Below are 71,470 nucleotides of genomic sequence, written 5' to 3'. Positions count from 1 at the left end.
GCTCCTTAGATCACTACCGCTGATCTTCCCACATTGCATACTGACAGAAGTGATGCATTGAAGGTGGATGGGGGGGATTAGTGTATGCAAACAAACACACTCACACACACACACTGAGTATGTAGCTGCAAAGATGTAAATCTTCATTGGAGAGTTCCTGCTGTCAGGCTTTAAGCAGTGTGTGATATAATTTGTACAAAGGAACGTCACATTGAAAACGTGTGATTATATAACTTTGTTTACAATTCAAAAGTGTAAAGAGGAATTATTTATTACTTACATACTTCTCCCACAGCAACATTTATTATTTATTTTGCATTGTCTGCTATTCTTACATTGAACATTAAAAAAAAAAAGCTCAATTATGATTCTATTTATCCCTACTAAATAAAACATTATTACCTTTACCATCTTAAGTCAAGTACATAAAAAGTTGTATTAAGGAGTTTAAATAAGTTGTATGCAAAGTTTGCATCGAGCAGGACAAGTAAAATATGTTACTTTTTGACGGAAGCCATCAAATTACATTCTTCTTACACGCTCTAGAGAAAGAAGAGAATATATAACTGTCATGAACGAGACTTGGAACCAGATTAATCTGTAAGCTTATATTTTATTTGCTCTGGCAGATGCGTCGGGTTCCTCTCCTGTTCAGGCAGGTCAGGCCACTCACAACCGTATTCCAGTCACTGTAAAAGAAACCCCATTGAGGAATTAAGGTTCGCAACCAAGAATGCCTGGCTCGGATTGACAGTCTGGCAATTCTGGCAAGATGGGCCTGTCATCCTGTCGGCTGTGCACACTTAATGTTGGAAAAGCCCATAAGAGGTTGGTACCACCAACCATTCAAATATATATATATGTAATGTCAGAGGTCAAGGTGGAATTGCTACTTGAATTATATGATAGGCGCAAAGAAGAGAAAATGAAGCAGGAGAGAAAGGTCAGAGAGAAGATAAGTGCTTTCTTCTTCTTCTGTTATTTAATGGCTGCAGCTTTCAGATGCGCTACAGTCTGGTGGTATTGCTGTTTTACAACCAGGCAGTGGTAAAAACAAGGGAAAAATATATTGTTATGAGATAATAGTTGCATGAACTTTTCAATTTTTTATAAATGAATGACTATTCGAATATTCGAAATGAATGACCCATCCCTGCTGGGAATGGGGTCCAGAAGAAAGGAAACACAAGGGCTAGGGCCTATTAAACAATATAACTGTAGGTCACATTTTTCTGTAGTTCTGTACTTTTAAACCTGGGCCCTTATTTTATTTTTTTATTTTTTTATTTACAAATTTGGGTGTTGAAATTACTCATAGGAACAAAATCTGACAACATTACTTAGATCCTTTTTGTGTAACCAGAAACAGACGTCTCGCTCAATGAGAAGTCTTGCTCGGAAATCTCATTACACAAAAAGAATCTTACTCTTTAAAAATAGGACATTCTTTGTAGGGATCATTTCTGTAATGTTGTCGGACACCTGGACCTGGAACAATCTGAGCCTGTCAGTGGCAAAAACAAGCACTTTTAGTGGACGTACTTTGATCAGGCGCAATTGCCCCAGGGGATTATGTTGCAACCAATGCGGCCGTATCGTGGCTACATTGTAGGTCATCGACTGGACCGATTCCAAAAATGTTTGTTCCTGTGAGTCATTTTGACAACCAAATTTGTAAAAACAGGGCCCAGGTTTAAAAGTACAGAACTTCTCCTTTAAGTAAAACCCATATGATGTTGGATCTGGCTACCTAGCGTAACAGCCTACAGCTATGTCACTTGTTTCGTTAAAAATTAGAAGTTCCAGACTCATTCATATTACGCTGTGGTCAGTTTATTAATTATAAAAGTGTACAAATTCATATACACAAAATGTACCTGTTTAACCTGTATATATGTACAAACAGGACACTGACTTCATTATGAAATAGTTATTAATAAGTAAATTAAATACACAAAGTTAAATCTGATGGTTATACTACAATCACAATCCAGATACACATACAGTATATACAATGAGCCCACTAACCCAAATACTGAAACAACTCCGTGTCACTTGATGGGGGGGTTCCTCGGTTCATCATAACAGGCATAACTTCGCTCATGACCTGCACTATCACATCCATCATCTTCAATCACAAATGCCTCATTGCATATGGCATGGGTTAAAAGAAAGCATGTCGCTGGTCGTAAACCCTTTCTTGTGATACGCTCTCCCCCCGTCCGAGGTGTTTACTGCTCCGGCCCCATGCCAAACCTCTAGTCAAGGCTGTCTCGTCCTTCTTGACTGCAGCCCTGCTAACACGGTAACATACGCACTAAACGGCACATACCGGGGGACTATAGTGTCTGAATTGTTCCAGAGTGACCAACGGGATTATTAGAAAAGTAGAGAGGGGAGTTGGGGTAACAGGGTCTGAATATGAGTCCCGTTAATTCTCCTTTCATTGGACGAACAGAAACCAGAGGCAGTGGGCTTTTAAAACGCTGATGACAGATGAGTAATCCCTGCAAAAAGCCGGAGCTGTGATCCTGTTGGCTGGCTGCTCTGGACAGTGAAGGTCAGACTTCAGAGTCTAAAAAGAGAGAGTTACAAGTCTTACAGAGCAGCTCCAGTCATGTTTTAAGACATAAGACATAAGACTGCTTGAAATGATAAATTGTGTCTGATATGTTTTTTCTGCAAAATACGTTTAATTACCTTGTAAAAATCAAGTCATCTCCTCCTTCTCCCTCATTTAAAATTCCTGAATCTGTATAGTCCCCGCCCACTATGCAAATTTCCAACCGCCCCCCTCCGTCATAAAAACAAAACACGTCTCTGCCATCGTTTGGTGGCAACATGTTGAAACTTAGTTTGAAATGTAGTCATTTGTAGTAATAACATTAATGTTACTAGTCAGTAGTGAGTTTGCAAAAATTGCAATGACGGTTACAGCTGGCTCGAGCATTGCTGAAGTGGTTGCCATAGGTTACACATAATGATATGCATAGCAACACCACTTTTATTAACGGGATTGGCTCCTTAGGTTTGTGACATCACAAACCTGCCAATCTGAAAACGTGTTGTTCAGCCTGTCCTTGGTACACTGCAGTTTAAAAGCAGACAGGCCCAGCCATGGAGATGACTGCTCATGTCGTCCCTGATATGTCTTGTAGCACATGAAGAACACCACATGGAGACTTTAATTTGAATCAAGCCACTGTTTTGATACAATTTCACCCATCAGTAATCATTGATTTATTACTTGTAAATGACTAGCCCCTTTTTACATGTGCACTGCACTCCTGAACGTTTCCTGACATTGTCCGGGTGGGCTGCATGTGTGAACGCAAACGGCCAGTTTTATGACCCCGACTCTCTCCTGCCAGCCTCCTTATGTCAGGAGAAAGTTATTGCAGCAAACAATAGCCTATGTCACCCTATTTGAAGAACGTTATCTCGTAATACCAATATAACTGTGCTTCATTGTTCTCCACCATATTGTAGTGTTTGTTCACAACACGACTTTAATCTGCTCACCTTGCTTCTCTTCAGTTTTCCCCGCGATCCCGTCTCCACAGCAGCAGGTGAGCCGCGCTTGAAGGAGGCTCAAAACCGACTACAACACAGCTGCGCTTAAAGTCTTTCAAAACAGAATAAGAAGTTCCATCCAGTACGAAGTTGCATGTGTGGGGCCGCTGCTCCAGGTATGGGAGAGACAGAACGAGAGGGGAAAGTGTCCAGTAAGTTAATCGATTGTAGATGACGATCTTTTTCACAGATAAAAAAAGAAACATGACAGAATTAGTCGCCAAACATACTTGCCCGCCGCCTCCTCGTCTAACAATCTCCTGCTGTGTGGGATATCTGTGAAAGGGTAACTCTAGAAAATGTCGGGGTCAGACGGTCCTGAAATTGTCAGGAAAATGTCAGGAGGGCATGCGTGATAGGGACTACTGAGTATCCGGAACAGTATATATAGAGTATATAGATATCTTAAATACTATAGTGTCTAAAAAGAGGCATTAAGCGTTCAAAATGTACCACAAAAACATATAAAAGAAGCACATAGTAGGGTATATAAGGTACATTTTAAAGACTATTACATTACCTTGAATTTATCTTCATTACAAGTGCTCAGAACGACCAGAGAAACTCCTGAACAGTCCATTTTCTCCATTTCCATCTCGACAAGGACTCGTAGTGCCTTTAAGCTTCTATTCCTACCGTCTTAAATAACCCCTCTCTTCTGCACTGGAAGACCACATTCCTCAACAGGTATCCGTTTCCAATATGGGTGTTTGAGGACATGACGGGATAATTGTAAAAGCAAATCCATATCTTGGATCTCTGACAAATATGGGTCAGTGGGTCAGGTGTTGGCGCTGCCGAGCATATCCTACCACGGCAAGCTCCGTGGCACGCCCATTACTGAGCTCATTATCTCCACATACCTTACCAAAAGTTCTCTTCGTGATCCCCTGGGGCCCCCCAAAACCTTTAATACCTCCGCTCCTTTGGGGTATATAAAGAAGCCGTTCGCTTCGCTTCAGCAGTTCGCCGCCGACAGACGCCAACATTCAAGAAAGCTCGACACGGTAATAAGCGATAAAGATGCCAACCAGTGCTCCCAGTAAGAGAATCCTGCCTGCTGCTGGCAGACACGGTGAGTGAAATGCAATACTCGTCCTTATTATTAGATAATGCTTGATAATGTAGATTACTTAATTAAAGTTCTTACTTAAAGGAGTTCCAGCTTTAGCCAGAATGCAAAGTATTTGTCTCTTTAGATTTAAGTTGTACTTTAGTTTAAGAGTTTAAAGGACCTACTTTTTCCGAGCAGATTTTCGGTAGATTTCGTAGAAGATTTTCTTACATTAAAACGTATCCAATGGAAACTGAATGGCTGTTTTTCATGCCTTTTTGTGTTGTGTTTACAGGGAAAAAATCTAAAGATGTGGCTTCTCCAAAAGGTAAGAAATCAGAGAAAACTATGGAAAAGTAGAGCTCACTGTTAAATACTACTGCTTTTCCCTGTCACTCTAGTTTTGTGTCATTATTGTACATTCAGCTACCCACAATGTAACCTTTCTCTTCACTCAGAAAATATCCCCAAGTACGAGCCCGACATCCCCGAACCCACGTGCAGAGCTGATCTTCTGAAACGTAAGAGCAACCGTTTCAATCTGCAAACTTTCACCCTTCTTCCCCTCAGAGGTAGTTTTTCTTTCTGACTGTCACATCGCCCGCATCCCACAGACTGGATCAATCTGTCCTTCGATGACAAGACAGCCAATAAGATGCTGTGGATCACACAGGGCGGATCCAAGGTGTCCCGCATGACTGATGATGTCACTTGTCCCGTCCTGGACAGACCGGAGAGATATGAGCACACACCCCAGGTACGTTTTACGCCACAAACTGAGATGTAAAATCCTTTTTTGTGTGCTCAACTTATTTAATTATCTTCTTTTCTTCATAAGGTTCTCTGCAAGGAAGGCATCCAGGGCTTCCGAGCTTACTGGGAGGTGAAGTACACAGGATGGGTGGTGGTAGGAGTTGCATACGAGGGGGCAGGGAGGAGGGGCGGCGACGGGCCCTGCGGGCTAGGAGAGAATGAACAGTCCTGGGGTCTCGGGTGGGGTGGATCACACTACCAGGTGTGGTTCAACAGCATCAACACGGAGATCTGGGATATTCCCCAGTGCAGCACCATCGGGGTGTACCTCGACCATCCAGCCGGTGTCATTAATTTTTATGCGGTTGATGAGGCGACAGAGGGAGAAGAGAGCGGAGGCAGAGCGGGCATCAGGCTGCTGCAGCAGATCAAAAGCTCCTTCAAAGGCAGGATGATGGCGGGTTTCTGGGTAGGACAGAAGTCGTCATGTGTCTTAGTCAAACAGGAGGAGTGATTGTTTTCCATGAACCATTTTGTTACATTTCAATTCAAGCTTCATTTACAAGAAAAATATTTTTATATCTGAAACATATGTTGCGACAATGCATGTAAAAAAGCAGAGATCAGAATGTCTGTACATAGAAACACATGAAGAAGCTGCTATTTGTTTAAACAGTTGTGTATCATTTATATATTCAGTTTGTCAAAATGTAAATTATTGTGAAGTGGTGTCAGATTTCGTTGCATAGCGTGTTGTATATTCTAGTAAGATAAACTATAATGTAATTAAGAAATATGTATTTGTGTGACTTAATTTGAATACAATAAAGTTCTACTCCACACACTGAGTATCGTCGTGGCTTTAAATGTTGTCAGTGACCTTCAACAGAAGTTAAACCATGAGCCATGGGAGCTGAAGATGTCACTTCGCTTGCATTTCTCAATTTTTACAGAAAAGTTGATACCAGGCGTCGGAAATCGCAGAGTAACTCGCTAACTAACAATACGATGCGATACGCTTTACACGGCAGACGATTCAGCGATAATTATCCGATTCACTTCTTTGGCCAATTAATTCCGTTCACGCTATACTCGTTCATGACGTTAGTGCCTCCGCGAGGAGTCATGAAGTAGTGACACAGTGAGTCAAAATCGCAGGGAAATCTGTTTGGAGCGACATCATACATAACACCGCTGTGGTCCATGGAATCAAATTGCAATTTCACTTTTGCGCATATATGCATACAGATCAGAAAAAGCCCTTTATCCAGCCCCGACATCTGCCCACTCTTTAGGCTTCCAGTCGTTCCAACAGCATTGGGAGCTGAACCTGCAAGATCCCAGATCTACGCTTACATAGACAGGAGACAGGAGAGTATGTAATAATACATTTTATTGCAAAGGTATTCTTATTTCCTGCATGAAGCTCTGGAAAATATTTTCACGAGAGGACAAACAAGACAGAATGTCTGAATCCTGCATTGCTTTGCATTATCCTCCAGCGATAAGTCATGATTTATAAATATAAGCTTACAGCATAACAGCATTAATCCATCAGTGTCATTCGGAGCATTCAAACTGCACCAAGTGTACCACTAAGTTCAGCTGCTCTGGATCTCTCATTCTTCACCTTCCCCTGTTAACACTGAGCCGGTGAGCCCCTGGATTAGGCTGCTGACATGAAAGCAGATCCTGAGAGGCGATAAACAGGATCCATGTGAGCTTGCATACAGGGCTCAGGAGGGAGCATGGGTGGAGAAGGGTTGATGTAATGAAAGACAGAAGATGCAGGACTAAACTCTGTTCTGAGTTCATTTTTATTCAGATGATTTTAGATTGAAGAGATCAGTGGGGAATAATCAGACATGTGATACATTTTAGGTCTGACTGAGTGACATAAACATACACAATAACATAAACAATACTGCAGAAGACACTGCTAACATTGCACACAAATTGTTTTAATTTAATTTTTTTTTTTTATTATTTTAAAGGAACAGATGTCAAATGTTTTTTATTACCAAAATGGAGCGGCCAAATAACAGTGCATGGATGTAATTCTTTCATGTAAGACGGGAGATATCAAGCAATCACAATCACTGCAACAAACACCATCAATCTCTAACGCCATTTTAAAAATGTGGAAATGAAGAAATTACATATATTTTTCTATTTAGTTATCTATTATTATTTGAGACGAGACTGCAGCTGCGTGTTGAGAGACACTGACAGTTCTCCCTCTGGTTGAGAGTTGACCCACACTCGCCTCTGGGTAAGTAAAACTTTATCTTTGTCTCCCCCTGCTGACTGTCACCAGTATAACAGGTTCTGCCAGCAAGCCTGGATCTCCCTGTGCATCTTTAAAATGCAACTGCCAGGACTCCCTTATTATTCAAAATAGCCAACACAGTCATTATAATCAAACTATTCAATAATGAAGTATTTCAGTTCTCATTTCATTATTATATGTTGCATGTCTTCCACATGTGTTGTACTGTTTAATGAAAAAAGTGAAACAGCGCCCCCCTGTTTCTGTTGAATATCAATTAGTGGTCAAGAAGGGAATTGCATCCTTATCAAAGTCTTTCCAAAGGGAAAAAGTGACGTATTTATGTTTTTACTTCTTACCTCTTTTTTTTTTTTTTTTGTTTACTTCAAAACGACATAGAGGCACTGATTTGAATTAGACAGCCTTTTACACTTTTACCTCATGATAAAGAAATAGAAAGTAAACAACATTAAATGCAGGGTTGGAAGTAGAAAATAACATTTACTTTTGTTACAACCATGAAGTTGTTTATCATATTGTATGCTTGTATTTAAAAAAAATTATAAATAATGAACCCACTAACGTTAGATTTAAATTAGAGATTTTATTTATATTCCTACTGTTCACACTGCTCCCTTTTTCCATCCTCAATAGTTGTTTCAAGACATCAACCAAAAAGTCATGTGACCAGTGGGCACGGCCAGTCATCAAAGAAGCTGTTTAATGTTTGATGCCTGGCACTAGACTGCTTGCTGTTCCCCAAATAATGGATTAAACCAACACTTCGGAGCGAACACGAAATGTAACTGAATCGAGGGCAGAAAATAACCTACAACCACATTTACAAGAACCTTTCCCTAAAAGTGATGGCATGCAATTCCATCTGTGTTGAGATGAAAGTTTAGCATCTAAACATGTGTAGGTAAGTACATTACTGTTCAGTAACTGTACAGAAAATCAATTGTTCTTTTTTTTTTTAATCTACCTTATGTTATACAGGCTGAATCAGGATGAATCCGCTCATTAAAAGTTTCTGTATATAAATTGAGGCTCTCGTGAACTACTTTCAGGGCAACCTCTGAAGGAGGAATGAGTGACGACTAAAAGCTTATAGCAGCAGAAATCCTCCTGTTGTAGTTCAAGACCTCTCGGACAGAGTAAATTGATGTAAGTGAAGAAGGTATTTAAATATTACATTACACTAAATCACGGAATATGAATTCTATCTACTTCTTATGGCGCCCTTACTTTGTCTGTAATTTGCTGTTAAAAAAATTATCATGTAACTTGCCTACTCGCATGTATTCAAAATATGGTCTTAACACTATGTTGGTTTGGACTGCGTAGGGTTTCACATATAGACTGTATAAAAAGATGGACGACATGACAGCTCCCTAAAAGTGAAGCCAAAACCTCTCTATCGTCTAGGTCATAAAGCCCGCCTCCTCCATGTTAACAGATGGGACATGAGTCAAACTATAAAATCAAAATACACGTCAAATAAATGTTCCTCAAACATGGTTTCTGTCATTATAGTTAGTTCTTATCATGCTGATTTACGTCCAAGTGTTTATTTTTCCAAGTTAATTTTTAATCAGTTATTTGATGCTGTCAAAATGATGATTGACAGCTCTGCTGACAAATACGGCTGCTGTAGCCGGTCTGTTCCGTATTAGCAGAGTAGAGGAGGAACGGCTAAAAGAAACATAACTAAAACAATCACTACAGTCATTGAAGTTTCAATACCTGTGAACGTTAACCAAAGACCAACACAAAGAAGCTGTTCTGCTGTGTGGGATCCTTGCTGTTTTTTCAGTAAGTTAAGTGTGTGTTTTGGTTAGCGGAAGTGGCTATGGCAGCGTCACCCATTGATCTCTACTGCGCAGTCTCTGGCTCCAAATGATATCACCATCGCAAGATGGCAGCGCCTATCACAGGGGCTATTTTGGCATCAATTCTGTACAATGAGAGCAGATGGAGAGGCGTCGTCCATCTATGTATACAGTCATTGGTTTCACCTTGACAAATTGACAAAGGATGAACAAGATCACGTCAGGCAGCATTCATCAGATGAAGACAACCTCTTCTCCTCAAAGTCCAAAAGGTCACAAGGTAACTAGGAGCTGGATAAGTAGCTTCTATGTATCTCAGACAAGCTTAATGTATTGAACTAATTTCCCTTGTTAAAACTTTAAGACTCAACAGTGCTTTACCTGCCTGTGCTGCGTGCGAGGAAACCTTTAGCAAAGATAGAGTGTGGTTCAGCTTGAAAAGGTGTACAATGCTTGACTCCAAGTAAAAAACCCTTGTTTCACATATTCTTTAACTCCAATCATTTTACATTTTATTTGTGCTATTTTACTTAAAACAACTTTGAGGAAATAGCATTTTGTGTCCATTTTGGAGGCATCTGTGGTCTAAGCGGTAAGTATTATCTCTTACTAATCCTGTCCTGTACCCAGTGTGTATTGTCCAAAGAAAAGTCTTGTCCTGCTTCCTCAAACTGTCTAACGAATCACTCACTGTGAAATGTAAACCAAAGCTGTCTCCGCCTGCGTGCTGGTTATCACTTTGTCTGAACCCAACCCATAGGCAGCGATGACAGGCATTAATATAACTGCATCTCTATCAACAGATTCTGCATTTAATTTAGCTTAGCTGTATTTGATCTCTATAATCAGACATTTGTATACAAGTGCAGCTAACAATCTGCTATAAGACGTTGACTCTTAACTCCATCTCGCTTCTTAAGCTAGTTGGACTGTAAACAAGGCAGCGCAAGAAAAAGGAAGTGTTGGCTTGAAGTAGTTTATCGGCAACAGCTGGGGACACCGAAAGCATCAAAAAGTTGGCCGTTGCTCCCAAAGGGTATATCTTTGTCAGATGTTAGCCAATGGGTTCCAAGACTGAATATAGTGGTAACGAAATAGAAATGGTCAATCCTCAAGCTGATGTTCTGATTCTCTTTTGGAGGTCATACAGAGGCATCAGTCTGTGGTGGTGGTGATGATGATGATGTCTGGTGTCTTGAGTGGGGGAGTGGTAAGTACTTCATCAGGGTCATCAGGTAGGTGGGCACCCTCTCTCATTGGTGTTTTGTTGATAGGCCCACAACACCTTCAGAGGGCTCACCGGCGACACCTGCCCCCCTCATGCTGGACACCGTGCATCCCAGTTGTGCTCATTCCTTTTCATCCAAAGCCCGTTGCTGCTTCACTCAGCAGCCTCTAACAGTGTCTTGTAGGATTGTCGGAAGGCTTTTCCTCGAACCCCTATTCTGAACAGAAGCGTGGTAGTTGACGTGGCTACAAACCCTCTAAACCCAACCTTTACAGGGAGCACCTTAGTACGCCAGACGATTGTTCTGCGACGGCTGCTATATCTGCGTACTTCAGGCTTCTGTGTTCGTACGCTTCACCAACGGCAGCCTCCCAAGATACAGCTAGCTCCAAGATACAAGGACTTCAGCGAGGTTGACCACAAGATCAGGTCCGGCCTGAGACTAGTTGTTACAAACTCTGGTAGGAGGATGAGTTTTTGATCTAGGTCAACTTGCATTTTTCAGTCCAGAGTCCAGGAGGGTTGCTTCCACTCTTACAGATGCTTTAACTGGTAGCTGTGCTGCTGTTAAGAGCATGGTTTACAGTGTCCAGGCATTGAGGGAGTGAGGGTATTGGAGGTAATTCTCTGGCATAGAACCTGGTTGTGCCTCCAGGTGTAACGGCCTTGAGACAGACTGGTTTTGCAGGCGGCAAGGATGTGCCCTAATGTTGCAGTGGTTTGGCAGAGAGCACATGAGGGATGTTCTCCAACCCACTGGTTTCCGTTCTTGGATGTGGGAAGAACATCGTAGGTGGCTCTGATTATGAAACTGATTTGGCTTCCTTCTATCTCCCAGAGGTCCTTCCAGGTGAGCTTACGATGCTCCAGGTTTTCCCAGCTAGTCCATTGGCCCTGTTTGGACTGTGAGACTGCCTTTGTGGATCTTTCGGCCTCCTCTTGCTCCTCGTCAACCCCCAGCTTTGTTCTCTGGGTGGATGTTGCCTTGTGCCATGTTGGTCGAATTGTCCAAACTGCCTCTTCCCTGCTGCACCTGTCCTACCATGTGTGCAGGCTTTGGGGCAGATTTTTGCTTGCTGCACGGCCTCAGACGGAGTCGACTTCCCAGTCTGGGAGCAGCCGCTCGTATTACATGGTCCCTTCTGATGTGGTTTAAATCATTAAATTATTACATGTTTTGTATATTGTGATATGTTCTTTTCTGTATAGCTGAATATAGTTAAAATATGAATAATTTAAGATGTAACATTGCCGTGGCAATTATATTAGCACTTTGTGTGTTTGAGTCCCTTAGTCGACACTGTTATCTGTGGCCTGAAAGCAGTGATACTACTCTCGTATCTTTAAGTAATATATTTTATTTATTTGTTTGTTTATTTAAAGGGAATGCGCACATCAATAGCAGCAGAGTTACTATAAGCTGTCTAAAATTCTTTCTAAATATTGTGAAGTACCTGAAACTTCTTCTGATGCCCACAAGATGGAGCCGTGATGCCACACATGAATGAATGATACTTGTGCTGAAGGCTACAGACAGTTAGTGTTTTTTAATTTCACTTTAAATTGCTGTAACTTTATGTATACATTATATATCATATATATATATATGTGTGTGTGATACCTTTTTTGTTCGACACAAAATGAATTGTAAATGGAGTTCGGACTTAAACTCAGGATGACCGATTGACCTTTATTCTCTACTGAAATTTTGCTCGAGAATAAAGAGAAATGTTCTTAGAGGTAGGGGAGTCTCCTTCCTGTCTTGGCAGGATCTTCAGTAAATGAACACTTGTAATTATAACATCATTATAGCGCAATAGTTCTTCCCATAGGGCAAATATAGTTTGCAGAAAGCTTTTACATACACAACTTCAATCACAAACAATCCAAACAATAAAACCACACTTACAGTAGAGAAAAACTTAATATGATAGCACTGTAATACATAAATCAACAACATATACATACAGTATATTGCCCACCAGACAGTGCAATAATTGTTCAGTCTTCAGTGTAAATCACCAAGCTGTTGCAGCGTTCAGGCAAACTGCTGCTGAATGTTTAAATCAAACTGTCCAATCGCAGGAGGAAGAAAAAGACCGTGTGCTCGCTCTGCTCTGAAGTTTATGCGAAGGAGCAGCCAGAAAGTATCAGTTCCTCTGTAAGTCAAAAAAGATGTTCGTCTTGCAGCACATGACTCTCACAGATTTCAGTTGTTTGTGTGTAGCTCAGAGCAGAAAGCATACTGAGGCTGCTCGCAAAGCCCCCCGTCAACAACTGCAAGCTGCAACGCTGAGGCAGTGCAATCTGGAGAAACAAGGTCGTCATTTTAGCACGTTGAAAAAACACACATAACAAAAATACAGTATTTACCTGAAAATAATCTATAAGTTTGCCATCAGTAAAAGTCCCCAATGCTCTCCAATTACCAGAAGCAGGCTATAAATAAAAAAAAAAATGGTACCATGACACAAGGTCACAAGCAGAACAGTCAGGTCTCAATGCAGGTACGCAAAGTACATATTCAATTTGTACTAACACGCGCACATTTCTTCACTGATTCTGGACTAATCACGTGACAAACAGGGTGCTGACTGGGGACGAGTTATTTCCATGTTGCCAATGAATCTTCATCTCATCACCATTTAAACTATTTTTTTTTAGAGAAGCTAAACTGCTCAAAGTATTCTCTGAGAAACTTAATATATACCCTGCACTTCTCCATCTGCCTCTATTCCTCTGCCAGCACACACTCATGCCCACATTATAATTTGCACACACACACACACACACACACACTCATCTCCATGCTCTAAACTTCCTTTGTGATTGCATTTTCTGCATCAGAGCTATTTCAAATGACTCTGCCTGCTTGTCATTTATGCGGTTTACTGTTCACCACTTCACTGCTCTTTCACTGTCACTGTGCAAATAAATGCACCAAGCCACACCAGCACTGAGTGACCTGGAGTGAAAGGGTCAAGAGGTCAAAAATATTTAACAAAAGAACTACCAAGGTCAAAGGTCATTTTGACTGAAAATTTGCAATGAAATCCCTTTTTTAAAATAAAACCCATGTAATCCAAATTCTCATTTTTCAATTCTCAATTTCTTTTTTTTTTTTTTAAGTTACAAAACATGAAAGAGCTCTGACAATTTCTACCTTGAATGGTCATACCAGTTGTTACTGCATGCATTATAGACAGTGTGTCTAAGATGTGCGTCACTGCCTAACAAGTTCTAAGTTGTTGTTAAAGGCTATTGTAAAGCTAAAACTTAGCTTTAGCCTTGATCTAAAAACAATGAGAAAATTGCCCCCAAAACAAGCCAATACCATGTTCAAGTGAGCCCTGTTGGAGGAGAATTCTTTCGTTGTGATTTTACATTTTTATTACAAATGCATATACATATATATTGTTTCGTACTAAAACAAATATTGCTTTATCAATCAGCTAATTTTCACATTTTGTCTATCAGATTGAATGTTGTGGCTATTTTGGGGTTTGTACACTTCAAACGTAACATTGTTAATATGACTGGAAACACATAGTGGTGAGGAGAAGTAATTGTATTCTCAGATCCAAGTACGTGTTGTTATTTTTATTCTTCAAAGAAAATATTACCTATGATCCAGTTCAGTCTCATACTTGCAGGTTCTATGATTGTCATTTAACTATTCAATTTTCACACTCAGTAGAATGTAAATGTCTGTTTAATAATTCACTCTTAGCGGCAAATGCACCATTACAGATCCATGTAGTCTGAGATATTATATATTAATTATAAAAAATAATTAGAATATAACGTATGAACAGTTAGAATTGCTGCTATTGCATGTCTAGTAGAGATTTACATTAATTGAAGTGTTAATCTTGAACTTTATCAAGGACAGTAACGTGTTGCAAAAGAGAAGTTAAAATATGAGGAAAACGCTTACTCATTGGCTTTCTGAGAAAGGATTATAACCACTCTCACGTGACCAAGTATGGAGCTAGAGCCAGCAGGCATTAGCTTAGCTTAGCATAAAGACTGGAAGCATTGGTAACCATTAGCCTGCCTCGGTCAAAGGTTCAAAAATAAATCTCACAACACAGCCGAAGCCTTAAAGCTAAAATGTCGATCCGTAAGAGTTATATTGTTGGGGTATGCCAGGCTAGCCGATTCCCCCATTTTCCAGTCGTTATGCTAAGCTAATCGAGCCAGAGTATTATATTGGGCCCTTAAAATAAGCACTTAAGCACAGAACCAGAGCTTAAATGCACTACTTGATTACATTCTACTGCATTGATGTGTTTCTATAGAAAGAGCGTAGTTCATTTAACGTTATATTTCAAGCTGTCTATCACATTAAAGGACAGCCTGAGGCTTTGAAGTGACTTGTGATGACCCAGCAGCATGATTAAGCTAACAGCCGGTATATATGAATATTGGCCCTAAAGCCCTCCCCACCCTCTCCTTTGCCGTCAATCTTCTCTTCCTAGAGACATCTCAACCTCCTCAGCTATAGATACACCCGTCTGGTGCTCCCTGTAGACTGACATGCCTTCCCCCTTTCACAGATTCACACTTTGACCCCAGCAGCGGGGAACCTGTTTCCATAGTTGCCCCGATTGTTGACGTATGCACATTTCTGAAAAATGCAGTAAGAGTTGGTGACGGGTAATGAAGACATGCCCAAGGCTTGAATCTTTACTGTGAGATGCCAGTAAACAGGAAGCAGACTCTGCTGCAAGGGGTAACCTGATACATGTGCACTGTTAGAGGCAGTGACCAGCTGACCACTCGCAGCTTGCCTTCCACTGTCTTTGTGCTACAAATAGGACCTTAAAGGCGTTAGGGCTGCATTTGGGAAACCAACCTTTTGCTTATAAACATATAACATACTAACACATAGGGGGAAAATTACCATTTAGCGGGTATATATGACAGTAAATGTAGCCACCGTTATTGCTTTGTGGAGTGCTTTTTGAAGCCTTGGTGGTTTTTCGGGGCCAGGAGTTGACGAGAGCGTCGCTGGAAAGTAGCGAGTTGTTGGCAAAGGCTAAGTTACCAAAGACATACACTGTGTTCCAGAGGCTAATTCATTGGCTGCCTAATTGGAAAGTTAACTACAGTGTTTCCCACAAGGGAGATTCTATTTGTGGTGTTAGCCGACCCGTAGTAGTCTAAAAAAGTGAGCGGATCTTGTGGAACATAGCGAACAGGCACACATCTCTGTTAGACGAGCGAGCAGCAGGTTAACGAACACACACTGTGCTCTGTTGTCCACTCTGCGGGGAAAATTTAACCACAATCCTGGCTCCTATGCACAGTCCGACACAAATAAATCAATATATGAGATACACGTAACTATCTAATGTGCCAGGTATGGTGAGCGTTGACATCAGCACCTGCTAACATGTCAACACAATACTATGTGTCACTCAACTAAAAGAAAAGGAGCACGGACGTCTTGGACTGTCTGACAGTAAAATTAATGGCATAGCCGGCAATATGTCTGACATTTGCGTGAAAAAATCTCCAAAAGGCACAAACACGCAAAAGAGATTAAGTTGAGTGTGTGAATTAGCTGAGGTGACATCTAGCAGACAGCTAGCAGCACCCACTTGTCACTCAAAGCGCTCATTCTCTTATTATGTATAGCTTTAAGGCTTCATATAATTTAAACGGTTAAGTTATGAAAACATGTACCCACCTTAAACAGTTGTCATGAATGGGGAAATGAGCTACAGAGAAGTAAGTAGTTTCAAATATGTTTAATTTTAAAATAGTCCTCTATTGGGATTGACTCACTTTTGTAATCAGCCTCTAGTGGCCATTTGGTGTAAGTGCATGTTTTGGCTTCTACCAACTGTAAATACGTCTACATTAATGCATTACCATTGTAATAACCAATTTTTACTGCACGGTCCATTTGTTCACATAGAATTACATCTATTTTGGTTCAACCCCGCAGCCAGTTAGCTTAGCATAGCGTAAAGACTTGCAACAGCAATCTGGTTATGTCCATATGTAACAAAACCAGTTGCCAGTCAACCAGCAGAGACTCCGCAAAGTCACTACTCCAAGTAATGAAGAGGTGTGTGGATAATAACCTTGATTTATAAAGAAGACCGTTGTTCTGTTCCCTTTTGAAACCACACTTCAATGTTGCGCATGCGTTGTTTTCAGCTAAAGTAGTTTAACTCAGTTAGCTAACATGCATCATGTCAGCCGTAACCAGGAAAAGTGATGTCTGGAAGTACTTTGGCAAAAAAGTCAACGATAACGTGCTGTGCAAGACATGTGGTGTGAAACTTGTAGATCATAGAAATACTAGTATGATGATACCAGAGCGGAGAAGATTAGCCTGCTAATAACGAAAACGGTGACCGGAGATATGCTCCCATTAAGTGTTGTGGAAGGAGAAGGCTTCCGTGAGCTGATGCAGTTTGTTCAGCCGGAGTACAAGCCACCATCACGCCGGACAGCAGCTATAGTGGAAAACATGTATCACTCACTCACTCATTCATTCAGTCACACACTCAGTCAGTCAGTCACATACAGACCCATGTGTAGGGCCGACCCCGGCGGTCAGCCAAAAATGAAGCTTTGTCAGGTCTGTCCTCAAGAGGAAAAGAAAACTACTTTCAAAATGCTCGTTAGTTGAACGGTTGGATTGATTATTTCTGATGCATTCAAGGAAGTCGTGAAATTCTTAATTGTGAATTGTCAATCACGAAACTTTGAGCAAATTTGTCGCTCAATTTGAAATTTCTGATCTAGAGCGGATTGTTAGCTGAACTTGCTTGCAGATATCTGTTTATATAAAATTTATATTAAAGCTAAATTACAATCCAATGAGCCGGGATGGCATTACACCATATTGCCTGCTTTTACTATCTGTACAAGTGTATCAGCCATGCTTGATTGGCCAATACCACTTGGACTACAAACGTACTACAAACGGAAACCAGAACACTTCCTCTACTAAAATCCGGTCCCGTGTCCGAGTTTTGATAAATACAATATGGTTTCCTTTGGGGCATCTTTTACTGATTATACAAAAGAATGAATGCATATAAAATGCAAAGTTTGATAACCTGCCTCATGTTTGATGAGTTAATGTTCTAAAGGTCTCAGAAAGTGTTATAATTTATCTTTCAAGTACTTGTCTTGGTCTACAGTTTTTAGGATTCACTACAGTCAGTGTAACACATCTTGTAGTATCAAGTGAAGCGAAGAGACCACGAAACCATTTGAAAACACTTGTTGATCCTGTTCTTAATGTGCGGTGTAAGAGGTGATGAGTGTAAGATAAGTTTGACATCAGAGAAAGTGTCTAAAATCGGGTCCTCCTCTCGGCGTATTTTCTATTTCTCCAGTGAACACTGGAGCTCAAAAGGTTTAGACAGTCCATTAATCTCATCATAAAAGTGTAAGACCTCTTTCACCACCACCTCACCCTCTTGTCTCTTCACCTTATCGCGCTCTCGCTCTGAATGCCTCTCCTCTTGAACTCCTTAAGGGTGTCGTCAGTCTCTCCTGCTCTCCTCCTCGCTCACTGGAGGGTGTGGGTGACTTGAGTTCCAGGAGAGCTTTGAATAACAGAGAGGGGAGAAATAAAAGGAATAAGCACCACAAGCCCCCAGTCTGACTGCAGCAAAGAGGAGACACAGGAATAACCATGCCCGTGCCGGTCCCTGCAGGTATGCAGATACTTTTTGTGAAAGCATAATTTATTTGTAATTACTCTGGAAACGGGGGATGAAGTGAAAATGTTGATGCTAAAATTTGTTGCCTTGTTTGGAGTTTTTTGTGAGGTATATTTAGTTGCACTGGATATCTTATACTTTATATCTGAGGATGTGGCAGGAACTATGTGATGTGTCATTTTTGGATTTTGTGGTTTGAAATATTTAGTCCTGTTTTTTAATATAATGTACTTTTATTATGCAAAGTGTTAATATAATAATAAGAGTGAAAAATAATCTCTTGGTAAAAGCATGAAGCCTTCTGTTATAGGACATAAAAACATAAAATATTTTAAATCGGAAATTCGGTTAATTTAATGTTGGGTGGGCTCGGGCTGGGTATAGGGATGGGGTTGGGGTTAGGTGGGGCATTTGGGGGTTAGCTTAACCCCATGTGACCTAAAATAGTTGTTTACTGGAACTGAGGACAACATTAATATCAGATGACCTCATCGCACTCTGCAAATTAAATGCACAAGTAAGGAAATGTTAAATTTTCAATCAAATATTACAAGTAATTGTTTTTACACAGCTTGACAAAGCGTATAATTAAAAAAAAATATATCCACCACACGATGTAGCATTAGAGATTTGCCTCTAATAGCATTTACATCATAGCTAAACCGCTCAGATGATGTACATTTTCTCTCTTTACCTCCTTGTTGTCACCTGCCCATCCAAGATACATCAAAGGTCATAAATAACGCCACGGCCAGAGTTGTGCCGTGACGTCACCGGGGTCAGTATGTTAATGACATCAGCTCAAAGAGCACCATATTGTTGACTTAACTGGCAAACGGCCAGAAGGAAATGTGGGGACAGCAACTGCAGCATGTTCAGGTTTAATACTGCTGCAGCTAAATGTGTTGTACTTATGGGGGGTCGGCTCGTGTTTCATGCTCGCTACTGTACCCAAAAAAGAACGCAGTAATCACTTTAAATACAGTATCCGTGATAATTTGGTTTATTGTGTGTTTTCTTTATTTTAATCTGGATTACGACATGGACGTTTTTTATGCTTTTTGGTGTCTTAATCCAAAATGCATTATAGATAAAAAAAAACATCAAAAGAAGTGTTTCTAGTAACAGACAAAAAATCTACATAAATCTTGCTGTGATCTTTTATGTCCCTTTAAAAATGGCGTTTTCCTCGACTAAGTGCTTCTTTCTCGTCCGTTGTCCTTCAACTTCCAGGAGCCACCCGTCCTCACCTTTGACCCCGGGTGGCTCTTAATCAGTGAACTGCCTGAAACCTTAGATAAGAGCCTGTCATAGCGGACGGTTCAGTCAGATGCATCGTGTTTTACAGGCCAAGGCTGTGGGAAGAGTGTTGAGCCTTTCAAACCCTCCATCTAATTCCGACAGCGACCGTGCAGTGACAGTAAACGTTATCGGCTTCGTCGGCCTTGTTAGCACATTACCCCTAATTCTACTGTACGCTGTTTGAGTCCTTTTTCCTGCAGCTGCTTCTGTGCTAATCTTTTATACAGATCTGAGCAAGGCACTTTTTATTTTGGATCCGAGAAACATAACCAGGCTCTACTTCTAATCACAGCCACATAATTTATCCAGCGTGGATAGGATTCATCTCTGCTTGCTACGTGTCTGCGCCACCCGACGCTCTGTCTCTCTGAGCCAAACTCCTCTGCACAGCTTTCAGTATGAGGGTCAGATAACCTGCCAGTGTTAAAGTAAAAGTCTACTCGATGTTCTTTCGCAATACTCAGTACTGTAAAATACATTTTAACTTTCAATGTAGCACTACTTTTCCCCCACATCAATAATTATTTCTGTATTTACACCAGAGATGAGTTTGAGTTAATACGGTGTCTGTGCTGCTCCACCGAGCAGCCAGATCCCGCCCTCAGCTAACAGCTAAAAATACTCCGCAATAACCCCTGACCTTTCCCCACTTCATTTTTTTTCCTCATAAGATCATAGAGTTTCACACACGCGAGCGTATCAGGTTCCGCTGTAACCCTCCTGCAGTCCCGGCTAAGATAAATCATTACGTAATCCCACTTTCATCCAGAACGTTCCCTCGTGGTCAGCAGGCCTGATGATCCCTCCTGAATGTGATGTCGCTCCAAAGTAGTCAATCAACCACATCGCGACAGTTTCCTACTCAGTGGTTGGAAGTGATGCTATGATTTATGGTTGGAAGTTACTTTTCTTACAGTATCAAGGCAAGTTGAGCCAAAACTGGCAGTGCCCTAAAACAGAAAGCATGACATGAAATGATGCAATGATGAATAATCTCTATTAATACAAACAATCTAACATCCAACATGTACAAAATAAAAGCCCCACCATGGAAAACTAACATCTGTCAGGAACCTTCTATCACTTCCAGACTGTTCGGCAGGTCTTTTGTTTACTTAAGTTACTCAAGTAATAATTGTTGAATATTGATCAGACTTATATCAAATTTGGGGCGCTGGTTTAGTTCAGTTGGTAGAGCAAGCGCCCCATGAAGGTTACAGTCCTCAACGCACTGATCCACACATACACTAGAGAGTTTAAGCAGCGACGGTTGAAGGGACGGCTACGGTATTAAAAAAAGAAAAGTTCCACTTTACGCACTTCCTGTCGTTGTAGCCCAACTGTCTCCTACGGGAGAAAGACTGGTTTGCTGTAGTCAATACAACGTCAGAGTGTAAGCAGGTAATACCCGCTAATTTGACCGTTTTTACTGTTCGTTATGGACATGTCATCTGTTGCAAGCAGCAGTCAGGAACAAATCGATCCTTAGGGACGTTAGATTTTTGGCTGACCGCCAGGGTCAGTATGTATGTGACTGACTGACTGACTGACTGACTGAGTGATGGTACTTTCAGATCCGTAGTGAGAGAGAGTTGCGACATAAAATGGCGCATATTGGAGCATATTGGACCTCCATTGACGCGACTCTCTGTCTATACGGCTCTGGATACTTTGTTCGGGGAGTAGGCGGGGCTGCTCCTCCGCTGCTCGTCTGCTGTCCTCACCTACGTCTGCAGCGTGCACCTGCTATCAAACACCTTGTCATCGACCTCTTAAGGACAGTCCTTGTAACACATTGCCCACAAAAGCGCACATTGACCTGATGCGGTCATCCACATGCTAGGTTTCCAGCTAGTCTTGTTTCCACTACGGCGACCTGTTGGAATGTTTCACGGTCGCTGTCCCTACTGTCTATCTACAGCTGTACTATCATAACATATAAGCCAAAATAAATAATCTAAAAAATAAAAAAATACATCGACTTTAAGTGTGGAAATATCTCAATTAGAAAAAGTAAGGATTGGGCCTTTAAATTATTTACAGCTCTGTCATTTTACAAGCTGCACTAGATATGAGGCAGCTTTGTACTACAAGTAAATAAGTTAACATAAATTTTTAATCCAAATAATCCTGGAGCTTAACATTCTAATTAGGACGTAGCCTTATGTAACCACATAACCACAGCTTCTTCATCAAAAGTAAGACAGGAGCGCATATAAAATATACGTTTTTAATCCAACCCTCCTCGGAAATGTCTTCAACTTTCATCTCATTAATTAGACCTAAAAACCTCAACTGAAAACCCTGAGAAGTTCATATATCAATCAAATAAAAAGAGTTTCTGGTATTCAGAGCACACATGGGGGGGATAATAGAAGCTACAAATTAATAAATCAAAGTTCTGAACGTTGGTTTCATCACTTAAAAAGTCCACATGGATTGAGACAACTCTGTAACGTGATATACGTAGAGAAATGACACTTATACCTGTGTTTGCTTAAAGCATATCCAGCATGCATTAAACGATGCGGCTGAGATATCTTCATTAACTGCGTTGCATGCCGTGAAGGGACACCCGAGGGTCCTTTAGGGTTGCTCAGGCCAGGCCACCTAATATCTTTGTTTTTGTCTGAGTCATTACAGGCCACCGTTAATCAAGCTGTCAGTGATAAACATGGAGGTAAACAAACAGTGAGGTGGAGACCTGCAGTACCTGAAGTGGCCACGAAAAACATATTCATTAGACCTCCAGAAATAGACTTAAGGTAACTGAGGACAAAGATGTTTGGTATAAAGCACGATAGACGGCTTCTTTACATGAAAGGAAGGAGGAAAGAGAAAGAAATACACACACACAAAAAGTGACACTCAAGAGGCATAGCTATTAATCATCCATCTACCATCACTCTGCCAAGTTTGCAAATCTCTGAAACCACAGAGAGTCTCTGAGGGGAACATTTAAACTGTGAGGAACAGCTGCTCAGAAGTTCATTACCCCGCTTTATCACAAACTTGTTGAAGATGATCAAGATTCTCACCCCCGAGGGGGTTGACTTAGCAGATGCCGATGCAGATTTACGCTCAACGCAGGTGTTAAACCCTCTCACAGGGTGTAGGAGGCTCTTACACCAGGTTTAGAGGGTGTAGGGAGTACCGTTTACAAATGTTAACTTTATGTACTCACAACATTACATGCTTTGTTCCTACTCGGATTTTAGGGCTCACAGACACATTTTAGCTGTTGTGTGGGAAGTCATATTGGGTAAATGTAGCAGCTGTAGCATTGACTACAGCTCCTATGAGATAGCAGGTGTTAGCATCCGTGTTAGCCCAGTCTACTGCTCATAAAAGGCTAAAGGATTGAAAACATTACGCACGTTTTACAGCAAATAGAGAGAAGATAGTCTTGATTACAATAACACACATGTGACCCCGACATAATTGAACCTATTTAATGACAAACCTTAACTGAAGTGAGGTCAAGTCACCCCCCGACTATTCAAGGAAACACTTTTCAACATGAGAGAACGTGGCTCGACTTCAGGAAGGTCACTAGACACCGTCCCTGGCCTTTACAAACTCACTGCAGTGACCCCCCCGAGAGACGCTCTCTTAAGAAGCTGGGTACATTATCTGCCTCTATTTCTGAAGAGAATTTTCCTTTTACCAGATTTAGGCCTCAACAATAACACCCCCAGCTCTCCATGCGCCACAAATTGACTGTCTGTCATCATCTAAGGCTCCAGTTTGACCAAAGGAACATCTCTTGCCAATAAGTAAAGACGGTGTGTTAAATTTCACTAGTATCACTTTCAAAGATTGGAGCCAGGGGTTACTCCGCCTAATGGAAACTTCATAGGTGGCTATTTCATAGCATCCTCTTGCCTGACAGGGAGTGCTTCAGATTTATGTTTCAGGATTACTAGCTTCACTGTGAAATCAAAATATGAGAATCCAGCATCTTGAATAAGCATTATATGTAAATCCCTCAGACATGATTTAGATCTGGTGCAAGATCATCACCCAAAATTATGTTGTACACTTGTAATTGTAGCCTGTATTTAATATTATATTATATGGATTATATTTAAGAATTAAACTTGTACTTTGGCCATAGACTGTATATAGGAAGTGGAAGTATTTACTGCGACATGTCTGTGAATGTTCTCAGTCATCCCGGTCACGGTAATTCGAAGCTTAATCCTAAAGGGCAACTGGACTTGGTCGAAGTTTTTGAAGACGTTTCACTTCTCATCTCATCATTTGAAGAAGCCTTTTGGACGAGAGGTGAAACGTCTCCAAGAACTTCAACCATGGCCAGTTGCCCTTTAGGATTAAGCTTTGAATACTGTGACATCACCACTTTGGTTTGCCTTCACCGTCTGGTGTTTTGGAACCAGAAGTGACCATATTTGGACAAGTGGGAGGAAACCAGAAAGGTCAAGTTCAGTGACTCAAATTAAGTGACGCCTTGCAAACAGCTAGCGGCGCCCAACTGTCACTCAAACAGCCACGCCTTAAACAATGCATAGCTCAAACTCAAAATCATTTGAACAGCAACTAATGCAAGGATGCGTAAAAAAAAAAAAAAAAAAGAGTATAAGAAAACATATTTTGTGCCATTCTGTAAATTTCTGCTGTAAAGTTGGACATTTTTAATATGGGACCCTATGGGGACTGACTCTCTTTTAGGGCCAGCCTCAAGTGGCCATTCCAGGAACTGCACCTTTTGGCACTTCCTTTTTTTGCTTGTCTTGAACTTGAAACAGATAAACACTATTGTAGTAGATAAACAGAAAGTAGAAACTTTGTGGCTTTTAATTAAATTGTGTTTTATGTTATGTAACTTTATTTATTTTTACATATTGTTTTATTCTATTGTTGTTGATTATCTTGTGTTTTACTCCTACCTAAGATCTAGCTTTTTAGCCTGGTTTTTAATCACATTTGATTTTTATCAAAAGTAACATTATTCATTTACTTATTTATTTTACATTTAGCGCTATTTTAGCAATTTAAAAAAAAAAGTTTTATTCTATTTTATTATTCCTGATTATCTTTTAGTGTTTTATTAGCTCATTTATGTTTTTCTTCCTTTCTATTTTATTTTCTTATTTTGCTATCTAGAATTTAAACACTTTTATTCCACCTCCTGTGTATCCTAATTACAAGTACACGACAGCTCTTCCTCGGTTTGTCAGTTTCCTGTGTCCTGAGTCCATTTTTTATTACGTTGTTTTTGTGGGGTGTGGGGATTGTATTGTTTTTATTGATTCTCTGTTTTTGTGAAGCACTTTGTGTTACATTACTGTTGTATGAAAAGTGCTATAAAGTCTGACTGATTGATTGATTGAAACGATATGTTTTTGACGTGTCTTAATGTGCACAATTACAATATGTGATCCGTGCTTCTCATCATCTCCTTATTCTCTTTCTCTCTGCAGCTAAACCGGAGGGGGAGGGTAAGTCAGCTGCTCCACAGCGTATGCCTATTGACCTTTTGTGTGCCTTACATTATCACACAGACTTGATTATAGCTCTCACATTTTCACTTTTGCACACGTATCAATTCAAAGTGCTTGTGTCAGGTGAACACAGGCTCTGACTCCTGAGGCTGTGAATCCAACACGCACCTTTTCTTCATGTATGAGCTTTATTTTATATCCGGATTATTTTATCCTTGTATGCTCATTGAGAATATGTTACACTGTGTATGATCAGATTACAGAAGCTGTTGACTCAACTGTCTTCAGATGATGTAAAAACAAAGCCGGCAGAATGGGAAACATGCTTTGGTTTTTACAAGCCATAGCTGAGTGTGGTCATGTTATACTGGTCTGCATTTTCTGTTTTACACACTGATAAAATGTATTAGCTCAGCTGCTGTAGTGAGTCCGTTTACTATGCTAACAAAAGTCCACTAATTTTAGCCCCAGAGGAGCCAGCTGAGGAGGGTGAGGACATCGATTTCCTTTTTCTTCTGTCTTTTCTTGTGACTTTGAGTGATTCAGTGCATTCGCACAGGGTTAATATGTGACATGGAGTGGGCCTGAGCCGAACTGAGTGTCGAAGAAATGCATTTGAACTAATCAGTCAGGGTAATTATCTGAATAATACATAACAAGTGGTATTGCTATTATAGATAATAAGTAAAGCAATTATTGAGTCAAGAAGATAGGCCTATAAGTGAATCACATCATGAGGCAACATAAAGCTGCTGAAGGGGGATAATGTAATTAGTATGCCACTTTGATTCAGCCTGTTTGCATTTCTTAGCTAGCCTACAGCATGCGTCACGTGTTAGCAGAAAGCACATCTCCCATGTGTGGAAACAGATTTAATTACCTCAGTGATGATCTAATGTTAGAAATGAGGGGAGTGATGTCATACATGCATGTATGTTCTGTGTATGAAGGCATCATGTGACTCCACTTCTTTCTGTTTCGTTGTTGTGTGTTGATGACTGGTCTGATGGGATTTAATGTTCTTGTTTCAGTCAGTTCATTTGGAGTTTTTTTAGCATGTTGGAATTTACGCATATGTATAAACAGACAAGACAAGGTGAAGCAGCAACCGGATGCATTTTATACATCTGTGCACTCACGGCGACCTTTGGGTCGCATTTCATTGCAGGCATGTGAAACGTGAGAGAAGGTGTTCTCTGTTTATGTGTTTTTGGGTTGAGTTTTCCTGGAGATGTTTGCTGTTTGCGTCCCAAATCGAATGTTGTCCAGGTCTCATCATCTTTCTGATTTGTAATCACTTAACCGACTTAACTTTTTGCAGCGAAACCGCAGCCAGCAGAACAAGCTGGTAGGCCCCCCCTTAGCGTCCGCAAAATAACACACACTTTCTATTAAGTTTCTCCTCAGCGTCCTCAATTATGACTGAGTGTAGTGAATATTTACAGTAAATATTGGGACTCAGGCTAATTTATATTCATCTTCCTTAGATGCACCCCCAGCAGACGGAGGTAAGACAGAATCCTGCACATTGAAATTGTGGGTGCTGTTTATAATCCAACATATGTATTCATATAAGAGTGCATACATGTGCAACACTGTGTGGAAATTATGTCTGCATGACTCTGGTGTATCGCATTGGTGTCAGGCGACCTGTGTAACATTTAGTAATGTACTTTTGTTCAACACAAAAATACATGATCTGCTAAATGAATAAATATGGTAGTTATAAAGTCAGTTGTGATGCTGCAATGACGAAGATTATAAAACAATATGTTGTATTTCAGTATTGGACTGATTTACGGTACTTAAACTCTGTCTATGTGTTATGTGTGAATCTATGAGGCGACATTTGTGTCTTTGTTAGGCGGTCACAGAACGTCTAAAAGCAAAACTTTCAAAAAATTCAAAAAATAGATTTAAGGGATGCTGGTTTGGCTCAGTGGGCGGAGTGGACGCCCCATGCACAGAGGCTACTGTCCTCGACGCATCGGTCACAGATTCGACTCCCGTCCTCGGCCCTTTGCTCTAGTCGTCCCCCGCTCTCTTCTCCCATGATTCCTGTGTGTCTCAGCTTTCCTATCAATAAAGACAACAATGCCCCCCCTCCTCCTTAAAAAATCTTTAAAAAAAAAAAAAGATTTGAGAACTTGAGAAAAAGTTTTCTAGTTGTTAAGCTAAATTTTGTGGGCGGAGTCTACGGCCACTTCTATTGGTCACAAACAGAGGGACACAGTGGCATCATCCATTGCAACATTTCCGTTCACAATGAAAACTTTTTATTTGCACTAAAACATTTTTGCTATTACAATTTTTTTTTCTTTCAACAGCATATTTTGCAATGATCTGATTGCGTAATATTGACACAAATGTAACCTCATAAATTTAACCTTGCTTTGGTAGAACGGTTTGTGCATCATGGTCAGTTTTGTAATTTACACTTGTACTGTCAATTGTATGCAAGCACACATTGTATCTTTAGTTCTGGTTTGTGACATGTCTACTGTATGTATTTCTACGTGTTGTATTTCTATAATTTTGTCATGAAGTAAAGTCAAACATGTCAATACAGCTTGTGAATGCTAGGTGAATAGTTCTTCGTTAAATGTGATGCTGCATGGTGCCTCTGTTTTTATGTTTGTTTATTGGTCAGTGTTGCAACCATACGTCACCTTTGTGTTCAACAAAATACTGTGTCCCAGCTGCTTAGTTAAGTTTGCTTCCTTGTCTGCAACAGATTCAGATGTTGAAGGGGATGGTAAGAAAAAGAGCAACATTTATACTGACGATCATTTACTTTTGCCCCTCCAAAAGTATGGTTTGGGTGTTGGTATTATGTGCTAAACACGGTGTCACATAATATATGAAGTGTTAAGTGGACCTGGGTCTATTTTAATATTTGAAATTATTTAGAATACTTCAGTTTGGACTGAATCTTCACAAGTCAAAGTTTTCATAGCTGTATGCATGTTTTATTTGGCTAGACACTTTGGTGAAGTTCACCGGGCTCCGCAGTGCCATAAATGCTGCAACAAAAGTTGTAATGTAATATGAGTTATCGATGTTCTGAAACCATTTTTTCCTTTCCGAATCGATTCTGCTACCTCGACTTGAGTACCGGCCTATACAAAGTACCCCTCCAATACTAGTGCAATAAATATTCATAATATTGGTAGAAAACACGGATTCTGGCGTTCTGTCAATTGTCACCAAAAATGACCTGAAATCAGTGGATTTTTTGGCCTACTTGGATCGCTGCGTTGGCTAGTATTCTCTCCAATGCCCAATACTGCACCTTAGGAAGTATCTGAGGCTGATACCAGTATCGTAATGGGAACAACTCTAGTAGAAGTATGTAGGGTGGCCCTGTTTGCTTCAGCCTTTATATCTTACAAATACCATGAAAGTCGTTTCTAAAACCCTCCTCAGAGCTTGAAACGTCTTGGAGCTTCCCTCAGAAGCCTAAAACACAACAGATCCTTGGCTGTGTCAAAGAGAAATCAAAGATCTGACCAGCATGGTCTCATTCATTGGTGAAAACTGCTGGTAAGCGTTGAAACTACCAGACAGGTCACAGACAAATTGTGCTGATTATGTCCTTTCAGCAATCCAGAGCTTTTTTCCTCCACATGAGGAAGTGCTGCTCTTCCTATCGTGACCTATGATGCCAGCTCTCCTCTATCTCTGTCCCTCTGGCAATTCAAACAATGAGCGTGGAAACAGCTGTGGTTCATGTGAAAGAGTAATCGTAGAACAAGCCTGCTAGCATACCGGGTGTCATCTGATGTGATGACACTTTTATTGTTGGTCCTGCACTTAACATCATGCCGTAGCCAAGTAGGAAACTCAAAGGACAGCTCGTGCAGTGAAACCATCCAAGATATAGTCTCCAAACTGCACAAATTCTGAACACTGCGTCATGTCCTATTCTTTATCCAAGGCCCAAAGGCCTGTGGGTGGTCCCCGAACCAAACAATGGATGTATATCACAGCCATGCAGTGTGACTCATAAATCATCTGTCTGAAAGATGTTGGGCTTGCACCACGACTCGAGTTTAACAAGTGAAATTCAAGAGGCGTGACTCACGTAGCAAAGCTGTCCCAATCTGCCACGGTCTTTCAAGGGCACAGCTCCGGGAGCGATACATTGGACGTCTACTCTGTCCGGACTGATTAGGAGGAGATTGGATGGAGAAGGGTTATGGAAGTGCCAAGACTTCAGGGAGCGAAAGGCAGCTAATGCCTGCGGTGCCCTTGAAATGTTCTGTATGTGAATTGTCCCATACCTGCTGTGCTTAAGGGCGGACTCTGATGTTAACGATATTTTTTTATTCCCACTTGGACACCTGAGTAAGGCTTAAGTAGAGATGGTACTGAGACGGCCATAAGCTTCTGGCGAGTGCTTCTAATCACATGTTGAAAACCTTTTTACTGAGAAAGGCCCAATCATCCATCATGGCTGCCTTCTTTCTCAAGGCATTTTGCCAGTTTGGCAAGATATGGATGGTGGGCTTCGGGGTATCCAAAAGGTGACATGGCTACTTTGTGTTCTAACAACAAGGTTGCTATCTTGGGTAAGCTGCCTTGAAATATGGCCGCTCAGCCAAGTTAGGGGTCAAGCAGCCAGGGTGAGGATATTAAATGTTAAGTTTAGTTACATGTCATCTCCATAAATTCCTTGGCGAATGGCTCCTGTGACGTTGGTCTTATATCAAGGCTTCTAACTGTACTGGATGATGGGCAGTAAAGCTTAGCGTTAGCTGTGACACATATTGTGGAAGGACAGAGGGGCAGAGCATGACTCGGGGAAATTTTGAGCATGCAGCAGAGAAGAAAAGAGGCGCAGGAAGTACAAACAACATACAAGAGCTCATTTTTCTTAAGCACCATCCATGCTACTTTAGCGAAATGCTAATTTTACACCGTGAAGGGATTTACTCCAACCATAGCTGGCTGGTAGCATGGTTAGCTAGCTATGCTAATCCAGAGAGAGCAGCTGAGTAAAGTTCAGAGGGAAACCTGAGGAGATAAACTTTTCTTTGGTCAGGATTCAACGTAGTTCAGATGGCAGGTCATACATATCCGATTTTAGTGGTGGGAACAGGTTTATAGAAAGGCTAGTCGCTTTTACCTCAGTTTTATGAGAGCATACTTTTTCTGTTAGCAACACTGGAGAGGGGTTTGAGGCGTGGGGAGGGGACAGAAGAAAGTTCAGCCATTTTTTCATGATTAATGGCAGACTCTTAGAGAGATTAAATGTGCAGCCCTCGGATGAACAAAATCATGCTAACATTGCATCCTGTTGCTGAGCAGAGTTTGTGAATGTAAGCTACCGTTCAGAATCACAAACACATTTTTACTTTATACACAGAAACCATTGATTTTGGTTTGACTTCTCTTGTCTCTCGTTGTTTGATTCCCAGTCCCTGACCCCAGAGGGGGAATCGCACCGCAATGATTTTTCCATCAGCGTGTCTATTAGTAGAATATCTGTGTGGGAAGAGCTTATAATATCAAGGCTGTTTAAAGCCATACCCCTGGGTTATACAGTGTATGTGGGGGGGATTATCATCACTTGGCCAGCTGCACACAGTTTTGGGGCACTTACACCAGCATTGCTAATGAGCGTTACCAGGAAGCTACTGCCAAAATCAATACTCCAAACAAAACATAATACACAAAGTGTCTTTTTTTTTTTTTAGTCACACTTTAATGGATTATTCAGCCCTGCGGTGTACATGCTCTGTGTGGGGTAAAGTAATGAGTCCTTTGTGACATGCAGCCTTGTAAGATCAGTCCAAAAGAAGTAATCAAGGTAATTTTAATTCCTCCCTAGTTTGGTGATTAAAAGCGCAGTAATCAACACATTTGATTACTTTCTGTTTTGATTGATAACAGTCATGGTCTTACTTCCTCGTGTAAAACCCTGTTTGATTGCATTTCCCCGTGTGGTCTATTAATGACGTAATGACTACAGAATAATAATGATTCTGTAATTGCTGGTGTCTTGTTTTACCTCATGAGTTGACACAGACTTATGGTACAGTATAACAGCAGTAGTTATACTTCCATATGTTAAACCAGATATTTGTTTTTCCTAGCCAACGAAAACGCTGGTGGTCCGGGTAAGGGCGAGCTGAAGCCACAGTGCAGGACTGTGTCTGTGTAGAGCATGCTAATGTGATGAATTGAAGATGAATGCATCCTATGTGTTGTTTTATGTGATCTTTTATATCAAAGGGACTTGCATCCTATGGTCTGTCTTATTAGCTGCTAATGCTAATGTAAAGTATGCATTTTGATATGGGTAGAAAGTGCTGACGTGTGGAGGTCAACAGGTGCACTTTTATACTTAGCACCGTCAGCGCTCATTACCACATTCTGGACCTCCTGATTGATAAGTATACTTTGTTGAGCGATTATGTATCATTGCTAGCTTGGATACATGAGGCATCCACATCGCTCTCTTGTCCTTGAATGTGTTTTGAGCTGAGAATATGGAGTGTTTTCCTTGTCAGGTGACTTTGTGTTCTATTATTAAACAGTGTCTGCTGTAATTATGTTGCTACTGTACAGATCATAGACTGTATAAAAAGATGGACGACCGCTCCCTAAAAGTGAAGCCAAACCCTCTCTATCGCCCCCTGCTAACTGGCTGCAGTATAGCTCATAAAGCCCACGTCCTCCATGTTAACAGATGGGACATGAGTCAAACTATAAAATCAAAATACACGTCAAATACATTTGCTCCGGATTAGCAGAGTGGAGGAGGAACAGTGAGAGGAGACGTAACTAAAACAATCACTACAGTCATTAAAGTTTCCATTTCTGTGAACGTCTGCTTCAGACCAACACAAGAAGCTGCTCTGCTGTTAAACACTCTATGAGATGGCAGCGCCCGTCATGGGGAGTATTTTGGCTTCAATGTTGTACAATCGTCCATCGTGTCGTCCATCTTTATATACAGTCATTGGTACATAGAGAAAAAAAAACTTAAGAACAGAGGTCAAATATGTAACTTTTGATTATGAGCCTGAATGAAAGAAAATGTCATTATGCATAAAGTAAAGCAAACTCTCTTTAAAAAATCTAGTTTTATGCACTTTTTAAAGTCCCCATGAAATCAGAATAGATAAAAAACATGTTGATAACTCATCGTCCACTAGAGGGAGTGTACTTATTTTGTGTCCAATGGAAAGCTTTCCTGAATTTACTGACCCTTCCCCATGAGCCCATGATGCACAGGACCTACAAGCTAGCCGCTAGCTAGCAGTTATGGATCATAACTGTTTTCGTTTTAATGTTCTCACATTCAACGCTTTAGGTTACTGTTAAAAACAGTTAAGACGATTCAATACCTAACCTGGAAACGTGCGGACTCAAATAGTAATCTGCTAGTCATTTCATGGGAACTTTAACCTTTGACAAACCATAAAACAGTAGCGCACAGCTAGTGCTTGCTAGTATTGACAGAATCATAAAGAACTCTTTACAAAAATGTTGTCAGAGGAAGTTTAAGAAATACCTCTGGTGTAAGACTTCTGAGGTTAAGTCAAGATAGAAGATGACCTATTGTGCTTAATCATTTGTCGTTTTTCGCTAGTTTTTTAAACAAAATATGCTTTTATTAAACATTTGGTAAGGTTAGCTTACTGCTAATGTTAAGGAAATAAATGTACTATTGTTTTATGTCAGTATGTTGTTTGCAGAAACAGTCGCCATACTTCTTCCATTTTTCATGGACATTACAAGTGCATAATAGTCATTTAGCATTTCTTCTGTTACACAATATACTGTATGTTCTGTGTCAGGCTGTTCGCAGATGTGTTTTCCTGTTAAAAACTGTCTGAGCATCTCATTTTGTCCCTTGCACTTTCGTCTGTTGCTCCCTCTGGATGTTGTCAGTGCCATTTACGGGCTCTTGTATGTGATTTTCAGTGCTTGTCACAGCGAAATCTCTCAAAACTGGAACTGTAAACAAGTTTTTCTCCTTCTGTTCAGAGGCTGGATCCACTAATCTCACCGGGCTCTTCTTGGAGAAGCCACCGGAAAATGTCATCGCTGTTGCAGGTTTGAAAGCAAATTAATGGAGTAAGAATTTTCAAGAGAGAAAATGTAGCGTTCCCTGATCTGTAACCTGATCACATGATGTTAATTGTTGTTTATGAATGGCAGGCGCGGATATCGCCTTCATTGCCAGGGTCGATTCAACCACCCTGACAAGGAAACCCACCATGAAATGGCTGAAGGGCAAGTGGATGGACCTCGGCAGCAAAGCTGGAAAACACATGCAGTTCAAAGAAACTTATGACAGAGAAACTAAGGTGTGTTACACAGGGACACTGTGTGATCATAGCTCGTTTGTAAGAATTAATTTGTAAGTATTAAGTGATATTTTCTCCCCTCAGATCTACACTTATGAGATGAAGGTCATCAAAGTGGTCGCTGGAGATGCTGGAGGCTACAGGTGTGAGGTGACAGCGAAAGACAAGTGTGACAGCTGCACCTTTGAGATCTCTGTCGAGGGTGAGTGAAAACAGACTCTGGCCTGCAGGGACGGCTGCAGATTCCACACGCGCTGATGTTTTGATCTGATCCAGCGCTAATGTGCGTCCTCTGCAACTTCTCTCGTTACAGCTGCACAGCAGGAGGATCAGGCAGATATTTTGTCTGCCTTCAAGAGAGCGTAAGTTCACTCTGGGGTTAGCATTTCAGCCCGTCTCTGTGGCCTACATGCTAATTCACCAGAGGGAAAATGCATATGTTGACTATTTATAATGAGCACAGGTGGTATATGACAGTATACTACATTTAATGTAATGCAATGTCAGGAGATATGCCCGCTCTTGGTTTCACTGCATGCTGGCATCTCTGTTTCCGAACACACAGGGATGCAGGAGAGGACGAGGGAGATCTCGATTTCAGCGCTCTGCTGAAAGCCACCAAGAAGTAAGAGCATAGCAGGTTTAACGGTTTCCTTTCCTTATTGTTTCTCCTTTCCTATGTCTACACTAATCCCTTTTCCATGACTGACAGGAAGAAGAAACCTCAGAAAGAGGAGCCACCAATCGACGTGTGGGAATTGCTTAAGAGTGCCCATCCCAGCGAGTACGAGAAAATCGCCTTTGAGTACGGCATCACCGACCTGAGGGGCATGCTGAAGCGTCTGAAGAAGATGAAGGTTGTTGAGCCCAAGCACAGCGAGGGTAAGTCGGGTCAAAGGAGAAGAAGTAGAGGGGCATGTGAGGTATGTAGGAAAGGTATCAGAAGGTGAGGTCTTACCTCAGGGGACGTGGAGAGGGAGAGACAGCAGGGGAGGGGAGAAGTAACCGAGAAGATGTGCAGCATGAAACCAGACACAGGAAACAGCTGATGGGTTGCTCATTCTTATTTTTTCCCTCTCCACAGCTTTCCTGAAGAAGCTTGAATCTTGCTACTCGGTGGAAAAGGGGAAGAAGATCGTCCTGAGATGTGAGGTGGTTGATCCTGACGTCCAGGTCAAATGGTTGAAGAACGGCCAGGAGATCAAACCCTCAGCCAAGTACATGCTTTAAAGCATAAGCACATGCACACACACACATTTATTATTACCCACATCAGACCGTTTTCAGTGTCTTTATCACTACACTAAGATGTTAGCTTAATTAGACTGTAGTCTGAGGCTTCCCCATCAGACATAGATGGACTTAATGGGGAGTGTTTTAAAAATATCCAGCTAAAATTATCCGAGTCGCAAAGTCATACTCTGAGACTATGCTGCCATCAACACGTTTTATTTTAGGCCAGTCATAAGGAGCCTCCCAGAGGGCTGAGCAAGTCAGCCTGCCAAGACATCTTAAGCCTCATGTAAACCAGTGCAGGTCCCCTCCAGCACAAAAAACTCTCATTTTAAAGTTTAAATGTGGGGAAATGATGGCTCAGGTGAAGAATGTAATGCTCTAACTGGGTCTATTTTTATATAAAATCCAGTCTTTCTTACATAATAATCAGCAAAGTTGAATTTTACATAAAAGACACATTTCTAGTTTTTTTTCAACATCTTGATATTAGAGACACTTGGCGCTCTGTTTGACCTGCAGTCTGTCACTTTAATCCGTCACTTTCCAAGGTATGTCATGGAGGCCAACGGGAACGTCAGAACACTTACCATCAATAAGACGTCCCTGGCCGACGATGCTGCGTATGAGTGTGTGGTTGGCGAGGACAAGTGTTTCACAGAGGTGTTTGTCAAAGGTGCATCATCTTTATTTTGACAGTTCATCACATTATGCAACATTATAGACCTGATTTTTGAGACCTTGTGGCGCTAACGCTGCCGGATTCTGCTCTGCGCAGAACCCCCCGTGACCATCACCAAGCTGATGGATGACTATCACGTGGTCGTCGGAGAGAGAGTGGAGTTTGAGATTGAGGTGTCGGAGGAGGGCGCCCACGTCATGTGGTCAGTATGTGAGGAGTTTGGCAAATTTATGCTGTGGCTTTTATTCCATGCCGGCAATATATATACATTTATTTATTTTTTCTTTTTCACAAATATATATTTTTATTGTGGTTTTGAAAGTATAAATAAATGTTAAAAGAGAGAATAAACAAATATAAGTTAGCATTTTTAGCTATGGTGGCTCTGAGAGCTAGCTAGCTAAGAGAACAACCAAATACCCCAACCTCTTTGAATGAGCAGGGTAACTGTCACTCATTTTTTAATTTGGCGAAGCAGAGGCTCACAATCCTGGAAAAAAGTTTAATTACAATCAATACGCCGCCAGTTGTCAATAACTTACCATCTCCATCATAGAGGTAGGGGAGGTTTGACACAAGGAAGCAGGAATATAGCACGCTAGCTAGCTGTTTGATCAACAATAAATTCGCTAAATTCAGAGGCCGAGGGTATTATTCATCTGGAAAAGTCGGCTCAAAGCAGGACATGTGACTGGGTTCAGCAGCCTCGCATGTACAGAACATGTTTGTCACTTACGTCAGAGGTAAGACGAGAAGCAGGGGGGGACCTCAGTCAGAGCTCACCTTGTGTGCATGTTCTGGGTTAGGTTAAGCGGGGCCAAACCTGACACGTAAACCACCTCACTACTGTATACCCTGTCGTCAATATGGCCCCGGAGGATGTGTTAGCTAAGAGGTGGCTACGTTTCCTGCTAACCCGACTTCACTTGGCGCCCCTTCCTGCACCACTCCTGCCAGCATTCTTACTGCGTCTATTAGACTACAAATTAGACAAGTGTTAGCTAGCTAGCGTGCTATTTCCCAACAGAATGGGAAGTTATTTGTGAAGGACTATGAGGTGACAGATGTAAAGTCTGCAAAGGAATCCCTATAGTATCAGCCTGAACGCTTCACAGGCCCTTTAAATCGGCCTTATTTGATAAACTGATCATATATCGGGAATCTTAAATAGTTACATCCTCATGAATGCTGCTTTGTCAAATTAATGAACGTGTTTTCTTAATTTGCTCTTAAAAGTCCTTTGAGCTCTCAGGGCCACAATAGTTAGAAGTAATCAATGATATGCAAAATGAGGCATGAAAACCCACAAAGGTTATGTATCATAACGTAAAGAAAGCTTGTTTTCATGTCCTGATAAAGGTACTTTGAGGATCAAGAGCTTCACAAAGACAAAGACTCAAAGTTTCGCTTTAAGAAGGACGGAAAGAAGCACACGCTCATCATCCAGGAGGCTACGCTGGACGACATTGGAATGTACCATGCGTGGACAAACGGGGGGCATACCAAAGGAGAGCTGGAGGTGGAAGGTATCACTGGAAAATACTTATTTCTAATTCATGTTTTACTAAATTTTGTGTTTCAAACTTAACTTATTGTGTTAAAGTATCTTTAATAGCGTACAGGCTGTATTTTATAGACATTTACTACATTCAATCTGGGTTTCCTGTGTCCTCTGTCCCTACACTTTCACAAACTCTTCTTCTGTGGTTTCCAATGTCTCTCTCAGAGAAGGAACTGGAGGTGCTGCAGGACATTGCTGATCTAACGGTCAGGGCGACAGATCAGGCCATGTTCAAGTGCGAGGTGTCGGATGACAAGGTGACAGGAAAGTGGTTCAAAGATGGAGTGGAGGTCGTGGCAAGCGATCGCATCAAAATGAGCCACATCGGAAGGTACGAGGATTTATGAATGGATTCAAAATGTATTCTGGGTTTATCTAAATAGTCTTTAATTGATGATGTTACCCCGACGTCTTATGCTCGTTTCAGGTTTCATCGGCTGACGATCGACAACGTGAAGCCGGAGGATGCCGGAGACTACACGTTTGTCCCCGACGGATACGCTCTGTCACTTTCTGCCAAACTCAACTTCCTGGGTGAGAGAGACAGAATGATTACAAGGATGCCACCATGCATTAATCATGAGCAGCCTGCGTAACATTGTCAACTCCTTTTTGTCTCCTAAAACAGAAATCAAGATCGACTATGTGCCGAGACAAGGTAGGTAGATTCAAATCACCTCACTTCACATATAATTAAGACGTCTTGTTTATTTTTCACATCCTAATTCTACTATCTCTGTGGCTGTTGTTCATTAACCAGATCCTCCAAAGATCCACCTGGACACCACCGGAAACATGGTGTCCCAAAACACCATCATTGTGGTGGCCGGCAACAAGCTGCGTCTGGATGTGGAGATCTCAGGAGAGCCAGCACCCACCGTGGTTTGGTCGAAAGGAGATCAAGTAAGGATGAAAAATGTTCGGGTCAGAATTGATCCAAAGGGTTTTCCCAGAGGAAGTTAAGGGAAGAGAGAGTCCCTTTTTTTCCTCAGTGCCACATCAGTATCTGATTTTCCCTGAGGCCTCTCTGTTCAGTCGCAGTGCAGCTCTGGGGAAGCTTTAGGGTGAACATGCACTCTGCTTCTGCTCGCTCATTGTTCACATAGAGTCTTTGCATGTGCCCTGGTTAATGAAAATATACAACTGTAATATGTCACTCTCCTCATATGTTATCAGACCAATAAATGGCCATCAGTTATCACTTCCATAACGATGCTTAAGACAGGAGAGAACTGCACCAGTCAGGAGGTGCATACTCATGTGTTCTTATTTATACCTGTGCAGCGACAGGTGGAAAGATTCCTTACCTTCATTAATTAATCTTAGCAGCTACTTTAGATTTAGTCTTTAGAGTTTTAGTCAACGGAAACTCAAAACATTTTAATTAAAGTCGTCACGTTTTAGTCATTACTTTTAGTCAAAACATTTTCTCTCTTGAGAAAATACGACCTCCCCTCCAGTCTCCCTCCTCTCGTTTTTACCTGTTTGCTTCAGGTAAAATTAACACTTTCATTTCAGCAGATCATCCATACAGTAAAACAAAGATGAGGACACACCATCAAAAGCATCATCGGTTTTCATTTAAACAGTCTGGCCGAAGCAGGCGGCCGACGATCGCTCCTTTTTGTGCGAAAGAAGCTTCAAGTACGAGTAAAACGCCCCTTTTTCTGCGAGCGTGCACAGAGCCTGACGCAGAGAGCCTGAGTAAACAGAGAAAGCTCACAACCACCTACATGACACCCCTTATCAGAGCCGTCACGGGGGAAGCGGCGAGAGGCGTGACATGCATGCGCATAGAGTAAATCACGGTCACACGCACATAGATATTCCTACCTCTACTGCACGTGTGATCTTGGTAATATAATACAGCATCATCACGCTGGAAGCATTGACAAATGTGTCCTCGCAGTGACTTATTAAATTCTCCCTTGTTTAAAATTATTTTCCTTTTCTCAGCACCTTGTGTTTACAAAATGTGTCGCGCTCTCGTGCGGCCGACGTTGTTTCCCCTTCTCCTTCGTTCCTTGCAGTGAGCAGAGAGATGGAGCACACGCAACGTAATGACACAATTTCGAGATGAAAAAGGTTTTTGAGTATACAAAATGGAATTGACAAACATGAATAGGATATTATACATAGTAAAAAGCCCGGGTTGCCAGGTCTGTTTTCCCGCAGAATTGGGCAACTTACGAATTGTTGCTGCGGACCCTGTGAGACGCCCTTTAGAGGCGTGAGGCCCTGTGCGGTTGCACACTTCGCACAGCCCATGCGACGGTTCTGCCCCTTATCATCCAACCGGGATACTTGTGATTGCATCGCTTGTAGACGCCGCTCTCGAATCTCTCGTGCAAAGTTTCCCCTCACGGTGCTCAGAGCTGTCATTTCCTGTCTGTTAGCCAGTCTCAAACACTGAGGGGCGCGTGAGGGTGGAGGCCAGGAAAGACCTGAGCTGCTTCGTCATTGAGGGGGCCGAGAGGGAGGATGAGGGCAACTACACCATCTGTGTGACCAACCCTGCCGGAGAGGACAAGGCGGTGATCTTTGTGAAGATTGTGGGTGAGTGAAGAGCAGCGAGTGTATGGTTAACATTTAATCCACTTAATGCATTTTGTTTTACTAACTGTGATCTTTCCCAGACGTGCCTGACCCCCCTGAGAACGTCAAATGCACAGGGGTGGGAGAGGACACCGCCTCCATCATCTGGGACCCTCCCAAGTTTGATGGCGGCGCCAAACTCAAAGGTGATTGTGGATTTTGACTCGACCTTATCATATTTAATGATATAGAAATATGGAATAAATCATACGCCGACACTGTTTTCTTTAGGCTACCTCATGGAGAGGAAGAAGAAAGGTTCCTCCAGATGGACGAAGCTCAACTTTGACGTGTACGAAGCGACTACATATGAAGCAAAGAGAATGATTGAGGGCGTTTTCTACGAGATGAGGGTGTTCGCCATCAACAGCATCGGCATGTCTCCGCCAAGCATCACCTCCAAGCCCTTTATGCCTATCGGTACGTCTCACAGCCATGTTTCATTCCTTCTTAGCCCCTCTTTGTGCATCACCCATCCTGAGATCTCGTCTCTTTCTGTCACCCTCAGCCCCGACCAGCGAGCCGACGCGCTTGTCGGTGCACGACGTGACGGACAGCACATGCAGCCTGAAGTGGCTCGCCCCCGAGAAGATCGGCGCCGGAGGCCTGGATGGTTACGTTATTGAATACTGCAAGGAAGGAGGTGATAAGACTTCAACATTCATGGACAATTTAACAACAACCCCCCCTTACATAATAAATTATTTAATAGCTGGAGTTAATCAGTTTCAAACATGGCCGCTTGGCTCGTAGACTTAATAAGATAATTAGTGTAAAAACAGATAATTTACGATGAATATGTGTCAAGTAATTGAAATCCCTTTCATCGCAGACACTGAGTGGGTGGTGGCAAACCAGGAACTGTGCGAGAGGCAGGGCTTTGTGGTGCGCGGCCTCCCCGTGGGTGAGAAGATCAACTTCAGGGTGGTGGCGGTGAACATCGCTGGACGCAGTCCTCCTGCGCTGCTGTCACAGCCCGTCACCATCCGGGAGATCACTGGTGAGTCAGGCGGGATTTACTGACACTTGTAAATATATTTCACAGATTATATATCAGAATCAGTCGGGGCATTTTAACGTTCAGGGTTGACTGATGCTCATTTTAGTTTATGTTGATGGATGCTTAAAAGAGCTGCACGATATTGGAAAAAACTAACATTGCGATATTGTAAAAGAAATACAGGAAATTATATCAGATAAGCTCTGTGTTTTCATGATCATATAAACAGTAAACAATCATACTTTTTATTACTTGGGACTTTCGTCTAACAAAACAAACCACACCTGGCTCAGACTCTGACACCCGCATGAAAAAGTAGAGAGAGTTCAGTCACAGCGACACGTTTATTTATAAAATAAATACAAATAGACTTATGGGCTGCACCTGTCTTACTTCTACAGTATGTCATCCACCATTTCTAATGGTGTGTTCAAATGTGTGTGTAATTAGCGGGATCAGACGGTGACAGTTTATGAAACGAAAGCTCACGTCTCACACGACCTCAGACTGCAGTTTTTTCCGGGTTCAAGTAAACACTCCGCGGCACGTGTGCTCCGTGAATGCTCCGTTTATGTAGCATTAAAGTGGATATCCAGACAGTGCTGCATGTGTGACGTCCACGGTTGGCTCCGGTTGTAACTCTAGATTTTCCTCGCTGACGGTCGCTTTCCTTTTTAGACTGTTTGCCTTCATCTGAGCGTCGAATTTGTTTCTTTTTCTTTGGATTTTCACTTATTGTTGAAGTTGTATCTGTAGTCATCGATCTTTTCTTTGTTTGTTCAGCCATAGTAGATTACTGTTTACTCACAACACCTGCAGAGACAGGAAAAGCAGCCGCTTAGCTCCGCCTACGCTCTCTGGCAGACCAACCACTGCTGGCTGATGGAAAACGCGTCACTAACTGGGCCCAGTCTGTAATACTGCAAGTACAAAGGCTTCAGTGGGCCATAGGCTCAATCACCATTGTGTTACCTCATTCGGCGATAGATAGTGACTTAACAGACGTTTATTTAAATGAAAATCTTCCAGATTATCACTTTAACCAGCACCGGGGTGCCGGGAGACAGTCTCACTTATAAGCCACCTCACATAACGGAGCGTCTGCCTCAATCATCCCGTTGACATTATCTGCGACGGCAGCAGCGTCGCGTGCTTGTTTACAGTTTACAGGCAGGTGACACACACAGTGTGCTGCACACGTCTGGTCTCTGTGTGCTCTGGTGAAGAGCTGCACTAATGTGATATCAGACGGACTTTTCCCATGGAGCAGCAGCTGGACGTGCTTCACAATCAAATGCCCTGTGATGTGACTACTACACATGCGCACATTACAATTGCGATACATGTCACCCTGCTGCTTAATACTGTTGCAGTGTAATACAGTGTGTTTTAATAAGATGTCTTTTCCTGCTGTAGAACATCCTAAGATCCGCCTCCCTCGCGACCTGAGAACAAAGTACATCAGGAAAGTAGGAGAGAAGATTAACCTGGTCATCCCCTTCCAGGTGAGGAACAACCTGTTCTGTATTCTGCTTTAAATACTGCCTCAATGTGTTCACAAATATGTAGTGTAACAATAAATAAACATGGGGAAAATACTGGTTTAAACGGTTTTAAAGAGCTGGAAGAACAAGAACAAGAAATATAGGGATTATATATCATGAAGGGAAACACATTTAAGTGTGTTCAGGTGTTTGGGAGTGCTCCTGCATATGTGAAAAGCAGCTTTTTGTGGCTCCAGAGGGAGCTGCAGTGAATAAAAAGGGCTGTTTCTTTGGTTCTGCTGCACCGATTTTGATATTTCTTTTTACTACCATCGTTAGTTCAGTGGTTTTAGAGGTGCTTAATGGGTGGAGAATTCCTTTAAAGAGAAAAGCTGCTTTTTATTTGTCACAACATCATTATTTTATAGCAGGAGGGCTCTTTTTTTATGACCTACCTTACCTTAATATAAAACTCTGACAGCGCTAAGTCTCTTAGAAATATATTACCAGCAAATTCCTATTGTCGTGATCAATCGATCATTTTCACAGGGTAAGCCGCGCCCCATCGCCAACTGGTTCAAGGATGGTCAGCCCATTGACCCAAAGATGGTCAACGTCCGCAACTCCAACGTCGACACCATCCTCTTCATCCGCGCGGCAGAGAGAGAACACTCCGGAATGTACGAGCTGGTGCTCATGATAGAGAACATGGAGGACAGAGCCACCCTTCAGATCCAGATTATTGGTGAGCTCGTCGGGGTCTCGATTGAGACTTCTCACATTTACACTCTGAAAATTCCTTTGAGATTATTTAAGCTAAAGTAAAGAGCATGTTTTGAAGATGTAAAGAGGCAGAAACGTAAAATAGAACCACTCTGCTTTTGTTTTTGTGCTGATATTAATATTTAATCCATCCAGATAAGCCCGGCCCCCCTGTGAACGTGAGGATCACAGACGTCTGGGGCTTCAATGCAGCTCTGGAGTGGGAGCCGCCCAAGGATGACGGCAACTGTGAGATCTCTGGATACACCATCCAGAAGGCAGACATGAAGACTAAGGTGACACATCATTCCTTACAGTTACCTGACGCTCAGCGGCAAGACAGAGACACCGACACCTGGCTTATCCCAGATGCTAATCTAATTCTACTTACATCACCTTTACGTCTCTCTCTCTCTGTCTCTGTCTCTCTCCAGGAATGGTTCACTGTTTACGAGCACAACAGACGGACAAACTGCACAGCGTCAGATCTGATCATGGGCAACGAGTACATGTTCCGCATCTACAGCGAGAACCTGTGCGGCCTGAGCGAGGAGCCGCGCCTCAGCAAGAACACAGCCAAAATCGTCAAGTCAGGTGTGACAGAGTGTGTTAATGTTAAATACAGTTCAATGTGTGTGTGTGTGTGTGTGTGTGTGTGTGTGTGTGTGTGTGTTTTACTCTAGCGTTGGAGATGTGCCATATTTCTGCTCTGATTTATGAGGGTTGACTGACTTCTTCCTGCCCCCCTCCCACCCCTCCTCCATAGGCCTGGAGCTTAAACGGAACCCCTACAAGGAGAAGGACGTGTCCTGTGTGCCCAAGTTTACTCAGCCCCTGGTTGACAGATCCGTAGTGGCTGGCTACAGCACCGCCATCAGCTGCGCCGTCAAGGGCTACCCCAGGGTAAACATGCATGTAAAAGCAGCTTGTGGAGCGTGATTCATTGGAGGAGGCTGACAGTGCCGCTGGTCATGAGGAGATCATAGAGTAAAAGGGATGAATGCATGCGGATACAGATAGAGCAGTTTAAATGTACTTTATCGAACCCTTTGATTTATTCCACTAATACTTTTCGCAGCCAAAGATTATCTGGATGAAGAACAAGATGATCATTGGTGAAAATCCCAAGTTCTTGATGCAGAACAACCAGGGAGTGCTCACCCTCAACATTCGCAAGCCGAGCACCTTCGACGGAGGCAAATACTCCTGCATGGCCGTCAACGAGCTGGGCAAGGACGAGGTGGAGTGTAAGCTGGACGTCCGAAGTAAGCGCAGAGGGGAGGGAGGGAGTGCTATGAAGCTGAATCACTCTGTGTGGATACAAAAAGAGGTGCTTTGATTCGTACTTACGCTCATCTTCCGTCCTTTTATCCCACAGTTGCAGTAGAACCAGAAAACAAGTGAGGAACCGAACAGCAAAGAATGTGAAACCATATGAACCAAACGGTGAATGTCAGCATGTAGAGCGCACACTGTCATGAGTGAATCCAATAAAGTTTAGCCTTGCCTGTCATGAATTATTGTGTGTTTTGAATATATTTTATTTCTCTGTTAAAACACTTTTCATGTACCTTCTGTTCAAGTCGCACAAAACGCCTCACCTCACACCACATCAGGATCAGAAACATCCAAACACAAGGCACATCATTAGTATAAATAGAGCCCTTTATACAGCCGAGAAGCTCCTCTCTGCGTGTGGGCACGTGTGTCACAGTGGTCAGCACTACACCTCCCTGGAGTAGAGCGCTCTCCTCCTGCCGATTGCCACTCCTATGCTGAACAACAGCGCCACTGCCAGGAGACCCACAGCCACTGCGAGAGCTGTAACCACACCTGTGGGAGACAACGATCCTGTTTAGGTGCACGTGAATCTGGAACGTTTGGAAGACTTCCAAGAGCCTTGATATTTTTAAATCCGACCGTCTGTGCCGGAACACCCTTCCTGGAAGTGAACACAGGGACAAACACACAACAAAGCCAAAGAATGTGTTGTTATACAAGCAAAACACTTTTCACCTGTGCCTGACCATTTTGTCCTGAACCCGCACTCTGCCTCCCAGTCGTCTGCCAGCACGTCCCGCACCAGCTCATTGAACAGGGTCAAAGGGCACGGGCTCAACCCGTTGCATCCTGGGATAGGGTTTGGGTGGGGGTCGCGCCTGGAGTCGTTGCGGTAATGTAGCTCCAGGGAGTAGGAACTGTGGAACACAATGAGGGACACACAGTAAGTAAACAGTTTAATTTGATTGGACAAGAGGCATTCAGTGAGTGCTGGTATAGAGTATAACGGCACAGGGACTGTCAACAAAAGGTATCACTGCTTCAGGTGTTGTTGATATTGTTAATTAACGTCACAGCAAACAGACTTTGTGTCGATTGATCAAATACACATGCCGCCAAAGCAACTGTCAACAGACTTATGACTAATTTGTCATAATACAAAGTAGCTTGTCTTTGGTAACAAGTAGCAAGAAGAAAATGTTCATGTGTTGCGTAACTAATTGTGTAGGCGGAGTCAAATGGACTTATACAGTGCACATACTGATGACAGAGGCTGCTACATAAAGTGCCTGACAGTCAATCATTCATCACATTCACACACTGATGGATCAATTCTGGGGTTCAGTGTCTGTCAAGGACACTTCAACATATAGAGTAAGGGGATCGAACCATCAACCTTCCGATTGAAAGACGGCTGACTCTACCACTGAGCCACAGCCGCCCCATGAAAGATAAAATCAACAAAAAATGATCATGTGTTGCTGCTTGTACAACTGTTGTATAAAAGCAATATCACACTCAAGGCCGTGCTATTATACTGAATATCAGCACAGCTTACATTATAATAGACCTGTTGCTCCGACCTATGACCAAATCACATCCATGCTGTTATTTAGTATAACAGCACTCTCTCTAGTGCGCTATTATGTGCTAATTGAGCTGCAATTTATTATCCAATGAATAAGCAAACAACAAATGTGCTTGAACTTTTTTTTGTCGTTAAACGGTGAACTGCAGCTACTCAAACCGCGCTGTGACTCGGCCCTCTGACCCACATACTGTCATTAAATATGGAAGCAGAAGAGCGCACGACATGACGATGGCAGGGCGTCATTACCCATCATACTCCTGGTAGAACTCGAAGAGCTGACAGGCGGCGTACGGAGGAAGGAGGCCGTTGTAGACGTCCAGAGCCGCCTGGAGGGTGATGAGTGTGGAGTCATGCTGAAACGAGAAACAAACATCACGGCGCCGATAAACACGGAGGCGAGGAGATGAGGAGCAGCGGTTTGTGTGATGTATTTTAAACGTTTCAGACTTACAGCGGAGTACATAATGAATTTGAGAGCGCTCTCTTGCTCTACGGCTCTGGAGAAATTCCTCAGGATGGCGTTCAGCAGCACCCCTGGTAAATTAACACATCAGTGTCAACAGTGCAAATGAAATTTTCCCACACCAACACAATCCTTTTGACCTTATTGAGCTTCTTGTCTTAGCACTGTAATCATCTTAGTCCCATTAGCTCATATGTGCTAATATGCTTTTGGGAAACCCGGGCCAGCGTAAACAAAGCCTCGGCCAGCAGTCACAACATCGGATACTCTCATATTTTTCTCACAACAGTGCTTTTAAATTAATTGCCTCTAATGTGAGTCCTCACCTCCCGAGAGCCGGGCCTTCTCTTTGCGCTTGTGACTGAGGATGCTGTACATGACCTCGAACGATGCCACTCTCTTCAGGGTGTCCAGAACGTCTTGGGTGGCCCAGCGTGGGAGAGTCAGGTTATGGATCCTCTGCACGAGGAAATAACATTCATTACCCTACAACACGCTAATAATCGCATTACACAGCGTATGCATTTTAACAATGGGGGCTTAAACGGCTGTATTTCATCGTTTCTATTATCCTGCTTCTATTTTTAGAGCCGGTCTGAAGATAACAGATGCTCATTTTCCAAGTGTGAATGAGCACATTCATCCTGGCCTAGAATCCACCTATCCCATAACGCTTTAATTATCATTTCAATATGTTGTCCTATCCATGTCTTGCTGTATGTATAGAAATGTTTCTCCCCCATCCTCCCTCCCTCTCTTTGCCCTCCATCGCTCTGCTCCCGGCGTTTGAATCAGCAACTGAAGCATTTGCGAAGCTGCAGATTTCAGTGAAGTGTTGAGAATACCTGACAGGTAAGAGTGTCGTAGACCCGCCATATTTTCTTGCCAACCAGTTTGGAGAGGGGGTAGCCGGTGTGATTAGAAAGTCCCTCCACAAAGAACTGCAAGGTGAACACACAGTTACAACATTGTATTACACATGCAAACATACACTGGGCGTAGTTTTCATTGTAACGTTGGTGGGGACGACAACTGCACTCTCCCTGCCTTATGAAGGAGTTATGAATTCATTAACAAATAACTTCTATCAGTGATTATGATGATTATTGTTTCATCACTGCCTGAGACTGAAAAGAGCAAATTACTTCACTGCATGGTCTCTGTTCTCTTCCCAAAGTGACGCGTCTCGCGGCAGGTTGTAACGTTTGATACCGCACGCTTTCATGATGAGGTGTTTTCATTTCAAACGTCACACTGTAACCAAAGACGTTAGAGCAGCAATATTAAGTATTATTATATATAATATTTAAACAAACTGCACTCACCCAGGGAGAGAGACTGGTCATTTGATTATGAGACATGTTGTTCAGCTGTATCATTTTAAGTTTAAGTGTACGAGCTGTAGACTGGAGTCCTTGTTTACAGTGACAGACAGAGTGACGCCTGTCTCATATAAATTACTCCTCTGCTGGTTTTAAGTGCAACAAGTGTAATTTGGACAAAATTATTGGTAGGGACATCACCCTACCGACCCTACCCAATGTTACACCCTTGTACACTACTTCACTAAGGCTTTGAAGACATTACTTTTCACAAGTTCACGAGACTTATCTAAATGTATGCAACAAAAATATTACAAACTTTCACTTTAAGTGCTCTTTAGCGCCTCCCACTGGTGGTGATTAGCAATTACAAGTGCACTCATCCCAATTTAAAGTCGAGATGAAACAGCATTTCGAGAGTATCTATCTTCCGTATCGTGACGTATTTCCGAGTGAAACAGGACGTGCAGGCGGGACATATCATTAGAGGGATTTGATTTGATCGTTGAGAAGTGGGCGTAGACAGACGTTCTCCACAGCGCAGTAGCTAGCTAACTCACCGAGCGTTCTTGGTGCTCTGCTGCTAAATATTGCAGATTGATTGGTTGAAATTGTTTGGTGCTAACTCACGTGAGCATGAGTGAAATTTAGTTTTACCGGAAGAAAAAATTATTGGATTTTGATATAAGAACACGAAGAAATGGATTTTCTGTATTTTTTTGGCCTATATTGTCAAATAGATGCACAATATTACCGGGGATGTGATCTAAAAGGATTAAAAGGACATTTTTTATTTCACCTCGACTTTAACCAGATGTCTTTGGCTGGCTCCCTTTGTCATGGTTCTAACTCTTGATTTTCCTTGCTGACGGTCGCTTTCCTTCTCAGACTGTTTGCCTTCATCTGAGCGTCGAATTTGTTTCTTTTTCTTTGGATTGTCACTTATTGTTGAAGTTGTATCTGTAGTCATCCATCGTTTCTTTGTTTGTTCAGCCATACTAGATTACTGTTTACTCGCAACACTTCTAGAGACTGGAAAAGCAGCCGCTTAGCTCCGCCTACCCTCTCTGGCAGACCAACCACTGCTGGGTGATGGAAAACGCGTCACCAATTGGGCGCCGCTTGTGATTCTTTCCGCTAAAGTTGCCACAGACACCCAGTCTGTAATACTGCGAATGCAAAGGCTTTCATCAATCACCATTGTGTTACCGTATTCGGCGATAGATAGTGACTTAACAGACATTTATTTAAATGAAAAAGTTCGAGATTGTTACTTCAAAGTACGCCACAGGAAAAATGCAGGAAAATGTCATGTGCAAATATAATTTTACTTCTAAAGGTAGTGGTTGGAGAAAGGAGCTTGTTTTAGCTACTTTTTTATAACATTTAGTAGTAAAGTCCAACGGTTCCCAAGCTGGATTATATAATGAAAATCTAAATCTAGGTGTTCTTAAATGTTTAATGGGTTGTGAAAATAAGAATTAAAGTTAATTAAAAAGTATTTTTATTCTTATTTTACTGCTTATGGCTCATAAAAATGAGGAAAAGGCCCAAAGTAAACACTGCTTTTCTTGCCAGGGGGCATACGCCAAAAAAAAGCTGCTTTTTTAACATCTGCATCCCTTTTTTAAGCTCATCATAAGACTTTTAATGTAGAATCTTAAGGTAAAGTATCTTTTTTATAAGTTATTTTTTGAAGATCTTTCTGTCAATGAACAGATAAAGATAATAGCTCCTTATTGGTTTCAGTTTTCAGAGCTCAAAGCTGCAGACATTAGCTGATTTTATGGATTAGGATTTATTGCTATATTGATTCGGTGCTTGTTGTAAATCACACGTTCATAGACAACACAGTGAAAAAGCTCCATTTTGGCTCTCCGGTGTGACTTGCAGGTGCTGTGCCTCCAGCAGAGGGTGTTAACATTCAATGCAGCCGGCCCTGTTCTGATCTCAAACTCCACCTTAAATAGGCAACACATGGGACTCAGTTTAATTAAAACATTTTCATTGTAATTCTTAATCTAATTCAATCCAACCGTTAATTAGCGTCTCGGAGAATGTGAGAGAAATTGCACTGTGCAGCTTTTTTTTTTTTTTTTCTCCGAGGCACCGGAGTCACCGTGCCTGAGAAAAATCACTGCGAGGACATGATGTCTACGGCAGAACTAACACGTCCACTGGAGGTGCTGATCACGTTGGCACCAGCAACTGTGAAGTATATATTTCACTCTGCGGAGAAATGTGCTTTTCACAGTGTTTGTTAATTTACTAATCAGGGCATGGGTAAGCAGAACAGAAGCAGCTGAGGCTTACAGAAAGAGTATTAATCACAGCTATTCTGGTTATGTAATTCTCATGATTAAATACAGGAGTTACAAACAAGTTTTCAGTGGTTGACATGCACGTGAATCATGGAAAAGTGATGTTTAACACAGGCTGAGCTGTTATTAGAGCCGTCACGTCATCGCGCAGACGGACAGTGTTTGGCGCACCTTCTTCTTCTGTGGTTTTTCTCACCTGGTGAGCCCTGAGGAACCTCTGGTAGTTCTGGCTCTCAAAGGTCTCCGTCATCAGCGCTCTGAACCTCGGACAGTCTTTGCCCGGAGACCTCAGCAGCTTGAGAAATCGAAAGAGAAAAAAAAGAGCAAAACATAAGTGGAAGTAACACACGTTTACTGCAGGTGCTGCAACTCTTCTGGGCACAATTATACGTTCATTTCACAGTTTAAAACAGGAGGGAGTTTGAGCACCGCAGGTTCACAGCTGAGGTGAACACAGGCAGCAACATGGAGCTGCAGAGAGAGACTCAAGATGAACTTCTCTTCAGCTGTGTGTGTGTGAAAGGAAATATCTGTGTGGCTCTGCAGCACACCTTGTCCTGGGCTCTGGGGATGGTGTGCACTGGAATAGGCCGCCACAGTAACTGGGGCATGATGGGAGGCGGGCGTCCGGTTGGGGGGAACATCCCGGAGAGGCAGGCCTGGGCGCTCATGAGAGTGCGGTCGTAGTCCGTGCTCCGGACGTATAACTGTTGGAGGCATGGAGGATACATGGGTTTTAAATTCATGTACATGTTCGACATGTAACTGATATTATCTTCCTGCTGTGTTCTTCCAACTGTGACTGTAAGGCTTTAATAGAAAGAGGAAACACAAATGCAAACTTGTAAGGATTGCATCGCATCCCTGCACATTCTCCTGTTTCTATTTTTACTGTAATAAAGATGCAAAATAAATGCAGCCTGCAAACTGCAGTGCATCATGAGCCGGCTGCATTTATCTCAAGTCAACTGAGGTATTCCCTTAACATGAAGAGGAGGGGGAGTCAGAAGGAGATCCAAATAGATGAAGAGAGGGAGGGGGGAGAAAAAAGATCCTTCTCACTGTGATCTCTTCTGACATCAGCCTTCGCTCGTCTATATCTCTCTGTCACCCGGTGTCAGGTTTTTGCACACAGTAAATCACGCTGATAAGGTTGGATGTTCCTGTGATGCCGAGAATGCTTTTTTTCTCCCCCTTTTTCTTTTGCAACCCCTTTGTCAAATTAAAACAGACATGGCAGCGCGGGGAAAGGTAGGGGACAAGTTGACAGAGAGTTGGGCGACAAATCGGCAATGACAGGTAGTGAGGAGAGTTGTTATTTCGGGGGTAATTGTGTGTTATTCAAGAGAGGAGGGAGAGAATAAGAGGAAAACGGTGAGTGTGAAAGGGAAAAAAGGCAGGAAAATACAGCTTAAATCATTTCTTCATAATGACTGTATGCTGAGAGTGCAGCCCAGGGGCACGCTGAACCAACATGCACGCTGCCAACTGCACTGTACACGAAGCCCAGGGGCAACATTACCCCACATGTTTGAGCTTCACACAGCCCTCTGCAGTGATATCACCAACATGAGTCACGCTTACTAACTTAATGTATGTTGTTGCAGCCATTACAGGAGGCGGTTGGCCACACATGAACGTGACTCCGTATGTTGCAGGTGTGACAACATAAGGAGACTCTAAAGCACACAGACGTATACTTATCCGCATGCACCGACCTCCTTGTTGTTGTAGTCTTCACTGAGAAAGTTCCCATATCGCCTCCTTAGGAACCTGCCAAGCTCAAACTGTTGTTTCATGCCCAGCTGGAAGGAAAATTGCAGCAGCACCGTTAATTTTTTGTCAAATCTGACCTTTATCTGAAGATTTAAGGTCAAATTCAGCAGATTTACATGATGTAACTCCTTCGACAAGGCCTCTTAGAGCCAGAAATAATAAGTTTATTCACTGTAAACTGGCTAATTGCTTCAGAGCAGAACAATGTCACAGTAGGACGGAGTTTAATTAAAAGTTTACAACAAGCTTGCCCTCCATCAAAAGATTGAAATCTATAAGAAACTGATTCATGTTTCACAGGTCAGAGGGAAAATATACTGTTATTCTTCATGCCACACTTAAAGCTGCTGCATGTGTAGAGATAAAAGGGAGGCGCACGCCTTCATGGAACTTTATCTGTAAGTACCCTCAGTGAATATCTATATATAAGGTTTTATTTGTGTATTACATTTTTCTGACCAAGTATTACTCAGTCTTATGTGTTTTTCTTTTGCAATTCAGGGCCACCGTAGGCCTACTGTCGCTCCCCACAGCCATCTACAGGATAAGTCTATATCGTGGATGTACGTATAACAAGAACTGGATCCAGCGACTGAAGGCTAGTAAGCCGAAAGAAAAGTTCAACTAAATTACCTTAATATTTCTGATAGCTTTGCCATTATTGGGCCCATAAAGCAAGAACCATAGGGTTTCCTTAAGCCCCGCCCCCCAATCCCTGGGGCTCCAATGCATGTTCAGTATGCTAAGAAAGTGCTCAGATTAGGCTATTTGTAATCTCTATTTGCAGGGACCTAGATTTCCAGGACGGCAAATGTTCTGGTTTCCATTTGTAGTACGCTTGTAGTCCGAGTAATATTGACCAATCATGTATCAGCAGGCTGCGGCGTATGCAGGAAAAACACTCTCTATAATCTCTATAAACAGACATCTGCATGCTAACAGCTAACAATCTGTTCTAGATGAAAAATTTAACTTGAGATAAATTCCCTTGATGCAGTGACACAAAAGTTGTTGAGCGTACAGATTTCCCGACTTCATTGAATGCATCAGAAATTATCGATCCGACCTCTGTTCAACAAACAAGCATTTTAAAAGTAGTTTTCTTCTCCTCTTGAGGACAGACCTGACACAGCTTTTTACTTTTTACTAATCTGCGTCATGATGTTGACATTTCAGCCAACGTAAGAGTTTAGGTAAGTTTATCTTCTGAGTTTCTGAGAATCTGAGATTGGGCTATTTGTGAACTGCACAATTTTTAGGACATAATTATTTAAATATGGGCTAATTAAGTGTTCGTACTTGGAAGTTGAGGTACCTCAAGTCCAGCATTCAAACAGTTAGCTAACATCACTGTTAGCTACATTACTGTTAGCTGCATTACTAACATTACTGTTAGCTAACTTACATTACTGTTAGCTATGAATTTATGTGTTTCCTTTCATCTCTGGTAACACTTTTAACTGGTTATGTTAGCTAGGATTTTTCACCTTTATCTCTAAAAGACTTAGCTAGGAATTGGTTCAAAGCTAACGTTAGCTATTGTCTAAGGGTAGCTAACGAGTTAACAAAGATGTCGTTGTAATTGTGAATTCGGCCCCATGTCCCTCAAGATTTCACTATCCATTGTATATTTTGTTGCAAACCTTTGAAACAGCAGTTAAACATAGGAAAATGGCCGCCGTGTGAATATGGTGAATTGGCTTCAGAGCCTCGGAGATCGGTGTGCGTTAGAAAATTGATAGATGGATGAATTTTATACACGGCATACACCTAAAACTTTATAATAGTTTAGTTTGCCAAATCCTGCTCAATAATATAATAATGAGAACACACAACAAGCCCCCCAACACAGACACACACACACACAAAGAGTGACCCCCCCCTACCTCGGTGAGCTGTCCGAAGCCCTGAGCCCACACTTCCTCCCCATGAGGATCTCTGGGATATGACTCAATTGGAGATCGATCACCGTGTCGGAACACCTAATAAGTCAAAACACATTATGTCAAATGGACTCAGTTGGGACGCCGTGCTGCTGTGAGTGACAGCCATTACACCGTGTACTTTAAGGAAAATCCGGCCTGACACAGGAGTCAGAAATAGAAACATGTGATGTCAGACTGTACAGTGTGGAATTCAGACACAGAGGAGTCATTACGATGATGCAGCTCTCGGTTAGTATTATTAACTTCCTGAGCAGTGACATGACACACAGGTTATCTAAACTGGATTATGGACACGTGTGAGTCACTCCTGTGAAACCACAAGGTCAAGTCAACAAAGTCGTGCTTTGGTGTAAGAGATAATTATTAATGAAAAAAATCCTCAAGGACCACAAACCGAACTAAAGTAATTTAAACTCTGCAAAACTAAAACAGAAATATAAAACATTTAAACAATACATTCTTAAATAATGGAATTAAATTCCTTTGAATGAACACAGAAAAACTAGATAGCTGGTAGTGAACTAAACCAACCAAACATTGAGCGTAATACATGTGTAAGAATTCACAGTTAAAATGAGATTTTAAAAAAATTGTACAAGATAAGAAAACATTAGCGATTTACACATAAATCCTCAAACTGTCTTTTCCTTTCTATCACTGTCGTATGGTGCAAAAAGAAAGATATGCAAAGAGGTTTATGAACAAAGCTGCAGTGTCTGCGAGAGATACGCTCCAAACTGTTGGAGTTTCGGCTCAAAGTAATCCTTTGTGACACAAATGTGTAAATATAGTAATGCTCAGTGAGCAGAAAAATACAGTGTAATCAGCAACAATGTACAGTAATGTCACTCTTCAAGGATCTAAAGTGGCTTCTGGATGATGCTAAAACTCCAGCGTTGGACTAATAAATCCTGTCAGTAATGTACAAACATCTTTACACTGCTGTGAGACTGATTTGTATGAAGATGCAGCTGCACGGTCAAATGACTTACAGACGCAGGAGGAAGAAAAACCGGGTAGACTTACAGCTACGACAAACTTCAGCACCCGACACTCGGTCAAACAGACGCAGCAGAGGAGGAGTAAACAGCACCAACTTTTCTGGAACTTCCTCATCTTTTTGACAAGTCGATGTCTACGTCCTTCAAGGCTTGTCCTGCTCGTGTAAGAGAAACATTGACAGGAAATTTGACCTGGCCTTCAGGAGCAGAAAATATGAATGTCTGGTCATCCACTGTAGTCCAGAATTTTGACTCAACTTGGTTTAAACACTACAAAAATGGAGAGCACGCCTTTTAGATCATGCACTTACCTCAGCACACTTGTTCGCACATTTTTCTCTCCGAGTCAAACAAGTTGCAGGCAGCAGAAGCAGACGGCCGTGCATCCCAAATCTGCAGCCGTGCCCGGGTAGACATTAAGTGCATGTTGCAGTAAAGGAAGGAGTGCTTTTATAGCCCTCCTACCTGACCTCATGTCTCTCTCTCTCTCTCCCCAGGGATTTCTGGTCCCAATCAACTTCACCCTCGACTGGAGCCCGAATCACTCCACTGTCTCTGCCAGTTCCCCCGCCGCGCACTGACATGGCAAACCCCCCGCACACACCCCCTCCCCACCCGCTTGCTGACATATTCGAGTCAGATTGTGAACTTAAAAACACATGTTTGTTTCCCCTCAATGTGGACGGCTGCGCTTTAAAGCCACAGTCTTACCAGATTTTGGACAACAATACGACAAAGATTTGGGTTAAGACGCACCCACCTGGCTTCTCAGAGTGTACACCTACGTGCACAAACACACTTACACACTGGGCCCAGGGCCACAAACACTCATTATAACCTGCTATGTCATCCGCCGTGGGTTTGGACCCAAAATTACAGGGCCTGCAGTGTTTTCCCTGACTCGACACACATGTAAGTATCTGTTAGTATCAAAGCAGCTTTATGGGATACAATGGGATTAGCGAGTGTGAAGATTTGGAGCCATACAGCGCTGACATCGTGTTTGATGAGTGTGAGATAGGATCAGTTGTACTATGTAATACACATGGACGTATTCACAGGGGAGGCGTGTCAGTGTAACATAAATGTTGTAGTGATTACATTCATTCACAGATCAGATTAAACCAGCGATACCACAACTTATTTACTTAAAGGATAAGTCAGCTGATATGCTCTATTGCATCTTCTTATAGTGAACAGACCACTTGTTTTTCTTTACACAGTGTGACAAACATCCATCGTCATACTTAAGCTATTAAAAACATGTTATTAAAACACACTGTGCTTTATTATAATCAGAGAGATGACTGTTATTCACTTTGAATCAAGCACACATACAAGTACTCACTACTGCACCAAATCTGTGAGTAATGTTTGCTACAAAAATGTGCAAAAAGTTTAATTATTAAGGCAAAAATGTTTTTTGTCACCTTCACTGGAAACAAATAGACGGTGATTTCCAAAGTGTGGGCGGCGGACCACTGGTGGGCCTTAAAGGTACTTCAGGTGGGTCGTAAAGGGTCATGTACAATAACAAAATACAAAGTGTTTATTTTTCACTTTTACAACTTATGCATTTATTTTGAAGCTTGCCAGGTGTACATGAGGGATTAGGTTTTTTTTCACAGCATTGCCTTAGACTCACTTTCACACAGAACTTCTCCATTAACATATTGTGGCAAATGCTTCACTTTTGTCTAAAGTGTTGATCAGAGATTTGTGATTTAAAGTTGTAATCTTGAAGATCTCTGTTTCGTTCTCTTTGGCGGCACCTATGGCGATTAACAGTAATTGCAGGAGCACACTTATCAGGTATCCAGAGTGTGACGTCCGGTTGTGACTCTTGATTTTTCTTGCTGACTCGTTTGCCTTCATCTGAGCGTAGAATTTGTTTCTTTTTCTTTGGATTTTCACTTATTTTTGAAGTTGTATCTGTAGTCATCAATCTTTTCTTTGTTTGTTCAGCCATAGTGGATTACTGTTTACTCGCAACACTTGCAGAGACCGGAAAAGCAGCCGCTTAGCTCCGCCTACCCTCTCTGGCAGACCAACCACTGCTGGGTGATGGAAAATGCGTCACTAACTGGGCGCCGCTTGCGAGTTTTCTACAAAAGTCTCCACAGACAGCCAGTCTGTAATAATACTATATTTTACCACCTTCATCAGTGGGCCATAGGCTCAATCACCATTGTGTTACCTCATTTGTTGATAGATAGTGACTTAACAGTAATTTATTTACATGGAAATCTTCGCGATTACCACTTTTGATTCGGCCCTGAAAGACTTTTCAGATTTAAAATTGGGCTGCAGCAAACATTCGTTTGTGAATGTCGCTAATGTTCAAATAGCATTCTTTTTCCTTCCTGATACTGATTCAAACACCCCGAATATTGGCCGATACCAAGTACACCTGAAGTACGAGTGAGGTTAAAAAATATATATAGATAGATATAAATGCTAGGAAAAAAGTGGTTGCTAACATTTAGCTAGCTTTGACTTCACATTTTGCTTTCCCCTAGCACGGCGCTGTTCTTGTTCGCTATCGTCACATGGTCATTCATCTGAAACATTTTTACCGCTCTAAGACAGAAGCTTGAAGTTGCAGCCGTTATATCTGTTATTGCAGAGTGGGCTGCTCCTTTGGAGAAGTAACGAGTTCATTTTTAGAGGAGGCTAATAAAAGTGTGGTTTCAGATCAGCGAGGTACTAGCCGATACACTAAACAGTATTTCAGAACAACTCCAGCGTTCAGTACGTTTGTTGGATCTTTGTGGGACTCAGAGTGAAATGCTGCGGTGTTAAAGTGTTCAGTATCATAAAGTGGAAAGAACAACAACTTTAAAGTACAGTGGTTGAGTATTTATACTTCATCACTTTGGCCCACTGTGCAGATCTCTCGCTGCCATCTGTTTTATTCTTTCTCTTTATCCCACAACAGTGCACAGCAATCCCCTCACTGTCACACACAAACACACACACACAAACAGCCGTGTGGTACTGTAGCTGGTGCAGGTTGGCTTACCATACACCTGTGCAAATGGGTCAGTGAGTCCACCTGCACTGATCTGCACAACAACACACACACATCCTCAAGGGCCTGAGAGGAGGAAGAGGAAGGAGTTTCACCATATGAGGCCAAGAGACACACACTTTTACTGCACACACACTCACGCAGACACACGCACAAAAGTGCACGTTTGCTGCAGAAAAACTGTTAGTGCACAGAAGTTCATTGAAGGTTCACTAAACGCGTACACACACACTCACAACTCTGCATCTCTCTGTCAATCACACAAACACGCACACGCACTCACCGAGTGGCTGTTGCATTTTTTTGTGTGTGTGTCTTTGTTGAAATAATTGCAGTGATTTTCAAGACCGTTGTCATGGCAACGCAGAGGTTGATGCATGTTGACAGAATCTGTTGCAGGGGCGAGCGAGGGACTGAAAACGGGAGATAAGAGGTGGGAGGAGAAGTGATGCGTGTGCGTGTGCGTGTGTGTGCGCGTGCGTGGATTTTTCTGTGCGTGTCAGGGATGATGCCGAGTGTGTGTGTGTGTGTGTGAGAGGGGGGGGGGTGAGGGCTTCTTTGATGTGCTTCAATCTATATGATGAATGGAGACGAGCAGTATGGGACGTCTCAGCCTGATAGAACAAGGCCTGAGATCAGGAGAGAACAGTTATGAGTGCATTGTGAAGAGAGAGACAGAGAGGGGGAGGGAGAGGTGAGAGAGGAGAAAAAGAGGGAAGGAGGGAGAGAGAGAGGGAGAGAGGGAGTAGGACAGAGAGAGAGAGGGAAGGAGGGAGAGGAAGGGAAAGAGAGAGAGAGATGGAGGGGGAGAGAGAGAGAGAGAGAGGAAAGCGGGGTGCTATTTTCGTCCAGGCGTTTCCATGGAAACTGCAGCCTCACTACAAATGGAGACATCGGATCGTCAGAAAAATGGCGGACATGGAGCCCAGCGTGAAGCGACACGCCAAGGCTGTGCGACACGATGCTCTCTCCGGCGAACCCACCCACACTGTCACCCACCCACCCCAGTCTTCTTCCTCTTCACACACACTGAATTTAAATGGGGGGGGGGTAGCTTTTAGGAAAGGGGGAAGCGGGGGGGGCAAACGCTTGGAGTCAGGGGTTCAGGCATCAAGTCGCAGCCACGTGCTCTCTGTCTTTTAATTAACAGTCTTTTCCACACTTCTTCCTCTCCCTCCTCTTCCTCCTCTTCTCTCTTCTTCTGTCTACCCCTTCACTCTCTGTCTGCCTCCCATCCTCTCCGTCTCTCCTCCTCCTCCTCCTCCTCTCCATCTCTCTCCCCCTCTCGCTCGCACGCGCTCTGTGAAGGACGGAGGTATTCCCACATTTCTCCGTCGCTATAGCAACACCGCAGCGAGAACAGGAAAGAGAGGACGCAGGCAGAGAGGAGGAGGAGGAGGAGGAGGATGGAGACATGGTGGGGGGGGGGGGTGTGGAAGGAGATGAGGGGATGTGTGAACAATGCTAATGCTAACGCTAACAGCAGCAGCAGAAGTGTTGGTGAATTCCCCTCTCGTCGCATCACGCTGGGTGCAGACACACATGTCACATCCTCATTTGCATAATTTGCCAGTGGGAATCTGTTTGCTCTGTTCGTTGCTAATAGCTACCCCCAGAATGATACATACTAACTGTTAGCCATTTTGGACCCACAATTCAGAAGTTGCTTTGAATTTAAGCCATTTTTAAGCATCACTGGAGACTCCTCCTTGGTTTGTCTCACTTCATTGGGCGGCTTGGGGGCCGAACTGCTGTGTGCTTATTTCCCAATGATTAAATCAATGCAATCCAATGCAGGTCAAATGACCTGCTAGATAAGAAGATGCAGAAGAAGATGTGGGATACACGCAGAAGACCAGAGCTCTTTCATATCGATGTCATCATCCCATTTAATCAGCACAGAAACCAATCTCATTAACTCCCCATATGTATTGTTATAGGCGTCGGAACAAAGCCGCCTTGCATCAATTTCCCAACATGTAAAGATTTGTACAGGCCCGCAGAGGAAACCAGCGCCCACAATCCTCCTTGTTCCTCCGTACGCGAATTTGTCTGGCTCACATGTTGTACAAAACCCAATAGATTTGTAACACCTAGGTCTGACATGAATATTCTTTCGTACATGTTTGAATGTTTAAGCTGTTTAGGACCAATGGTAGTCTGCTGCGTGTAAACTGTCTCGCTGTCCTCTCCGCTCAATCAATAACTCATCTCTTGACGTCAATATTGTTATCCCCCATGGGACAAAAATGTCCTTCTTTAGGACAAAAGGAGAATAAACAAGATGGCAGGACGGGGATTTGAGAAATAGAAAGATGAGTTTGTTCTGCATTTATTTATCAATTTGTTATCAATGCAAGTAATCTCCAACTCTAAGTCAGTGTCCAATAAAATATCGCATACACAGATCTCTTGAGTCTAGCTAAGCCAGAGCAATGTAACAGACTGACGGGTAGTTTCTTTGATCACATTTCATCACTTACGTTACTTGTGTCTACAACAGCAAATCCACATTGTGGCTTTTTGCTTTCTGCTATTGACAAGGGGTTTCCGTTGAGTTAAGCCTTTAGCATTTTTCTTATAGCTCACTGGATTAAAAACAACTTTACATAAAAACATATATTGTAAAAGGTTACCACACCACCCTATTGCAATTAAAATGACATACTCTTTATTGCTTTCTGTAGACTTAGATAAGAAAATTGATACCACTTATGTCTGTAGAGTAAATATGAAGTTACAGCTAGCAGCACATTAGCTTAGCTTAGCATTCAAACTGACATTCAAACATTCTGAGCTTAACATTATTAATCTACCAGCAACACTAAAGATCAACAATAGACACATAATATGTAATTTGTTTAATCTGTATGTAAGTGTGAAAACGACAGGTTGTGCTTTTAAATCAGGGTTTTGTGTTGGACTTTTTCTTGGGAACAGTAGATGATTGGATTCATTACGAGGTACAGACCAGTTACAGATCCATGAGATTTTTGGACAAAAGATAGCAAACATTTTACATTTTATCTTTAGCACTGTATATATTATTATATTATTATATTTGTTTGCCTTTGAACTGAGATGGGTTAGCCGTTTCCCCATGTTTGAAATAAGCTGTAGCTTCTACTGCACTAACAAGAGAGTGGTATTGATCTTTCCATGTAACACGTTAGACAAAATATTTTGTTGAAGAAAGATTCTGTTGCCTTTGGACAGAGACGGGTTAACTTTCCCCCCCTGCTTTAAGTCATTGTGCTAAGTTAAGCAAAGCTAAGCTAACAAGCCGCTAGCTGCGGCTTTGTATTTATTGTTGCACTTTACAAGAAAGATTTTGTTTATTGTGCTGAAGAGCCTTTTTTTTGTCTTTAGAAAGAGGCAGGTTAACTGTGAATGAACACCTGTTTCAAGTCCTTGCTAAGCTAAGCTAACTGGATGCTAGCTGTAGCTTGATATTTACTGTACTGACATACTGATCCTCTCACTAGTCAAGCAATACTTTGTTGACTTTGAGGGGTTATCTGCAAACCCCTGTTTAAAGTCCTTCTGCAAAGCTAAGCTAAGCTAACTAGCCTCTGGTTGTAACTTTATATTTACTGTACTGACGTGAAAGTGATATCAATATTCGTATCTACTCAGCAATGGACAATGAAATGCTTCAATTGTAAGCATCTGGTTTAACTGTGTGGCCTACTGTTTTATTTTAGAAAAACTACTTCTTTAAAAAAGAAGACCAGAAGTGCTTGTGTGGAAAACCCCAGAGCATCAGCAGGGTAAGTAAAAGCCACTACATAATTCAAAGTGTCATAAAAGTGAAACCCATAACCACAACATTAACCAGGCTGAGTACAAACATTACCACTATCTGCCGTTATGGTAAATCAATACTCAAGTAAGTGTAATAATCTAATAACAACATCAGCACGGGGCCTCCGAGTGTGTGTGTGTGTGTGTGTGTGTGTGTGTGTGTGTGGGAGTGAATGCACTGGGGAACCATTTGTTGTATACCTTCTCCAGTAATTACAAAGGAAGAGTCTGTTCATGATGTTTGCTGGAAACAAAATATTCATAGGAAAATAATTACGTATATTAAAGCTCATCTTCAGTTACAAACCTACATTGTTACAAGCACTATAGGTGAGATATTAGGACCATATAATATTATAAGAGACGCCTATTGTGCTCTGTTTTTAATATTTAACATGTTAATAAGGATTCAGCATCAAAGAGAGGTTCACGACCCTAAACAGGATAAGAGGTAGATAATCGATGGATGGCTACATTCATAAAACAGTCAAACCTTTACTGTGATCCACTTTTTTCAACAAAAAGTTCTGCATTTTAAAATGATGAAGTTTAAAGGACAAGTGTTCCTCTTATGGGATTTTAACAGGAACATAAATAAATTTGTTAAAAAGATAAAACTAGGGGCAGAAAATTAGCTTAAAAATGAGGTTAAATCGGCATCCCATATAAGGAGGCTGTAGTCCTTGATGTGGCGGCCCCGGGCTCGACTCCCACTCTGGGCCTATTGCCGTGTGTCATCCCCAAATTCTCTTCCCATGTTTCCAACACTACCCACTGTCCCCTCTCTCTAAACAAAGGCATAAATACAATATAATGACATTTTTTTTACCAAATTATTCAGCATTTTAACATTTTGAATAATGAAACTTTAAAGGAAAATGTCATTTCTTTCGTGATATTAACAGTTGAAACAATAAATTACTGGAGAAAAAAAACTAGCTCGTCTTACAGTCATACAGTTAGCATTTTCACCATATGAATATTTTGAACTTTGAAACTTTAAAGGAAAATGTAATTTCTTATTGGCTATTAACAGGTACATAAATATATCCATCCATTATCTATACTGCTTATCCTGTTCAGGGTCGCGGGGGGGGGGGGGGACTGAAGCCTATCCCAGCTGTAATTGGGCAAGAGGCGGGGTTACACCCTGAACTGATCACCAGTCAGTCACAGGGCTGACACACAGACAACCTTTCACGCTCACACTCACATCTATGGTGCAATTTAAGAATCACCAATCAACCTAACGAGCATGTGTTTGCACTGTGGGAGGAAATACCTGGAGGGAGCCCCCGCATGCACGTGGAGAACATGCAAACTCCACACAGAAAGACCACTGTGCAGCCCCTGTTGAAACAATAAAAAACTATGATGTCTTACAGTCATACGGTTAGCATTTTCACCCAAATTTGTTTTATATAAATAGTTTGAACTTTAAAGGAAAAATTAAATTTCTTTTGGCCTATTAACAGGTTCATAAATATATCCAAATAAAAAGCTAAAACTGTTACGGTTAGCTCTTTCACCAAACTTTGCAGCGTTTTAAAATTTGGTATGATGAAACCTAAAGAGCAAATATGTCTTACTAGAAATGAGCAGGTACGGAATACATTCATAAACAATATGTAAGCTTTTACAGAACATAAGCATGAATAAAACAATGTCACACTCCAACCGCTTTCCAAGCTCTTACACACACACACACACACACACACACACACACACACACACACATAAACCTCTGCAGCCATATTCCACAAACACTTCCGCAGCGTTTAGTAGAAAGAGCAACAAACAGCCTCTTCTTTTTTCCGGGTGACATGCCTTGTTGGTCAGGTTGAGTGTTTTATCCCCAGAAGAGGTGAAGAACCGTCTGAAGCTCCTGAGTGCTTGCAAAGTACACCAGATACATGTGTGCAGATGTAACCTCTCTATAGCATGTTTGTCTCTCTCTCGCTCTCTCTCTCTCTCTTTGGATTATTAATTAATATCTTTGGGTGAGAAAGGAAACAATATTCCCGAGTCAAAGGCTCCCCTGCTTAATGATACTGGGAGAAGAGAGGGAAGCTAAATATAGACGGAAACAAAGCAAAGTGTGCTCAGTACAGTATGAGAAATCAGCCCTCTGAGAACAGCTCATAATTCAGCAACATAGTTTCATGTAATAACAGTCAAAAACTGAACCTTTAAACAAAAGGATTCTGTTTCCTTTTATCCATCTTACACAAATTAATCCAACTGGGTCATCTTTCTCCTCACACAATACTTCGACGGTGATCCGTCCTCACACAAACAAAGCCGAAATAGGCCACGGGATCTATACTTAATTGCTCGTGTTGATCGTATGTGTATGTTTTGCCACGCTCCTTTAACGTGTGAAGATAATAAAAAAAGGCATTTCCATCCCAGATCAGCGGCGATGCAGCCCACAGACTCTGACACCTCTGCTTCACAGTGGAGTTTATGTTGTGTCAGGTTCCCCACAGACTCCGCAGCCTGCCTGTCTGTCTGTGGGCCGGGGGGAGCCGGGGGAATCCCTGGAGAAACACACAGCTGGGAGGTTATTGAATTTGAAGGGGAAAGACAGCAGAGGATGGTGCAGACGGTTTCTAGAAAATGACTGCAGCAGAGAGGATGATGCACTGTACAGAGAGACAGAAACCTCTTTTCGACATAAGGGGGGATTTATGTTGATAAGAACACCTCCTGTGGATACGGCTGGCATTTAGAAAATTCCACCTTTTCTAATTCAATATGACCCTACTCCATCACATTATATTCATGCCGACATCACAAAAAATGTATTTGCATTTGAGCGTTTCTCTTTCATCTTCAGTGCATATTAATGTACTCTTTTCTGCCACACACACACTCTCTGCCCTCCTAACACCCCCCCCTCTTCTTACAAGCGTGACACTTTTCAAACACAGCAAGAAGAAGCCAGTTCATATGTGTAACACAAGCCGAACCGCATCTGCTTAAAATGAGCCCTCGAGGTGCTGCAGAACATCCCTTCTGTACTTTTTGTTACAGTTTTCAGGACGTACTACGATGCACCCTGTAATACACTTCATCTGTCTCTTCTGTTCCAGTGCACAGGCCTTTAACATCATATGCACAAAGTCTCAGGGGAGGCCGGGATCTCCAGAGAGCAGAGTACGAGCCGAGCACAATTACATTCAAGAAAAATACTTTGCATAGAGCCCCTACAGACATTTCCAGCCCAGTCTGTCTGCAGTGAGGCCACAAACATTTAATCTACACATATAATTCAGATTTCTGTCACGCTTCACGGCTGATGCGTTTGTTATTACATGAATCCCTCGAGGTCGTCGATGCGAGTTGGACTTCAGCTGCGCGGTGAATATCCGTCTTTACATTTTCACCTCACTTTTGGGATCAGTTTAAAAAATCAATCAGACAGCTCTTATTGTGAAAGGACGGATGAAGTTAGCTCTATTCCCAGCTAATTCCATCCATCCTTTCACAATAAGAGCGTGTGATAATGCTTGTGCACCTGCTTCACATGGAAAACTTTCCCTTTAAAGGAACCTGCGCTATGAATAAAAAATGGCGGCTAAAGTTAATGCACAATTACGCTAATGTAACATGATGGACCGTTTGATTTACTGAGGCGTTTGTCATGCTGTGGTGATTACAGGACGTAATAGTGTTGAGTCGAATTTGTTAGATTAATTTGTCTTTACTTTATTTCATTTACTTCTACAGCCACCAGTCGTCATCAATTACTCGACTGATTGTGGTTTCAATCAGCGAGACTAATAGACGAGTAAAGGGGTTTTATTCCAAGGAAGTTATGAACCAACCTCTCGTGTTATAACGTCATTTTATATGTTTGTGTTTTTCACTCCAAGCACTTTTACACTACATGTCACATACACACACACACACACGGTAATGACCTAAGTGCCAATTCATCAATCAGGAGCTATGCGTTCATACCGGATGGCTATGCCACTAGGCCCAAGGACGCTTCGACATGTGACTGTAGCAGTCAGGGATCGAACCGCCAAACTTCCGATTGCGAGACGACCGACTGAGCCACAGCTTCTAGCATCTTACGTAAAAAGGCTGTAAAGTAACATTTGCTGTATACATTATACTAATTGGACAGACCTTTATATAACGCATGCTTATATAACGCACGTGTGTGTGAAAAGGTGAATGTGGCATGGAGTGACTAGTGTCAGAAGACTTGAAAAGCGCTATATAAGTGCAGTCCATTTACAAGCTATTACAACATAATTGCGAGCATAGCAGGAGTACAAAAGCCAGGTTGTCTTATTTTGAAAGGGGGGTTTCCTGTGTCCTGATTAAAGAGTTTTTAAAAAAAGAAGATACAGCGTAAACACAATTGTTGTTCAGACATTTGTTTTCATTTTGTTTTGTAAAATGTCACGCAATAACTTAATTGAAACATCATCATGTTAAACTCATGTTAGTCGTGTCGGCCTGCAGGATGGAGTCACAACACATGACGGACGTGTGCGTCTTCTAACAGCAGTAACTTCTTACAGCAGGCATCAAAACTGAAGAAGCAAACAGTGAAATCAAAAACCTCTCAGTCATTGTATGACAGTCATTGAAGTGCAAGTACGGCACATGTCGGTCCTGCTATAGAACTGAGGAAACACACTCGTCTGCCACACTGTGTACCTGCATGAACGTGTGAAAGAAATTACATTTAATGACAATACATAAAGACCCATAATTGATAAAAGCACATACCGAGATACAACCAACAACAGGGAAAGGAAAGAAAGGAAAAAAAACACAAAATGACATTTTTTTCAACCATTATTTTGTATTAAAGAGATTTAAATCCTTTAGACACACTTCTCTCTCTCCCTTATTAAAAAGCCTTTTAAACAGAGCCATGTTATATTGTCGTGTTTTATCAAACAGAACAGCTTACCTTTACAGGACCAAAAGGTCAGTCCATTTTCTCGTCTTGTCTCTGATATGATAATCCATTTCATTTAGGAACTTTAGGTCATCTCCCATTGCAACGCATGGTGCAGATTATACAGCACTCCATTTGTATCCAAACGGCTTCAATTCACAATGTAATACAGTGAGATACAGTCGCCCCAATATGCACATATCGATTCCCAGCCTGAAGCTTGAGGTTCATTAAAAGAGACACTGTAGCATGAGCCGCCTTTAAAATCGCTTCAGATTCATATGTACAACTGCAGCCGTCACTCTAAAACCCTTCTGCATTTCCTCCACATGTTAATAATGATGACAATAACTTTGCATGTCAAGTGTTATGGACGTCCAGAGGTATGAAAGGAACATTTCAGAGCCGATTAGGTGAGTCACCGTGACAATAAAACACAGTCGTGTTCAGGTGAGGAGATTTGTTCCGTGCAGGAATGTTTCCCCCCCTCCACACGCCTGCACACGCGCCACACGAGGAGGTATCTGCTATGCTCTTTGAAATCTGACAGCAGAGCCACCGAATGTAGCACATCAAGGGAGCGGCCATATGTTGTGTCTTTAGCCTTCATTTATATTCTATTTGTGTCTCTGCGGGGCTACGGTTGAACCCGGCCCACTGGATGTGTCTGCAGCACATTTACATCTAGTGTGTTTTTGAATGAGGTTCGTGGCCCAAAAAAAGTTGACGGCTGCATTTTTGGACAACCTGAGTTATTAGATCAATCAGTTTAAGTGTGGGATTGTGGGTGTAACAGCACAGATTTTAGAAAGATGGCTTAGATTTTAAGCGTTAAACAGCACGGACGCGGTGTGCATTGATGTAGAAGATGTTCCTTTCATGGATTAACCTCTGCGACAGCACAATCTGGGTGGGTTTTCTCTGATATCATCATCATTATTTCTATCCCCGTGTTTCTTTTCGTCCTGTAAGTGTGGGCTCGTTGCTGATAAGAAAAACCATCATCACTCACATAAAACATCTCCTATAGATATATATGCAACAAAAGAAAAACAATCACATACAGAGCCGCGTTACAGTCCAAAACCTTGTTGATACGGTTCTGTTGATAACGCTATCTCAGGTACATTTATCTGGAATAACTGGTTGCATGTCCAGTTTGTGCTCAATTGCAACAAACATTTTAGCCTCCTGCTTCATGAATACACTCTGTTATCCAAAAAGGTAGTTTAGATCCTTCTTTCCATTTCAAACAAACTAGCTTAAAAAGCCACCATAAAAGAAGCATGGTTAGGGGTGATTTCATAAAAAACTGCTTTCAATAAGAATAAGATCATCTAGTTCTGTTATGAGGTTCTATAAAACATCTATAGGAGAGTGACTAAAGCCTGTCTGAGCATGTTAATAGAGCAGATGGCACCTATTATTACCGACATGACTAATGGCGTAACCACAAACCATACATTCAATCCAGGTTTAGCACAGTGGCCTGCATAACGTCCCACTCTTTACTCATGTGGTTGCCATATTGACCAGCCACAACCCAATATATGATTGATTTATTTCACACGTAATGATACATGGCTAGACAACTGTACACATTATATCAAACTAACAAAAATAAAGAAATACATAGTTGAAACGCAAGAAGCGTAAATGGCATTTAACATATGAAAGTTACACTGTAAAAATGTGGATCTTACAATTGTCATACAACCAGACATTATTATTATTAATATACTGTACATTTCCATTCATTCCAATCATCCAAAGATGGATGTTTAATCCCTTCTTGAATGCTGCTGCAGATAGATGTCTATTCATCCTTATGACAGCATTTTATGGCATGATTATGGTAACCATGAGCAAGGAGGTCATATCAAATATCTGTCTAAAAGCAAATATCTGGCTACTGATCTGATTCAAATAACACATTGTCAACACTTTATTTTACCCATACAGGTCTTTGCATTAGATTACCTTCCCGTGTTTGTGGAACATTGTTTTACCATTATTTGATGCTGGCATTTAAGTATCAGAATTGTCAATTCAAATACCAAGTAGCTGGCTTTTACAAAATACATAATACACTCTCAGAACACAAAAGTTTGTAATGATTATTACTGAAGCAACAGAAAAAAGTTTGTCAAACAGAGATCTGCATTTACTGTTCTACAACCTAAATGGACTTTATGTCACAAAGCCAATTCAAAGATTCACAATGAGTGTTGCAATTGAGCCCTTATGTTTCTGAGAAGTAGCCAAACTTAAAACATGTATCATAACCAACCTCCACTAACGCCGCCCCTGATTATTCACAAAGAAACAAACTATACCAGCTTATACATCCACCCCAAAATATCTCTGCATCGGAGTCTGCAATGATACATATTTAAATGAAAATATATTTATATAATTTGTGGATTTTTCACAGTAGTTTGTACTGCACTGTACCTTTTTGTCCATCTATTTATGCCTACATAATTGTCACCATGAGGGAGTCTATTGAGTCACTCGAGAGAGAGTGTGGCTTGTGTTTTGTGTGGAAGAAAAATGTCTCTTGGATTTTGTTCTGTAATATCTCCGATCGTCAGTGTGGTGAGTGCCGTGCATGTCTTTCGTCTCTGCTGGCCAACAACGGTTTGGGGACTGATTACTCTGAAAGGCTAGTTTTCCCTATGAGAACACAGCTTGTAGAAACTGCAAAAAACATTTGCTTTGGCACAGATTTACATTGTAGCAATGTCCATTCCTTGATCTCCATGGCCATGATCGTTACTACAAACACAAGTGGCCCATTGTGGTAATCCTTGGCTCAGTACACTGTCACGGATAAGTCTATGTGTTTGTGTATCGCCGTGTCAGTCTATCCTCTCTCCTGGTGTAATGTCAATGCACTCTAGTGTCTAATCATTTGGCGCATAAACCCAACATCAATCCCCTCTCTGTCTCCGACTCTTGCTCACTCTCCCTCTATACTCTCGCTTTTGTCTTTAGATCTGAGTCTCTTGGACGTTTTCCTTCGAGTTCCCCTTGAAGAGAAGAGGCTCCATTTGGGGATTCTGGTTTTGGCCCATGAAACCCTTGATCGATCCATGTAAGCCCATGGTAGGCATCGGGAGTGACATCGGCAGCGGTGGGGACATAGAATTGGGGTTGCCATTGCCCGAGCTGAGCAAATTGGACGAGATTGGGACAGATGTACAGGAGATGGGCATATCCTGGCCTTGCATACCCTTGCTACTGAGCATCCCTCCTGGTCCCATCCCTTCGGGGCCAATGCTAAGACCCATCACATTGTTGTTGAAATGATGGGTCTTGTAGTAGTGGTTGAGAGTATCCGTACGACCAATGTTGGGGAGGTTGACTATTTCTGGATGATGTATCCTCAGGGTTCCTTCTCCACCAGTGCCCGAATTCATCGTTGAACCACCCGAGATGCCGCTCCCAGCTCCAGCTCCGATCTCATCTTCTACATTGACAATCTCGATGGCTCTTGCAGGCCCGTGGTGCTTGTGTAGCTGGTGCTGCTTCCGAAGTTTGTAGAAGACGACCAGCATTACAGCTGCCATAAAGGTAATGGCCACAAAGCAGCCAATAATGATCTTAGTTGTTTTCATAACATCATCCAAGCCTGGAATATTAGTTACCTCCATTATCGACACAGTCACTGCATTTTCAGTAGCTCTGTTGGCTCGCGGGGACAGTGAGGAGAGAGAGGAGAGAGAAGGTGAAATAGTGATGCCAGGTCTGCCATCTAACACCCCTCTCTGAACAGTAGGATTAGGGAAATCTATGAAGGTCTCGTTAATATACTGTCTCGCTGAGTTCTCCTCGTCTCCTCTCACTGTCTCCACTGTTTCCACAGTGACGGTGGTGAAATAGCTGTAGCCGTTGCTGGGGTCTGACGCAGACACATTGAGAACGGCGGTCGCAGTGGTGTTTCCAGCAGAGTTGGTAACCATGCAAGTGTACTGCCCGGTGTCTTGCACGGTCACATTGGTGAAGTTGAGCGTACCGTCATGAAGAACTGAGATCCTAACTCGGTATGATCCATGGGTCATCAGAGTGCCATTTGGAGTGAACCAATTCACAGAGGTCATCGAGGTCCCGGTACGACATTTCAGCTCAGCAGCCATGCCCTCGGTGACATTCAGGTCAGTGGGTGGCTCGACAATCACTGGGGCATAGCAGGTAAAGTGACTCTGGTCGAGTTCCCCGATGTACTTTCCTTTTAGACCTGGGGGTGCATGGCAGCGAGCACAACATGTGGTGTTGCTGGGAACTGTTTCTTTCAGCCACCAGCTGAGCCAAAGCACATCGCAGTTGCATACCCAAGGGTTGTGGTTGAGATGTACCCTCTCCAACTGGTGCAAAGGCGTGAAGAGGTCATGGGGCAGGGAATGCAGGGAATTGTGGGAGAGGTTGAGCTCCTCCAAGTTTTTGAGGTCATCAAAAGCATTGCGTTCGATGACAGACACTCTTGAGTGCATTAGCCACAGCTTGCGAAGTGACACAAGGCCCTGGAAGGATCCGGGCCTGACTATCCCCAGCTGGTTCCCTGACAGCTCCAACTCCTCTAGTCGTACTAGTGGGGTGAGGTTAGGGATGTCTTTCAAGCCGCACATGCCAAGATTCAAGAAGCGCAAGTTGACCAGACCTTCAAAGGCAGCCTCTGAGATGAAATCCAGCTTCCTGAGTTCCCCTAGATCGAGACGGCGTAAGGAGGGAACCCGATGAAAGGCAAACGCCGGCAGTGTCTCGATGGGGTTGTTCCGTAGCCATAGTTCCCTTAGCTTGCTGAGGTACTCGAAGGCTTGTGAGGGCACCACTGTGAGACGGTTGTCAAAAAGCTCCAGTGTATTGAGGTTGGGAAGGCCATTGAAAGCTCCCACCTCGATTTGCCGGATGTGGTTCTTGGAGAGCTGGAGGATTTCCAAATGTCGCAGGTGTTTAAAAGTGTCGGACTTGATCACCTGGTGTAGAAACACAAAGATGGAGGCATGTTGTAGCAACATCAGAATTTCAGCTGTCAAAGTATATTAATTCAGTCTGGATGTATGGTAGGTATGCAGATGACGCCATATTTACCTGAATTGTGTTCTCTTGTAGATTGAGGTATCTTGTGTTCTCTGAAATACTTTCCGGGACTTGATCTAAGCTCTTCCTTGTACAGATGACTCGGCTCGCCTGATTGGA

General features: G+C 42.2%; 5 protein-coding genes across 5 annotated transcripts in view; 2 read left to right on the top strand and 3 right to left on the bottom strand.

Moving 5' to 3' along the window:
- Window positions 1-4,168, bottom strand: part of LOC138593684 (stonustoxin subunit beta-like) — a 7,510-nt gene extending 3,342 nt beyond the window's left edge. The window contains exons 1-2 of the mRNA XM_069664770.1: window positions 4,094-4,168; window positions 3,523-3,601 (exon numbers count right to left, since the gene is read on the bottom strand). Coding sequence (XP_069520871.1) covers window positions 3,523-3,601; window positions 4,094-4,168 — 154 coding nt within the window. The remainder of the gene's footprint in view (window positions 1-3,522; window positions 3,602-4,093) is intronic.
- Window positions 4,169-4,596: 428 nt separating this feature from the next.
- On the top strand, window positions 4,597-5,894 carry LOC138593683 (tripartite motif-containing protein 16-like). The gene is made up of 5 exons (XM_069664769.1): window positions 4,597-4,648; window positions 4,923-4,955; window positions 5,086-5,148; window positions 5,242-5,384; window positions 5,466-5,894. Exons 1-5 carry the CDS (start codon window positions 4,597-4,599, stop codon window positions 5,892-5,894), a joined length of 720 nt encoding a protein of 239 aa, XP_069520870.1.
- A 12,428-nt stretch (window positions 5,895-18,322) lies between these two features.
- On the top strand, window positions 18,323-44,325 carry mybpc2b (myosin binding protein Cb). The gene is made up of 29 exons (XM_069664018.1): window positions 18,323-18,397; window positions 25,150-25,167; window positions 26,658-26,678; window positions 33,169-33,237; window positions 33,343-33,491; window positions 33,576-33,693; window positions 33,805-33,853; window positions 34,057-34,116; window positions 34,204-34,373; window positions 34,576-34,708; window positions 35,276-35,400; window positions 35,503-35,608; window positions 36,766-36,932; window positions 37,133-37,298; window positions 37,395-37,501; window positions 37,596-37,625; window positions 37,728-37,870; window positions 39,364-39,523; window positions 39,604-39,708; window positions 39,794-39,982; window positions 40,071-40,205; window positions 40,395-40,562; window positions 41,979-42,067; window positions 42,596-42,791; window positions 42,965-43,104; window positions 43,243-43,402; window positions 43,575-43,711; window positions 43,887-44,073; window positions 44,187-44,325. Exons 1-29 carry the CDS (start codon window positions 18,376-18,378, stop codon window positions 44,210-44,212), a joined length of 3,345 nt encoding a protein of 1,114 aa, XP_069520119.1. The 5' UTR covers window positions 18,323-18,375; the 3' UTR covers window positions 44,213-44,325.
- A 63-nt stretch (window positions 44,326-44,388) lies between these two features.
- LOC138593682 (testicular acid phosphatase homolog) lies at window positions 44,389-55,093 on the bottom strand. Its single transcript, XM_069664768.1, has 12 exons — window positions 54,975-55,093; window positions 54,535-54,664; window positions 53,449-53,544; window positions 51,505-51,591; window positions 50,338-50,493; window positions 49,983-50,081; window positions 46,989-47,084; window positions 46,470-46,602; window positions 46,132-46,214; window positions 45,927-46,033; window positions 44,825-45,006; window positions 44,389-44,641 (listed from the first exon to the last, which is right to left on the bottom strand). The coding sequence occupies exons 1-12, from the start codon at window positions 55,091-55,093 to the stop codon at window positions 44,532-44,534; spliced, it is 1,398 nt and encodes a 465-aa protein (XP_069520869.1). The 3' UTR covers window positions 44,389-44,531.
- A 10,928-nt stretch (window positions 55,094-66,021) lies between these two features.
- lrrc4bb (leucine rich repeat containing 4Bb) overlaps window positions 66,022-71,470 on the bottom strand; it is a 10,025-nt gene continuing 4,576 nt past the window's right edge. Inside the window, exons 2-3 of the mRNA XM_069664384.1 lie at window positions 71,363-71,470; window positions 66,022-71,247 (exon numbers count right to left, since the gene is read on the bottom strand). The exon at window positions 71,363-71,470 is cut by the window's right edge and continues 494 nt beyond it. Coding sequence (XP_069520485.1) covers window positions 69,265-71,247; window positions 71,363-71,470 — 2,091 coding nt within the window. The 3' untranslated portion in view covers window positions 66,022-69,264. The remainder of the gene's footprint in view (window positions 71,248-71,362) is intronic.

Source organism: Semicossyphus pulcher, unplaced genomic scaffold, assembly GCF_022749685.1.
Source record: "Semicossyphus pulcher isolate SPU_LCO1_2020_fin unplaced genomic scaffold, fSemPul1.0.p SCAF_16, whole genome shotgun sequence".
Taxonomy (NCBI): Eukaryota; Metazoa; Chordata; class Actinopteri; order Labriformes; family Labridae; genus Semicossyphus; species Semicossyphus pulcher.
The sequence above is the reverse complement of the archived record's forward strand: the minus strand, read 5'-3'. Positions and strand labels throughout refer to the sequence as shown.

Bases quoted from the DNA above. Each gene is read 5' to 3' on its own strand.
- LOC138593683 (XM_069664769.1), top strand. From the start codon at position 4,597: ATGCCAACCAGTGCTCCCAGTAAGAGAATCCTGCCTGCTGCTGGCAGA. The intron at 4,956-5,085 runs GTAAGAAATCAG...CTCTTCACTCAG, and splicing joins AGATGTGGCTTCTCCAAAAG to AAAATATCCCCAAGTACGAG. The intron at 5,385-5,465 runs GTACGTTTTACG...TTTCTTCATAAG, and splicing joins GATATGAGCACACACCCCAG to GTTCTCTGCAAGGAAGGCAT.
- mybpc2b (XM_069664018.1), top strand. From the start codon at position 18,376: ATGCCCGTGCCGGTCCCTGCAG. The intron at 43,403-43,574 runs GTGTGACAGAGT...CCTCCTCCATAG, and splicing joins AGCCAAAATCGTCAAGTCAG to GCCTGGAGCTTAAACGGAAC. The intron at 44,074-44,186 runs GTAAGCGCAGAG...TTTATCCCACAG, and splicing joins GTGTAAGCTGGACGTCCGAA to TTGCAGTAGAACCAGAAAAC.
- LOC138593682 (XM_069664768.1), bottom strand. From the start codon at position 55,093: ATGTCAGTGCGCGGCGGGGGAACTGGCAGAGACAGTGGAGTGATTCGG. The intron at 53,545-54,534 runs GTAAGTCTACCC...TTGACTTATTAG, and splicing joins TGCTGAAGTTTGTCGTAGCT to GTGTTCCGACACGGTGATCG. The intron at 50,494-51,504 runs GTCGGTGCATGC...TGCCTCCAACAG, and splicing joins AAGACTACAACAACAAGGAG to TTATACGTCCGGAGCACGGA.